Raw genomic sequence first — 72,089 nt, 5'->3', positions numbered from 1 at the left:
CAAGGTGAAAGATATCACTGATAGAGGAAGGACTTTGCTAAATGGAGGCAGATGAGGGATTGGCATCCAACCAAAATGTAGCATACTAGAGTTCTACCTTGTACAATCCATTGCCCCTATCATTAACATTGTTTCCGAAAAATTATCCCCTTGAGTTCTATCTTGTGCTATCCATTGCCCCTATCACTAACATTGTCTCCAAAAATCATCCCCTTGTCTCTAGTTTTCCTTTCATACTTTGGCTCTCCTTCCCTTTTATTTATTGATTATCTCCAATTTATCCTAAGACATTTTGTTTTTAATTTCCATGTCATCTCCTCCAATAGACTGGGAGATCCTTAAGATTTAGGGATTTTTTTTTTGCTATTCTCTGTATTTCTAGCCTAGAACTATGCCAGAATATTACAGGCAGTTAATTAATAAATGCTGATTATTTGTCTAACTCCATATATAGCAGTGACTCCATGATTTTCCAGTTTAATATTTCACCAACAATTAAACTAGAATATCTTGCCTCACTGACTCATGGGCCTTCTTGGCCTGTGAATCTCTATTCCCATATACAACCCATGAACTAAAAACACTCCATTATTCATGAAGTGTGAAGAAGATCTGAATTTTAATTCCATCTCAGGCATGTGATGCTAGGCAAGTCCCTTTACTAATGTGAGCCTCAGTTTCCTCATCTCTTAAATGAGAGTGTTGGATTCAATTGCCTTTAAGGTAATTAAGTCTCCACTCTCAATCTGTGAACCTGTTCTGAATCTAATTTCACCCACTACAAACATAAATAATATTATGGGATTGATAGTCAAAAGAGCTAAGTTAAAATCCTGTTTTTGACATATTCTGCAACCTGTCTGGGACTTAGTTTCTTCATCTGTAAAATTAAGAAATTTCTAAGAGCTTCACTGTCAGTTTAAATATGTGCAGTACCCAAACTAATTTTATCATTACAAAAACTGTATTCAGAACACACATGTTCAAATCCCAAGTCAGCTGCTTACTACCTGTGTGACTATGGCCAAATAACTTTACTTACCTGGGTCACAGGTTCTTTTCTACTTCCAAGGAAGATGGTAGAGTAGGTAAGAAAATTCTAAGTTCTCCAGATTTCTCCCACAAAGAAAATAAAATTCCTCCTCAGGGTAAACATGGATGGGTGAAAAATAAATAAGACTTGGGGCAGAACAGGGGTGGATTCACCTGGGATAACCCAAGAAAACTTGAATAAAGATGCAGGAGGATGGTTTAGCTTGTGTGAAGTGCAAACACATTCAAGCTAGCTCTTCAGAAACAGCAAGTAAGACCTTTAGGACTGACTAGGTTCAGAGGAAATCTCTTTTCAAACCAGATGAATTTTTATCTTCTGGACAGAGTAAGGAGTCAGGGGTCTGAGTCTGGAAAGACAGAAGGAACTTCTGATGATTAGAATCGTCAAAGCCCAACTATACTGCCGAGACAGAGCCCTGGGCAAAAGGAAATAAACACACAGGGACTGCAGAAGCTTGGGGGGGGGGGAGGGCAGGGAGCCTACTGGTTTTAGTCACTTACAGGAGTTGGGAGCTCTTGGTTTGGGGTTTCAGGTCAGAGGGGAGAGCTCAAGTGTTACCATAAAAAAGGTAAAGAAGACAGGATCCAACCACAGAAACTTACTGTGGGAATCAAGAAGACTGGGATTCATCTTTAGATTACAATAGTAAAATTAAAACAAACAAACAACAACAACAAAAAAAGAACCATTCAAAAAAATTATGAAAATAAAGCCAACCATCAATAAAAGGAGATCCAAAGTGTTAAAGAAGAAAACAATTCTTTGAAAATCAGAATTGGGCAAGGGGAATTCAGTGAAGCTATTAGAAATGAAGAAATAAAATATAAAAATTGAAAAACTAGAAAACAATGTGAAACATAAAAAAAAAAGATGTAGAGAATAGCTTGAGAAGAAAGAAACAATAATTGGACTATCTGAATGCTATGACAAAAGAAAGAAACTTGACACAATATTGTAATAAAGAATCAGATGCAATTGTTTGAAGGAATAGAACAAGAGGGGAAAATAGGAAAAGAAAAAAAATTCATCAATCACTACCTCAAAGAGATCCTACAAGGAAAACACAGAGGGATAGTATTGCTAAATTTTGAAACCTCTAGATCAAAGAGAAAATTTTATAAGAAATAAACAAAAAACAATTAAATTATGTTGGATCTACAATTAGAATTATACAGAATTTATCAGCATCTACAATAAAAGACCACAGGTCCTGCAATATTATATATGGACAATCAAAAGAAGTAGATCTGAGACCAAAAATCTTATATCCAGCAAAACTAATTATAATATTGAATGAAAAAAAGTGGACATTCCACAGAACTTATAGATTTTCAAGATTTTGTTTCAACAAAATCTGAACTCAATGAAAAATTTAACATAGAAGAATCAATATCAAAGTCTAATTTTAAGGGATTCAACAAGGGTAAACTATATATGTTTTACATTTAGAAATGTAAACCATATGTCTAAGACTGAAATCAATAACTGAGTGGTTCAAAAGAAAGTCTGGAGTTGAGATAAGTATAATATAACTAAAACATAAAGTTGTCTAGGAAAAGGTTTAAAAAAAAAGTAAATTATGCTATATGAATGAGGTGCAGAGGAAAAATTGACCCAGAAACATCAGATGGCAGAGGAGCACTGGTAGCTTTGAAAATCTACTCATTTCAGAAATGGATTAAATAGGGAACCATATATATAGATACATAAGAACTCTCTCTCTCTCTCTCTCTCTCTCTCTCTCTCTCTCTCTCTCTCTCTCTCTCTCTCTCTCTCTCTTTCTCTCTCTTTCTCTCTCTATCCTCACCCCTTATTTCTTGATAGATCTTGGCATATAAGGTGGGATGCAGAAGGATGTTTAGATTAATGGGAGTGAGATAAGATACGCAGATTAATGAGAATGGGATAAAGAGAGAGGAAATGGGTTAGGGGGAAAGATAAGGGATTCATGGATTGAATTAAGTAATAGCAAGGCAAGTTAAAGAGTAGATCTAAAGAAGAAAAGTTAGCAGGGATAGGGAATAGGTGATATAAACAAACACAATTACAAAGATCAGTGGTGGAAATTATTAGGAACAAAAAGAATTCAAGAAAGAGAGAAATATATATTGTATGTCAGCCATATTAATCCTGTGTTAGATGCATATTTATGCCTATGTAAATGTATAGGTATAGATAAGTGTGTATATATGCATGAGGGGGTATGAATGTGTGAATATAGATATATGTGTGTAGACAAGTGAGTGGATGTGAACAGATATAGAGATAAAAATATTATATATATATATATATACACACACACACACACATATATATGAAGAGAGGGACAGACAGACAGAGACAGAGACAGAGACACACACATACCCAGAGATGTAGAGTGATATAGCTAAATATATTCAATTTAACTGTAGCTATCTTGGAGAATTTGAAGGGAGGGGGGTATCAGGATGAAAGAGACAAAAAGAATAAAGTAAAAAGTGCACAACAGAGAACAAAAGAATAAACTACAAAGAAGCAAAGCAAAGAGGACCAGTCATGAATATCATGTCTTCTATTGTATATACTTTCTAGAAATGGAAATTTATTGTTACATATATAGAATCCTCCCTTATGTTCTATTGGATACATGACAATTTTTTTTAATTTCCTTTTTCTGTCTTTATCTTATTTTGTATTTAGTTCCAAATATATATTTTAAAAATTATTACTTTCATGGAAAATATTGGTTTTTTCTAACCATAACAAGAACTAAAGTTTGAATTCAGCCTTTTACAAGTCTACTTGGCTTTTTTTGCTCTACCTATAATGTGTCTGTTCCATTCACTCATACATATCTTGACGCTTTGACTGATTATTTATAGGAAATTCCTATTTGGAATTTCTGCAATAGTCTCTTTCCCAGACCACTATCTACTTCACAAAATGCATTCATTTTTCATCTTCAGTCCCCAAACTCATGTCTAAAGATATTTTCCCCCTGATGCTTTCATTTGAATGTTAGATGAGGTTTTTTTCCCCTTTTAAAATTTACTGTCTACATTTTCCCCCAAATGATTTTATATCATAACCATTTTTGGTATATCTTTTTCAAAACACCTAATCCTTTTTTTGCAACTACAACAACACACAATATAAAGTTTTGATAGCATATGCAATATTAAACATCTATGGCAAATACCCTCATACCTCATTACCATAGATTCTTTAAAACATTTTTATGGATATGACATATTTTCTTTCTTTGATTAATTTTTTCTTGCAATGCCTTATTAACTCAACATAGACAAAGGTTGGCAAAAAGGATTAGACTTGCTTTATGTAATTCTAGGGGAAGGAAGAAAGGTGGAAAGACAGAGTGAGTCAAAGACAGAGAAAAGAGAAACTAAGATCAAAGAGGGGAAGTGTCAAGTGGAACCCAGAATACTTTTATTCCAGTCCTGGTTGATATCCCCCCTACCCATTGTGGAAAATATCATGTTACTCCAAACAATTATGGACAGTTTCAGATGACACATCAAATGAGGAATTGCTTTCTAGCTAAACATTTTTATAAAAATGTAAAATATTATTATTATCATGGTTATTGTCATTATTATCTATTAAACTCATCCACAAAGAGCAGGAGCTTCTTTGCAAAGGAATGATTTCCCTGGCACATTTCAGAGTATGGATGACCATTTATCCAGGATGTTGTTCATAGGATATCTGTATTAGTAGATGTACTAAATTTCCTATCAAGCCTTTCCAAATAAAGAAATTGAGAGTATGCATTTGATTCTTAATAGGCATTTATCTTTTAAGAATAATGCATTGTAAAAAGGCTCTTGGAGCCAACTTTCTGAAACATGCAGACAGGATCCTGGTTTATTTTCTTTTAATTCTTTTGTATTGATTTCCCCCATCCTCTTTTTAGTCAGCACTTGATTTCTGCAATTAGCTTTGCTTACCCTAATTTGATCTTAGCCTCCTCCCATGTCTTCTTTCCCCCTCCCTCTTCTTTATTTGCCATATTCCAAGTTATTTGAGTTTAATAATAACACTTTCATTTCCTTTAAAAAAATTTGGAAATGGAAACTTTTATGACTAAGCCTCCCACTACAACTCATTCTTTACATTTAAGTCATTTATTTATATTATCTTTTTTTATGAAGTAACAATTTATTAAGTTGCCCTTCTAATTTCTTTTCTATTTTACTTTGTTGTTAAATGAATCTCATATTCATGAATTCTACACTTATATGCTATATCTTTTTCTATAAATTGGCAACTCATTCATGATAGAGCTTCTGGGGGATATAGCTCTAATTAAGATTTTATATCATCTATTGGTTAGTGCATTCCCAGAGTACACTCATTCCTTTCCCCATTTTCCTATCTTTGTTTTCAGTGAGCTTTTTCTAAAGAATCTAACTCCCTAAAATCTCAATTAATTAAAGCAGCAGTGTGGTACAGTGGGTGAAATACCTGGGAGATAATCCAACTCTATGTTTTTATTAGACTATGGTGAAGCTCAGAATCAACTCCTTCCTGTGTCTTGCCTCCCTTTTCTTTTATTTTTTTTAAATAGCTTTTTATTTACAAGATATATGCATGGGTAATTTTTCAGCATTGACAGCTGCAAAACCTTTTCTTCTAATTTTTCCCCTCCTTCTCCGCACCCCTTCCCCCAAATGGCAGGTAGACCAATACATGTTAAATATGTTAAAGTATATGTTAAATACAATATATGTATACATGTCCATATAGTTCTTTTGTTGCACAAAAAAGAATTGGACTTTGAAACAGTGTACAATTAACCTGTGAAGGAAATCAAACACACAGGTGGACAAAAATAGAGGGATTGAGGATTCTATATGGTGGTTCACATTCATTTCCCTGAGTTCTTTCGCTGGGTGTAGCTGGTTCAATTCATTACTGTTCTATTGGAGCTGATTTGGTTCATCTCATTGTTGAAGAGGGCCAGGCCCATCAGAATTGGTCATCATCTAGTGTTGTTGATGAAGTATATAATGATCTCCTAGTCATGCTCATTTCACTCAATATCAGTTCATGTAAGTCTCTCCAGGCCTTTCTTAAATCATCCTGCTGGTCATTTTTTACAGAACAGTTATATTCCATAACATCCATATGCTATAATTTATTCAGCCATTCTCTAATTGAGGAGCATCCACTCAGTCTCCAGTTTCTGGACACTACAAAGAGTTGCCTCCCTTTTCTTAACCTCGTCTACCTTTTGACATACTCCACTGTCACTTCTTACAAAGGTATATAAAGAAAAGAAACATTTGCTTGGGAAATAATGTTGTTTTTAGTCCTTAGATTGTTATTTCGATTATTTTTTTCCCTTTCCCTGACATTTATCCTTCTTAAAAATTAGACTAACATTTCATTTTGTCCTTTGATGAATTATTTTTTGTTTTACACACACACACACACACACACACACACACATGCATATATATATATATATATATATATATATATATATTTGTGTGTACACAAATGTCTATATTTGTCTAGGTTTAATATCAAGATAGAGCCTATTTCATTGTGTGTGTGTGTGTGTGTGTGTGTGTGTGTGTGTGTATGTTTCATTCATATAAATTGTAATTATATGCCACTTATGTGTTTTTCTTCTTTCTTCTACCATTGTTTACATGACAAATACTCCAATTACCTGTTTTTAAAAGATATGTGTATTTTAAGTTTTGCTTAAAGAATTTTTCTTTAATCTATGTAGAAGCAACTTTACAGAATCTTCAAGTTCATAATACTGTATTCTTTGTTTTCTTATACAGAATAATTCTAGGCTAATCAAATTTATTTTCCTTGATAGCTAATGCCTTTACTCTAGCTGATTATAATGTTTACTGTTTGGCATTGGAATTTGGAGATTTAATTACCATGTTTTTTGATGACTGGAGCTTGGAACAACTTTGTGTCAATAAGTGTGTAGTCTATCAACCAGTAATTTCCTCTCTATTTGTGATAGTTTCAGGGCTATATCTTCCTCTCATTTGGGGAGGATACCTATAACATGCAAAATAACTGCCTCAATATATTCCTAAATATAAATCACCGATTATTGTGAAATTTAATGGGTTTTTCCTAATGTTTGACTTTGATATTTTTACCTGAATCTCATTTTTTTTTAAAGTTTAATAACCATCATTGCTTTTTCAGGATCTCTCTATATATTAAAGCAATTCTATCATGCGTTCTAAAATGTTTACTCTTTCACTTGTCTTACTAAGTTCCTCTTGGTGAGTTCTGACTCCGCCTCTGACTTCAGTCCTAACTTTTATCTTTATTTTAGTTTTTAATATTCTTGTTTCTATTTTTAAATGGCTATTGAGGTTGCTGAGAAATCCACAGAATATATGGTTTTGCTTCATTTTTCCTTTCATTGGCAGCTTTACCCCATTTTCTCTCATAAGATAATGGTTTATTCACTGTATTGTGGACGTTCCTTCTATATTTTGTCATTTTCACATTTTTTAGTACCTAAATTTGCTCTCTAGTAAGTTAGGCTTTTTGGTGGGTTAACATCTTCTGCATTAGTTTTCTCAACTGTTTGGCTTTAATTTCAAACATTGATTATATAGTTTCTCCTGCACTAATTGGATATTTGGATATTCACAAGAAACAAATCCAGCTGGGGCAGATTCAAAATAGCAGAGTCAAGTCAGGAACTTGCACAACCTCTCCCCCCAACTGCCCCAATTCTTTTAAATAATGATTTTAAACAAATTTTAGGACATCAAAACACTCCAAAAGTTGAAGGCAATTTAGAATGTCAGCAGAAAAAATCTGTGACACTGGAGTGGGAGTCCAGCACAGAGGCACAATTATCAGAGATGCATTCTGGAACTCTTATCCCAAGGACACCAGAGTAGATTTGGAAGGTCAGCTTAGAGGGTCTGTGACAATGGGAGTGGAGTCTGGAGTGCAGCCCCAACACAGCCCTGGCCCTGGCTCCATTGTTCAGTCATCAAAGCAGGACTCTATTGCTTTACACACTGGATCTTACACCTACAGTGGAGTAGGATCACGCTTAACAGTTCCAGGGCAAAAAAAGAAGGCTAGTGGTCAGGTCCCTAAAAGGATCTTTGAAAATAGCTACACAAAACCCCTGAAGCTCTGGACAGTGCAACCTCCATCTCTAGAAACAGAGTCCTACTTAGCAAAGAGTAAAAAGCAAGTAATAGATTAGGGGGAAAAAAGCAGAAGAGAGAAAAAATTTCTGATTATTGAAAGTTATTATGATGATAAGAAAAATCAAAACACAGACCAGAAGATGATAACAAAGTCAAAGCTCCTACATTCAAGATCTCCAGGAAAAATAAGAATTGGGGTCAGGCCATGGCTCAAAAGGGAATTTGAAAATCAAGGAAGAAGAATAGAGGCAAAATTAGGAAAACAATTGAGAATAGTGCAAAAGAAAATTCAAAAACCTAATGAAAAGAAGAATGCCTTAGCAAAATTGGCCAAGTGGGAAAGGAGATACAAAAACTCATAATCCCTTAAAAATAGAAATGAACAAATGCCAGCTAATGACTTTATGAGAAATCAAGATGTAATAAAGAAAAAAAAATAAAAATTAAAAATGTGAAATATCTCATTGAAAAAACAACTGACCTGGAAAATACATCCAGGAGAAATAATTTTAAAAATATTGCTCCACCTGAAAATCATGATTTAAAAAAAGAACCTGTACATCATCTTTCAAGAAATTATCAAGGGAAACTGCCTGGATATTCTAGTATCAGAGGGTAAGGTAGAAAGTGAAAGATTTCACTGATCACTTCCCGAAAGAGATGCAAATTGAAAACTCTCTGGAATAGTATAGCCAAAGTTTGAAGTCACAGGACAAGAAGAAAATATTGCAAGCATCCACAAAGAAATAATTCAAGTGTGATGGAGCCACAGTCAGGATAACACAGGATTTAGCAGCTTCTACATTAAAGAACCAGAGGGCTAGGAATATGATATTCTGGAGAGCAATGAAGCTAGGATTGCAACAAAGAATCACCTACCAAGAAATATGAGTATAATCCTTCAGAGGAAAAGGGGATCAACCAATAAAATAGAATATTTTTCAATATTTATGATGAAAAGACCAAGAGATGAATAGGAATTTTGAATTTTAGGAGAAGCATAAGGAGATAATAAAGTGATATTATAAGGGACTTAATAAGGTTTATTTGTTTACATTCCTACAGGAAAGGATGATATTTGTAACTCATTAGACCATTCTCATAATAATAGTTAGAAAGAGTATATATAGACAGAGGGCACAGTGTATGAGTTGAATATGAAGGGATAATGTCTTTTTTTAAAAAGGATGAAATTAAGACTGAGAGAAAAATGTACTGGGGAGATAACTGGAACAAAGGAAAAAGAGAAGTTGAATGGTGCAAATTACCTGCCTTAACAAAGAGGCAGGAAAAATCTTTCAAAGGGAAGTGGGAAGAGAAGGTGAGGGAATGAATCTCACTCTTATTAGAATTAGCTCAAAGAGGAATTAACAATTAATTCCTTATTAATATTAAATATGGTTAGAGAAATCTATCTTACCTTGGAGAAGAATAGGAGGAGAATGGGATATGGGAGGGGGGGTGATAAAAGAGAAGGCATTTTGGGGGAGAAGTGGTCAGTAGCAAAACACTTCAGGAAGGACAGGGTGAAAGCAGAGAGAGAATAAATTGGGGAAAGTAAAATTAGCAAAAGTATATGTAAGAATGATTTTGAAGCAAGTTTCTCTGATAAGCCACATTTCTCAAATAGAGAAAACAGAGTCAAATTTATAAAAAATAAGAGCCATGCCCCAATTGTTAAATGATTAAAAGAAATATGTGCCCAAAGGGCTATATATTCATGCATATCCTTTGATGTAACAATACCATTACTAGGCATGAAAACAAAAAAGATTTTTAAAAAATAAAGGAAAATGGCTTATATATACAAAAAATATTTATAATGGTTCTCTTTTAAAGGCAAAAAGAAGGAAATTAAGGTTATGCTATCAACTGCGGAATGGTTCAATAAACTGATGGACTATTAATTTTCTATGGGAAATGATGAGCAGGATGCTCTCAGAAAAAAAAAAAAATATATATATATAATTCTGGGAAGTCCTCCATGAACTCAAGCAAAGTGAAATATATTGCTTAAAAAGTAATATCAGTGTTCTGAGATGACCAACTTTAACAGTTGTCATTGACTGACTTTGCTCTTGTCAGTAGTATGATGGTCCATGCATACTCTGAATGAATGACTCATGATGAAAAATCCTAAACATATCCAGAGAAAGAACTGATTTTGTCTGAATACAGATGGAAGCATTCTCTTTTTTTACCTCTATAGCTCTCTCTTTTTAAAACAACTTTATCTTGTGGGTTTTTATTTTTATTAGTATGGGAGATTTATGTTTTCTTTCACAACATGACTCTTATGGAAATATTTTGCATAACTTCACTTGTAGTTTCTTAATTGAGGATGGGGATAAGAGAGAATCTAGAACACAAAAATGTAAAAACAAATGTAAATTTTAAAAAGTGTAACTGGGGGAAATATTAAACAAACAAATAAAATTGTTTTAAAAGAAACAAATACAGCTGTATTTATGCCGTAACCTTTTTTTCTTCCCCATCACCAAATCACTGTGCATGAATGAATTCAGGACTTCTAGCTCTCTTCACCACCACAGAGTTGTCTCATCTCTAATCACAGGGCTACATACGGAATACCAAACACTCATTACCACTTGCCTTCACTGTAAAAGGGTAGAGATTAGACTAATTGGGGTTTAATATTTATGTTTATTCCAAACCAAAACCAAATTTTTATATTTATTGCAATCCCTTTGTTCCAACCAAAACTTCTAAGGAGCCCAGAAAAACCCAACTTAATGCTTGTGTAGCAAGCAGAAGCAGACATTGCTAAAACAAAATACTAAAATGTTCTAGGATTCAACTTACCCTGCCACTTAGCTACCAGGAACTATATATTTGGTTGATTTCAGGTGATGAGTTCTAAACTGCTAAAACTCAGTTTACTATGATATCTTCTAATTTGTCATTGTAAGATAAGAAAATGAGCAGTTGTAACTTTATCAACAATTCTACATTGAAAAATTGATGAGACTTCTTAAAAATGCCCTATGATTTAGAGGACATACTTTCATACATTTAAAGTTATAAAAGTCCTTATAAGCCATTTAATGCAACATTCTCATTTTAGAGGTGAAGCTAAAAACTTGGAAGAAAACTTAGAAGTCATTTAAGCCAAATTCCTCATTTTAATTATGAGAAAACTAAGGTATAGTAGTTAAGTGAATTGTCCATGGAGACAATCGTAATGAATCTTCTTCTCTCTCTCTTTTTTTTTAATCATATAGGCAGTTATTTATCTTTTATTCACAAAGAGGGCTAATGACACTTAGGGGATGAGGTCTTGATTTGCAAGTGAATTGGATTTAAATGAGGCAAAGCAGGATAGTCATCAACCTCAGTCTCTCCTCCAAGATCACCTGAACCCGGTAGCAAAACATAATTCAGGACAACCGGAGATGACTCCAGATATAATGGGGGACCTTGGTTTTTTAAAGATAAGGTGTCAATTTGTATGATGCAACATCCATTCAATGATTAAAGTCTAGGTAAACAATGAGGCAAAAGATGTATATTTAAAAAAAAAAAATCAACCTCGGAGGGCAAAACCTTTATAGTCTCTAGACAGAACAGAAACAATTGTTATTCTCTTTGAATCATCAGACCTCAAAGACCAAGTGAGTCTTTGATTGGGACCTATTATTGATCAATCAGTGAGAGCCAAAGTGATTTGGGTTTAAGGCATAGTCAAGTATCTCCATTGAATTCCAATGGATTCTTATTAATGCCTAGTTTACCAATGCTCTATTACAAGAAATCATAAATGAAACTACATATGACAAAAGGGTTAATTTCCCATTTTTTAATGATAGCATAAATAAGTAGAGAAGAGAAAATAAAATCTCACCCCCAAATCCCAAGCTTCAGAAATCAAAATTCATATTCCTTTGGGCAGAGCAATCATATGTGAAGATATGATTACTCATATAGACAGAGGAAGAGGAGGGAGGGAAGGATAGAAAGAAGGAAGAAGGTAGGACAGAAGGAAGGAAGGAAGGAAGGAAAAAGGAAGGAAAAAGGAAAAAAGGAAGGAATAGAGAGAGGGAGGAAGAAAGGGAGGAAGGGCGGGAGAGAAGGAAGGTGGGAGGAAGGAAAGGAGGGATGAAAGATTTGCCCAATTGAAACTGGTCAGTGTAAATGTGCTAAACACATAAGGCAATAAATGTGGTTGATGTTGACATTAGTCACATTAATCCATAACATATGTATTCTCATTTAAATGTATGGATATATTCATGATCCATTTAGGCTAATATACATAATCTTTGTTTAAAAATTTGTATAATTTCCTCCATAAATGAAGTTTAAAACACATGGTACAAATAAAATGAATGCAATTTAAGTTTGAAAGTTACTGTATTTAAAGATACTGAGAAAATTTTCTTTTTTTATTCAGGCATCATCCTTGTTTGGGACAGTTTGTCTTTATCTGTTTATTTAAGTCCTTTATTAGCCCTTATTAATTTTCTCTTATCACCAGCATATCTAAATTATTATCTTTTGGGCATAGACTGAATTGCTTTCAATTAACAAGGATTTCCTACTCTTTTCTTACCAACAATATGGTATACTGGATAGAATTCTGCAGTGGTAGTTAGGAAGTGCTAGGTTCAAATCTTGCCTGGAGGATTAATGATTGTGATTCTAGGTAAATACCTTACTTTTTCCAGGTGGTAGCTGCCTCCTCTTTTAAAGTTAAAGGAATGAATCTAATGAAGTCCTTAGAATCCTTGACAATGCTGCCTTCAATAGAAGTGGTTAAAATTGGTATGTGGTATTGCTCAAGAATTATTTGTTAAGCCACAGTTAAAAAAAATGGGGGACAGGGAAAGAAAGATTCCCGAGTAAACATTTACTTAAAATAATCTAGCAAAACTACAAGATGGTATGGTATTAATCACAAAAAATCTCATTTAAGGTATTCAGAATTTGTTCAGATTTTTCTTTAGAGCCTAGCATGAATTGGAGCCAACAATTTTATGCTTCTACCATGTGCACAAAAATTTTCCTAATCCAACTTTTTATAGTTGATTATTCAATATTTTCAGCTCCAGAAATGTGTTCTTCACTACTCAAAACAAGGAAGAGAGTGTCTGCCATTAAGTACAGTCAATTGAAATTGAACAAAGTAAATGAACATTGGGCTGGAGATTTGATTTCAGGATAACAGTAATTAGGAAAAGTGATAGCAAGAAGATCCATTTAGAAAATCGTCTGTAAATCACTATTATTAATCAAAGATGGGATGAGAGGATAGGTAATGGTAACACTATTCAATATTCTACTAGTCATATCTTCATTTCAAGGTAGTAAAGATTTTTCATAATGTGTAGATTAGAGCTATCTACATCAATCATGTAGGTAACATGGAATAGAAGGTAAATTTCATAGTAGGGGGAAAATGCAGACATATATTCAAAAGACCACCATTCAAATTCCATATCTCCTGCTTATTAAGTGACCTTGGGTAAGTCATTAACCTATACAAATATCAATTATTATTAAGGGAAATGGCCTTTAAATTTAATTCAGTAGGAATTTACTAAATACCTACTCTCTACTATGCCCTGGGGACTAAAAAGACAATGAAAAGAAAAAGCAAATAAAGTCAAAAAGCTGTCTCTGACTTCAAAGTGATTTCATTTTACTGGATTTGTATAGCATTTTTATGTGAAGAAATAAAGAAATTAAGATGCCCTTGATTTCTTCAGGCCTCTGGTTAGGTCTATGGATCCTTTCTCCAAATGCTTTAAATATATAACATAAACATAACATGTCAGGATGAATAAATTATATAACAATATTTTAAATTTATACTTGATGTACTCCAGTTTAAGAACTCTAGAAGATAATTCCTAAAGGTTTTTCTTACTCTAAATATTACAACCTAATATTGGTGGAATCTCAGGGAATGGTTGACTAAATAATACAAAGTTGATAGCTTTTAGTTAGTTACATTACTTCTCCCAAAATTCACCATTATTAAAAGCAATTTGTTGTGACTACTCAAATTATCAGTAGAAAATTATATTCTATTATTGTCATAGATGGGGAGTGGGGAGATAGTGAAGTTAAATTCTAAAATGGAGTTCTGTGGGTTTATATTTTGATGTGCTTTACCAACAGAAAAAAAAAATGTGACATATTTGCAGCCACTAGGCCTTATTTCTGTAGGTGTAGGTGTAGGTAGACTGTAGACTTGAGCTGATACTTGCACACACACTTTAAACATACAATTCATCTTCTGACCAAGAGAATACATTTTCTAAAGTCCAACTTGGATGTAAGTTTATTGTCTGTAAATGCACACTGACTCATAAGAGACTTGACTTTATGATAACTATGTTCTTATCAACTCACAGGATATTATATTTATGTATAATAAATGATACATGCAGAGCAATATTCTAGTGGGGAAAATACTAGTTTGGGAGTCACAGCTTGTCCATTCCACAAGGGAAAGTTTTCACATGCTTTGGGTAAACATCTCCCTACAATCTGTCATTCACTCTTAATCAGGTTTAGTCCACCTGTCAAGTTGGGTTATTGATACATGGCCACTGCACATGTTATAGTTTCTTGGAGCCATAGGTGAGATTTTGGTGACAGTTGCCTGTCCTGAAAAGGGCTCAGCAAGCCCTCACACTAGGGGTCCTAGTCCTCCACTAAGTTGTCAAATATGTCACTTAATTTCTATGATCTTCAATTTTCTCATCTTAAAAAAAAATATGTTCAGTTTAAGTAATTTCTTAGATCCTTTCAGGCTCTCATAATTTCTCATAATCTCGTAATTTGACCTCTTCCAAGATCCTTTCAGTTTTATTCTGTAATTTTATTTAACAAGTCTTCAGCTACTGATTATATGCCTAGCACTGTGCTTATGTTCTTTCATGTTGTGGTCCCTAGCACTGTGCTTATGTTCTTTCATGTTGTGATCCGAATATGGGTACTCCCTTTGATTGGTAAATATAATAACACATTCCTGCCTTCTTATTCTGGGTTCTTATGACCTGTTCACCATGAAAGTGCTATAAACAATTTGAACAACAAATTAAAACTATTTGCCAAGGTTCTTTAACATTTATGATATTTAAGTTAAAGAAAAAATTTGGTACAATGTCCAGAGCATTAACTTTGCAATGAGGAAGGCCTAAGATGGTATCAAGTCTCAGATATTAAGTATGAATCCTAGGGCAAAACATGTAAGCCATTACTTTTACTGTAAAATGAGGGAGTTGTTTTTCATGGCTTTCAGCTCTAAATCTCTGGTCTCTCCCTATGCTCATGTGATTATATCCTACCTTCTTTTCTGAGCTTCCATTTCCTAGGTGATAACTTTTAAATTAAAGTATCTATCTATTTATGTCATAAGATGTGTGTAGTTGGGGTGTGTGTGTGTGTGTGTGTGTATGTGTGTGTATGAATGTGAGTGTGTAACATCTAGGAGGTACAGTGAATACAGTGCTGATTCTGGAGTCAGGAATACCTCTTTCTTTGTTCAAATTTTGCCTCAATCAAAATCAGTTCCAATTGATCAGTAATGAACAGAACCAGCTACACCTAGCGAAAGAACACTGGGAAATGAGTGTGGACCACAACATAGCATTTATACTCTTTCTGTTATTCTGTTATTGTTTTTTATTCTTCTTCCCAGATTATTTTTTACCTTCTTTGTAAATCTGATTTTTCTTGTGCAGCAAGATAACTGTATAAATATTTATACGTATGTTGTAAAAAAAAAATGCCTCAGACACTAGCTGTGTGACCCTAAGCAAGTCACTTAACTCTGTTTGTATCAATTTCTCATCTGAAAAATATGCCAGAGGAGGAAACCATTGTAGTACCTTTTGCTAAGAAAACCCCAATGGGGTAATGAAGAGTAGAACATAACTCAACTAAACAACAATATTATACACACACATGATATGATACACAGAACTACATGGAGTTAGAAAGACCAAATTCATAAACTTTGCTCCGTTAGAAGCTGACTATGTGACTAGAAATAAATACTTTTACTCTCTAAGATTATAAGTGACAGATAAATTATCAATTCACCTTGGTGGAGATAGTTTCCACATAATGTGTTACTTATTCTGATTAAAGATAGGTCTAGAATAAAACCATCTTTTTATATAATTCCGTGTATGCAAGTCATCATTGGGGTAATATGTTGCAGCCGACTACTCGTACCCCCTGCCTATCTCTCCAATGCCCTTTACCTTGCCACCCACAATTTGGATTCTCTAGGGACTGCAGCATCCCATGATTCACAGCCATATAGCATCCCTGAATGAATGCTAGTGTTTAAAAAAAATGAGTGCTTACCTCAGATGGAAAAATAATGTAACTCAAAAACAGAAGATAAATTACTTAGGAGGAACGTGCTCTATTTTTCCCTCAAAAATAACTTTAAATATAGATTGTCACAGAGCAATACCTACATATATCTATTTATATTTAGTTGTTTGCAGAAGCTGACCTTTGAATATCTCCGTGGAATTTAAGGACTTTAATGCTTTGTAACACACCACAAAATCTTGCACAAAGTCAATCTGGTGTCAGAGGATCTGAGTTCAATCATGTACACTGACATCACTTGTGTGATCTTGCGCTAATCATTTAAAATATTTGCGCTTCAGCTTCCTTATGTAGAAAATAAGGAGCTTGGTCTTACATAGCCTTTCAGATGCCTTCCAGGTTTAGCTATCATGCAAAAATCCTCTGAATTTAATTGAATATCCATGATATTCAGAATTTTTGAATATCAGTGCTAATTGGGCTTTTGTTTGTTTTCATTTTTTTTTTCCTTTTCTTTTCTTTCCTTTTTTTAATCATTACTGTTCAAGTTAAAACCCATCAAGGCTTGAGGGTCATATTCTGGGTTCTGACTCTATCTCCCACGTATCATACCAGTCACTTAAGTGATGTGGAAACAGTTTGAAACATGAGTGGAAAAATGCCCCTCAATAAAACAGCAGCATATGAATATAGTGGGCCGGTTTTTGAAGGTCACAATTTTGGAAGCATTCTGCTTGCAGTTTTATAGGTTTAATTTTAAGCAGACTCATTTTTGTGTTAGCAGATAAACAGTATATTTTAGCAATAAGATAAAAATAAACCACTGTGCTTTCCATGTAGGGGACATCCAGTAAGATGTGAAATATAAGAAGTCCAGACTCATCATGAGTAGTAACCAGATGGCTGGGCAATATTTGATGCATGATTTATCTGTCAATGTTTATCACCACGTACCTCATTCATTTTAGATTTGACCTTGATCATCTCATAGACTCTGTCAATCACAATGGCATACTATTTTTCAATCCAAGGTAAATTTCCTCTATAACCACAAACAGAAGGTTGCTAAGAAGATATTGACACCAAGGATGGGCCTACCATACTTAACAATGCAAGAGCACATAATGATCACAAAGCATATCATGGAAAATTATCCTGAATAACACCATGTTTTCTACTAATTTACACATCCTTGCATATCAAGACATAACAACTTTAAGAAAATTTATTTGGATTTATATTTTAGCAAGAAAAAAAGGTCGATAGTTTTGTTAAACATCTTGCTAATTAGAGCCTATGTTCCCTTCAAATTTGTAGTACAATATTAAAAGATAAACATGATCAACCCCGACACAAAACTAACCAATCAAAATACCACCACAGCAAGTTATCCAGGATTTGATTCAGTGCTTAGGAACATTTTTTTCCCATTACAATAGGAAGTAGACAAAATTTAGAGCCAGAAAAACCTCACTTTGAAAACTGTCTCCATCACACTACATGTGTTGTGTTAAGAAAGTAATTTTATTTTTCTAAGTCTCAATTTTTTTCTGTTAAAAAAAAAAGAAAGACTTAGATGACCTTGGAGATACCTTCCAGCTATAAACTTGGAGGGTTGAGTTTTTAAAGTCAAAATAATATCCTATTCTTTAAAAATGAGTTAAATTCATGCATAGAATTTTTCCATCTGAGAGAATTTTGAACATCCATGATGAAGGATGCTCTGAGAGGAATGGGTATACATCTACTTCTGATAATTTTTAAGTTATAGTTTTTGGATTACTCAAAACATGCATTAGCTAAAGGAATATTAGAATTTTTATGGAACACAAACTATAAAAAAATCAGAATTCCCATTAATGGTATTGAAAACTCAAAGCACATTGCCCTCAATGATATTCATAGTATATACCTTAATAGTGTAATATTGTTTGTATTCATCCATGGTGAAATTCATCCATCTCATCTGATGTACAAGGAATTCTATTAATGAAATCCAAATTTCCCCTTTCCTTATCAACACATCTTTTTTTTTTTTTTTCCAGAATTATGGCTATGTCAACCTACCAACAGTCCTTTACACAGAGAAGGAAAAAAAAAAAAAAAAAAGATAGTGTTCTCTGTTTTTCATAATTCTGAGAACTACAGATAATTTTTGGACAGAAATATTTTAATCATGTGAACACTTAATAAGGTACAAATAATTATGCACAATTACATGATAATTACTTTCAGAGTAATTACAGTGCCCAAGAAGCTTTGTTAAGTGATAATCAGATGGTTACTTGTGAACTGTAAATTAATTGATAACAGGAAATTTACAATTGCAAATTATACTTGGAGTGCTTTAGGTAAATTAGCAATGGGAGGAACATGGCACTGGAAGCTGGGACTTCACTTAACTGTACTATCAAATAATAAGGTGGTAACTTATATCTATCTATATGTCTGGGCTTGTGTGAGAAGACTTACAACTAGCACCTTCTCATCTAGATTTTTTTTTTCAAATATCACAATGTCTAATTGTGTTAATTACCCTTAAAACAGATTTTCCTCATATTAATGACAACTGCATAGAATTCTGATTACTAAGTTTATTTAAATGAAAGAATAAGGCATAAAATAATAGCAGTTGACATATATAGTGATTTAACATAGGATAAACATAATCTCATTTGGACTTCATAATAACTTCATAAGATAAATACTCTAAGTCTTGTTTTACAGATGTAGGTTTTAATGCTCAGAGGTTAATCTGTAATCTTATAAGTTCAGTGACTTTTGAGCAAAATATTAAACCATTCTGGGACCTGGTATCCTCAAATGTAAAATGAAATAGTTGGACTGCATGATCTGAAAGCCTTTTTCTATTTGTAAAAGATGTTGTAGTAGACAGAATGACAAATTTATACTCAGGAATCCTCTTCTCAATAAGTATTCTTCCTCAACACTCTTCAGTCTTTGAGAGGGTTGTAAAATTTGGATTTTTTCTTAGATATTTTCTCTTCTTTCAATCTTCAAGATGCTGTCTTCTTATGGTTCTCCTCTTTTTAGATTTTTGTTTTGTTGTTGATCTTCATCACACCCTCTAATTGTATTTGTTTGCTAAAAATTGGTCCAGAGCGCTTTTCTCTTATACTATAACTGTAGCTATTCCCTAAATCTTGATCCTGGGCTCTTTTCTTTTCTGTTGCTTAATGATCTCATCAGTTCCCATGTTATTATCCCATGTTATATAGTTATCATCTCTATGCAGATAATTCTCAGATCAACAGACTGAACCTTAGTTTATCTCTAGAGCTTCATTTTTGCATCACAAACTACTGTTTGAACATTTCGAACTCTATGTCTTATAAGCATCTAACAATTATCACGTCCAAAAGAAAAAGAAAAAAAAAACATTTAAGGAGAACAAAACAGAACTCATTATCTCTTCCCCCTTGCCAACTTTTTCTCTTACTGCTGGTGTTACCATCATCCTCCCAGTCATTCAGGCAAATCAGAGCCATTTTCCGTAACTCACATTTTCCCATATATCCAAAAAAAGTCAATAAATCCTTTGGTTTCTATCTTCACATTATCTCTTATATATAATGTTTTCTATTAACATAGCCATGACTATAATACAGAAAGTCATCACCACTTCCTTGGGCTACTGTGATAGCCTTCTAATTGGTTTCTGACTTACCTTTTCTCATGGGAATCTATTCTAGCCTTAGCTGACAAAACAATGGTCCTAATGCAGAGCTGAATATGACACAGTAAACTTCCATGACTCCTTTTTACCTCTAGGAGCAACTATAATGCCTTTTATTTGGCATTTAAATCCCTTTACAACTTGTCCCCTTCCTAGCTTTCCAATCATACACTTTGTTCCATAAACTCTCAGTTCTAATTTCACTGCTTTACTTGCAGTTCCCCTGACAAAACAAAAAGAGAGAGTTCCCCTCTCTAAGACTTTGAAATGATTACGTCTCATGCCTAACATACATTTTACTCCTACATTTTCTCACCTGATTTCTACACCTAGTTTAAATTCTGAAATTCTTCTAGAATATTTTCCCAGTTTTCTTTTTACTCTTTAACTTTACCTCTGAGACTACCTTCCATTAACTTTATGCTATCTGATATATTTATGGTCATTTAAATGTTGTCAACCCCATAAGAATCTGAGCTTCCTGAAATATGAAACAATGTTTGTCTAGCAGCTTTTTTTTTTTTACATTACCTTTTATTACATTACCAAATTGAATGATTGAATAGGGTTCTAGTATTCTGGCTTCGTGATTAGGCAAGTGTGAAAAGGGGATTTGAATCCAGATCTTGGTGGTTTTAAATTCAGCCACTTATGTACTGTACCATGCCTTTGAATAAAAAGATGTTCAGCTGATCAACTAATCAAACTACTTTATTTTGTAGCTGAATAAAAAATGGCAAATGGAGATTTAAAATCAATACAATGATAATAAATCTAAACAAGATTTCCCATTTTCCTACTTCTCAATGAGTGTTCCTTTTTTTAATATCATTTTTTAAACCAAAATTCAAAATTAAACAATGGTTCTTAATTTAGGCAATGTGAACTTTGTTTTCAGCAATTTTTGTAACTATTTCAATACAATTGATTTCTTATGTGATCATGTGAATTTTATTTTAGCCATTTAAAACTTTATTCTAAGAAGGGTTCCATAGGGGTCACCACATTTCTAAAGTGGGTCATAAAACTCATATGAAAAAAGTTGAAAACCTCTGATCTAGCATAATACATTCATTCTTCAAGATATAGTTGTCTTAGAAGTGAAACTGGCTCCCTTTGCTGGTTTCTTGAGTCAAGATACATTTACTGAATGGTTGTTTTGTGCATGGCATTTGGCTGTACACTAAAGGGAATAGAAAATAGTTCAAATCATGGTGCCCCAACTTCAACCAGCTTATTATCTAGTTGGGCAAGTCAGATGTATATGCAGATAATTCCATCGTAAGGCACTATGCAACAGCCTGCAAAGAATCATGATGGGCTTTCAGTGATATATCAGGTCACTTTGGGCTGGGGTGAGAAATTTTGAAGAAGGAAATTTAAAGAAGGACCTTGCAAGAATAGTGGGACTTAAGTGTAAATAGTATGGTGAGTACATGAATTAGGAAAAAAATATTCTAAGTAGAAATGATTACATGGCCAAAAACACAATTATTCTGAAATAGTAAGCATCATCATTTAAAGCAAGTGTAAGTTAGTTTGGGGAACTATAGAAAATAAGTTGAAGCCAAATTATAGGGGATTTGAATACAATATTGATGATTTTTTATTTTATTTGCTTGGCAAATAGGAAGCTACTGAATTATGTACTATATCAGAACCATAGTTAGAATTTCCAGGAAGCAAAGTTATCAACACAAAATATGTAATAAAGCAGAAAAGAAGGTAATCACAAATCAATTTAAGATAAAAATGAATTGTGTTGAAGAGACTTGAGAAAAAAAACCCAAAAACAAAAAACAAAAAACTTAGACTTCAAGGTCCTGAAAGGGCCATTGAATTGATTGATGAGAAATCTGCCATTGGGGGATTATCAAACATCATTTGAAGACTTCTTATTTTAAGCAATTGTTTTCTCTTAACTAGGTGCTAACTTTACTTGTTTTAATTTGAGAAAGGACTACAAGTGCTGTCAGCTCCCTCTATATTTCAATACCCCTGTTCAAAGTTCCAGTGTCCTGTCCTAGTTATAAACCAGAGAGATAATGGAATATGTGTTTAGGAAAACTAACAAGGAAACAGCATGTCTGATGCATTGGATAAGGGAAGACTAGATCTTGAGAATCCAGTTAATTTAGAGAAAGTTTAAGAACTCTTTCTTTGTTTCTCATTGTGTCTCTGCCTCCGTCCCTCTCTCCTTCCCTTCCTCCTTTCCTCCTCTCTCTCTCTCTCTCTCTTTCTCTGTCTATCTCTGTCTCTTTATCTCTGCCTCAGTCTCTTTCTCTTCTCTGTCTCTCAGTCTCTCTCTGTCTCTTGTCTGTCTCTTCTTTTATTGATCTTATCATTGCCATTGGCTAAGAATTCCCATAAAGACTTCCTCTCTCAGTGTAGAAAGGTACCTTCTCTGCCAATTATATTCTTAGTGTTGTCTGGGACACTGACAAATTAAATGTATTAAATACAGACAGTATATCTGGCTGTAAGGCAGGACTTGAGCTATCTCTGAGACCATTATATCCACTAGGCTATACTGCCCCCTTTAAACATAAAATATATGCAAAGTAAATAAAAAGTTAGTTCAGGGTATTGGAAGAACACTAAGAACGGGGAGGAAAAGCATTAAGAAGGAACTGGGTTTTAGGGAGAGGTTCCAAGAAATAGGGATAGGCATAATTATCAGCCTACACAAAATATGTAGGTGGGAGATGGAATACAATATAGGGGAAAGCAAGGAAAGGAGTCCTGTTTAGTTGGAATAGATAGTCTGAAGGAATAGAAAGAAACAATATGAAATCAGTGTCAAATTTTAAGTTAGAAGTAGATTGTGAAGAGCTTTAAATGATAGAGAAATAGATATTTTACTCTAGAGGCAATAGGGAACCAGCAAAAGCTCTTGAGTAGAGGAGTAATATGATCATATCTCTGTTTTATGAATATCTATGTGGCAGACTTTTAAAAGAAGTATTAGAGAAGAGAAAATATAGATCAGGGAATCCAAATGTGAGGCTATTGATGGAATTCATTTGAGAGGAAATGAGTCCTAAAACTAAGGCTATGACTGTATAAGAAAAAAAAAAGATGGGAGAATATTTGGGATGTGTTGTAGAAGTGTAACAAATGAGTTTTATGACAATTATATTACTTATTAATATTAAGTGTTTAATTATGTATTTTTGTTGAAGATTTCTTTTTCTGCTCAGTCCTCAGATTTGCAGCCTGAGTCTTAAGTTTTGTGTTTCTATTGCCTCAGTATTTAAATACCCTTCCATACCAACATTCTCATCACAATATTGTATTTCTGATTAGGATTTCCCTCTCTGTGTGTGTGTGTCTTCCTTGGTCTCTTTCTTCTCTTCTTCTTTAGGATTTCTCTCTCTCTCTCTTCTCTTCTTCTTTAGGATTTCTCTCTCTCTCCCCTTCTCCCTTTCTCTTTCTTTTTGTCTGTCTCTGTATCTCTCTCTCTCTCTCTCTCTCTCTCTCTCTCTCTCTCTCTCTCTCTCTCTCTCACATACACATGCATGCATGTCCATACTAATAATCTTCCCAATTTTATGAGATGATTAATATTTTACGCATAGCTCCCCAAAATGACCCCACTTAAAAAAATCCAAATCCCATATGATTGTGTGTCTGTGTGTTTATGTGTGTAATTACATGTCTTTATGTTCCATATCATATATCTTCAGAGTTTCTTGAACAATTGTAAGGTTAAGGATGGCTCTGGAAGATGTTTGTTGATTTTCTATTGACTTTTGTTTGAGGCAAGAGGCATTTCCTCATCACTTACTTATAATTCAGCGAAGGGACCAATTTCACCATATTGACCTTGTAATGATGCGTCTTTCTTTCTTTTATTAGTGCTGGTGCTGAGCACAGCTATTATTGCTTTCCTCATACATGCCTTCTTTTAAAGCTAAGCCTTTCTGCTTCCTGTATGGCATAAAATAGGTCACAGGTACAGCAGTACCCATTTACTGTGTTCTATATCCAAGTGCCCCTGGGTCCAATTGGACAATGACACATTAAACCTAACTCCTTTTATTCAAGACAAAGAACTATGTCCTTGGGTCATACATGTCTCCCTCGTGGATATTTACCTCTAAAATGTGCATGCCACAAGTATTCATCATCTGCTGTTTTTCTATTCTAGTGTCTCATTTGTTTGCTGTCCAACGAGACTTTTGCAAACCACTGAAAATACTGACAGCCTTGAGACAAACACCGACAGCTTCCCATCTTGAAGAGGCAACAAGTGTACCTAACAGAGCCTGTGGCAGACACTGTGAGAGTTCTGCCCTTCCTTGATATTTTAGGCAGAACAATGTAGCACTTTGAGAATATCAGGATGATTATATAAACTTACATTATGTTTTAGACATAAGATTTGTGGGGGTAAAAAGTAGAACTGACCTTAATTTTATTCCAAATCATGACCACCAGGGTTTATACTACTGATTCCTTCAATAAATATACATTAATGGTCTAGTACACAGAAAAAAAATGTAAAAAATCATGCTCAGTTCTACAAAAGATACAAAAATATATCCTGCTCTCAATGTTCTTATTCTCTGGTAAAGGGAATAAGCTTAACAGTAATATCAGTTATCTGATAAATAACACTTTATCTCTTATCTCATCAGAGTGTTAACATTATAGGTAATAATCATGACTTATCCATTGCTTTTCAATCTAATTATTCTATGGGAAATAAAGTAGTATAATAGAATGAGAGAAGTCTTTTTCAGTTAGCAAAACCAGGCTTCCAATCATAATTACCTTTTGGCCATTTTGATTCTGGCCAAGATATTGAAATTCTCAGTGTCCTAGCCAATTCTCTACAAAATAGCAAAGTAATACAAACAACAACTAAAGCTCAGTAGCGAAAAAGGTGCTGCTATTAATAATATAAAATAACTTAATGTTTTTATAATGTGCTAGGTACTTTGCTATATGTTTTAGTTGCAAAATATAAATATTATTTCTTTGTCTCTCATAACAATCTTGGGAGGTAGATGCTCTTATTATTCCCATTTTGCAGATGAGAAAACTGAAGCAAATAGAAGTCCAGTGGCTTCCTTAGCATCACATAAGTAGTAAATATCTGAAGCCAGATTTGAACTCACATATTTCTGACTCCAATCTTGGTACTCTCTCCACTGTACTGTCATGTGGCTCAATTAATATTGGTAAAGAAATTCTCTTTTTCCTAATTTAGAGTTCCACATATTAATGAAATCATAGGTTTAGCTCATAAAATATTCTGTGTAGTTCTCCTTTATATCTTCTACAAAGAATCTGCTGTAAAAACATTTCCTCTGGGTTATTTTGCATCCTGTGGACCAGCACAATGCTCTGATTATCAACTATTCCTTATTTTAGAGATACAGAACCTGGTCCCCTTTTGTAAAAAAAAAAAAAAATCATTCAGTTCTTACATTATAATCTTTCTGAAGCTTGGAAAGTCATGTACATAGATTACTATATGAGAGATATAAAGGGAGCTTTGAGAACTCTAAGGAATTTTAAATAACACCCAGGTAGGGAGAAATCAGGGGAAAAAATGAGGGAATGAAAGCATTTGAGAAAACTCTTATCACAATACTACATATATACATTCAATAAAGTAGAACATTGTCCCACACAGAACTATGTAAAGATATAAAACAACCTCAACAACAGCAATAATTTCAATAGTAAGCCATTCAATATTATTATGAAATACTACTTCTCATGCTTCTTATTTTCCTCTCACAATTCCTTAGTGTCAATTCAAGTTAATTTAACTTTTACCAGTCTTCTAGCTTACAGTTTCTTACTTTCTGGGTCATGATTCCATATGAGGTCACATAACTAAATGTGGAGGTCTTGAAATTATGATTTATCATCAGCTAATATTTGATTTGTATATCCCTTTTATATACCTATATATTGAGTTTGCATAAAACTTTCTTGGACAAAATGGGATCACAAGTGAAACAAATTAAAAAAAAAAAACAAAAACAAAAAAACCAAAACAACAACAACAAAAAAAAAAACATGTTCCAGCTCAACATCTGTTAGTCTGGAGAAAGGGTTTGAGAACCAGAGCATATGCTGCCTACTTTCTCATGGGGTTGGTTTGTCCAGAAATGGACCTCTGAGAATTGTAGCAAATTGTCATGTCAAGATTAATGTGTTTTGAATATGCTTTGAAAGTCAAACAAATTTTTAAAATTTAAAAATTAAAACTAAATAAATAGAAAACCAACTAAATATGCAGGTACATAAACACCTGTGCACACAAATAGTAACAACACAAAAGATAGGATTAAAAATTTAAAGCTGGAAATGACTCTGGAGGTCACCTTGGAAGCCTATTCCGCTGAAGCAGCCAGTTTAACATCACAGATGGACTGACTCTTGTGATTCCAAATGATTGTGCTCATTTTCACAGACATTATAGACTAAGATTTCTTTATGTTCCTCTTTTAGTGAGATAGTAATCTGTGGTGAAAGCAACCGAGTTGTGTTCACCAATCTACAGTGAAAGAGGACATAGCCAAGTTGAGGTCACTCAGATTTCTCCTGGCTTGTGATGAGATCAGTGTCTGTGTTTCTCAAAATTTTAATGTTTCATGGACATGAATCAGCTCATGATTCCCATCATTCATGTATTGCGATCATGTTAACATTACTGTTAAGATAAATAATCTGTTTGTTTAGTCAGAGAGTATATCCTCATTATGAGATTTTTGTAGACCAAAATGGTATTTGATAAATTTAGTAAAGTATTAAATTATACTTATGTTTACTCTTTTATTCTAACGCTAACTGTTGGATATTTAAATATCCCATTGATGTGATTGATAGAAATTACAATAGGAAGAATTAAATAAATATTTGAGAATAGAAGCGCAACCCAGATCCATTTAGAGATCTTTGTTGGCTAATAGAACATAACTGCCTCATCAGAACCCTTAGATTTGTGGAATAATCTCAAGAAAATCCTCCAGATGTATTTCACCCCTAATTTCAAATCAGTAGTAATGAGCATATAGGTGAATAATTTTTTCTGTTGGATCAGAATAAAATTAATATGTCTTTGAATGGTGTTGTCAATCAACAGAAAAATAAAGGAACAAAAATGACTATTAGAAAGTATACAGTATATATCAATTCAATTCGAGAAACAATAATTAAGTGCTTTATGCAAAGCACTGTGTTAGGTTCTTAGGAGGCATAATGTTTAGATAAAACCTAATTCCTGCTGTCATGGTGATTAGAATCTAGTAGGAGAGTATGGCACATATATAAATAATTAATGCAAAAATAAGACATCTGCATAATAGAGAAATGCAAAATATTGTTTAAAGTTTAAAAAGGAAAAGGTCATTACTGACTTAAGGAGTATTGTGGTAAAGGCTTTAAAGTATGAGTGGGACTTTCCACTTACACTGGCAAAGAGAAGACTTTGGAAACATTGAGAACAATGTGAGGAAAGAAACACAGAGGAAAGTCTAAAGTGACCTTAGCATTTAGTAAGTAACTAGAATATGGAAATGAGGAGTACCAGAAAAGACTGGAAAGGTACAGTGTCTTCAGGTTGTGCTGAGCTTTGAGTGCCAAGTAACAAATAGGTTTGAACATGAAGTGATTTTTGAGCAAATAAATGATTTCATCAAATTTATACTTATGAAAATTATTCTGGCAGTGGTATAAAAGGCCCATTGAAGAATGGAGATGATGGAAGTGGGAGGACCTATTAGAAATCTATTGTAAACAGATTAATAGAACAGGTAGATTAATACCTATATTAGAATAAAGGCAATTGTAAATGAGAAAGAAAATGGATGGGAGAAAGATTTCAGAGGTGGAATCAGCAGGTACTTATTTGGTGATAAGAGGTAAAGGAGGGAATTTTTTAAAAATCACTTGAGTTGCCCATTAGAATGCCATTACTGATCCTTAAGTGAGTTGATTTAGTATTTTTTTGATAATAGAATCCAAAAGAGCTGAAGTTAGATTAGGTGACAAGGCAATAAAGTTGCATTAGTAGGAAACACCTCTGAAAGATTTTTCAGCAGAAGGGTAGAGAAATAGGAGAGAAATTAAATATGCTAGAATGGCCAAGACAAGGCTTTTTTTTAAGGTTGCTTTTTTGCTGAGGCAATTGGGGTTAAGTAACTTGCCCAGGGTCACACAGCTAAGAAGTGTTAAGTGTCTGAGGTCAAATTTGAACACAGGTCCTCCTGATTTCAGGGCTAGTGCTCTATCCACTGTACCACCTAACTGCCCCCTATTTTTTTTTTAAATTTTAGAGAGATCTGAACATGATTCTATAATCCAGACAGATTGGCCTTCTTGTCACACCTTATACAATGTGTTCAATCTCTCATCTCCATGAATTAGAACTTTTTCTCCACCAACCCCCTCTTCCCAATGTCTGGAATACATTTCTTCACTTCTGTCTCCCTCTTGGAATCTTTCCTTCCACTTAATAACATCTTTGTAGTTATATGAATATACCAATAGTGTTCAACATGAATTTTATAAGATTTCGAGTTCAAAATTTTTCTGCCTTCTCTCCAACCTCTACCCAAGACAGCAAGCAACTGATATGTAATATATGTACAATCATACTAAATATATTTCCATATTAAACATGTTATGAAAGAAGAATCAGTACAAAAGGGAAAATCATAAAGAGGAAAACAAGAAACAAACACACACACACACACACACAAAAAAAAAAAAAACACACAAAAAGTGAACACAATATGCTTTGACCTGCACTGAGACTCCATAATTCTTTCCCTGAATGTGGATGGGATTTTCCTTCATGAGTCTTTTAGAATTTTTTTTGGATTATTATATTGCTGAGAATTAAGTTTATCATAGTTGGTCATTGCACGGTGTTGCTGTTACTGTACTGGTCATTGCACGGTGTTGCTGTTACTGTATATAATGTTCTCCTGCTTCTGCTCACTTCAGTTTGTACAAGTTTTTCTAGGTTTGTTTGTTTATTTTTTTCTTCATTATGTCTTATAGAACAAGAGTGTTCCATTACATTCATGTACTACAACTTGTTTAGTCATTCCCCAGTTGATGGATATGCCTCAATTTTTAATTCTTTGCCACCATTAAAAGCTGTTATAAATAAATTTTATACATGTGGATACTTTCCCCTTTTTAATTATCTCTTTGGGATACAGGCAAAATAGTGGTATTTCTAGAACAAAGGCAATGTACACCTTGATAGCCTTTTAGGCATAATTCCAAGTTGTTCTTCAGAATAGATGGATCAATTTATAATTCCAGCAACAATACATTACTGTTCCAATTTTCCCACATCTTCTCCAACATTTTTCTGTCATATCAGCTAATTTGATGAGTGTGAGGTGATATCTCAAATGTTTTCATTTGAATTTCTCTAATCAAGAGTGATTTAGTGTATTTTTCATATGATGATATATACTTTTGGTTTATTTAACTAACAGCTGCTTGATCATATCTTTTGACCACATCAATTGGGGAATGACTAGTATTCTTAAAAAAATGTGACTTAGTTCTCTACATATTTGAGAAATGTGCCTTAGAATATTTAGCTTCATTTAATGTTCAGCTCCTCCATGAGTACTTTCCTAATCACAGATACCATTCAATCCTTGGTCCCCCAAAACTCCTTATATCTATATATACACACACATGTAGAAATACAGACTATACACAAAATTCTACATGTACATACTATATGTGCTGATGCTATGTAAGCTGAATATTATATATATACATGTATACACACATATATATATTTTTTCCATACATAGTTACCCTGATGGAATGTAAGCTTCTTGACTGAAAGGGGTATTTACCTTTTGTTTTTGAAACAGTACTTTATGCCAAGCATATCGTAAACTCTTAATAAATAGCATTTGGTTGACTAATTGTAATGTTAAACTCTCTGAATCTTCAGTAAGGACCAGTAAAAATAATTCAATAAAATTCTATCTAAAAATAATAGGTCTTATTGAAGGGTGTTACAGTGAAAAGAATATAAAATATGCTGTCAAATTATTTCAGTTCAAATGACTATTCTGCCATCTATTTGACCTTACCCAATGTACTTCATCCCCATGGTCTTAGTTTCTTTATCTACCTAGTTAGCATTAGATGGACTTTAATGTATCTTCCAGATCTAGAGCTATGAACATATTGTAGGGAGTTTATTTATGGTAGGGGGCTTATTTCTGGCTTATTTACCTAATTTCCCCTCACACCAGAAGCTCAGTTTTCAGAATTTTGCTGCTCCTTTAGGTTCTAAAAATAAGCCTATAACACAGTCCCCTTAATACTGTAGCTAAAAAAAGGCAGTGGTGTTCTCAAATCAACAATTAGCCATTTAGTTATCATTATCTCTTAGTAAAAATATTAAACAAAATGGCATAACACAAGCAATAATTATGAGTTGTTATTTTTGTTAGTAAGTCATTTCAGGGAGTATGACTCTGACCCCATTTGGAATTCTCTTGGAAAAGATGCTAAAGTGGTTTAGCTTGCCTTCTCCGTCTCTCCATCCTCCAGATGACCAACCCAGGCAAACAGGGTTAAGTTTGCCCTATTGTCATACAGCTAGTAAGTACTCGAAGCCCAATTTGAACTCAGGCCTGTTGATTTCAGAGTCATATTCTATCTACTGTGCTACCTAGCTGCTAGCTAGAATAAAATACCCTGTCCTCCCATAAAACTGAGGTAAAAGTGGGAAAATACACTAAGGACAGAATAGTCTCACATATGGACAAATGTGTAGGATACACATATGGCAAAGATTACTCATAACACCTGATATTTCAGGCCCTGGATGTCATTGTGTTCTAAAAGTTTTTACTTAGGTTGCCTTGGATATAATATTTTTGCTGGGTGGGTTGCTGATATGAGTTCTCAAGATTTGTTTTTCTCCACTATCCAAAGCTGCCTGGGTATTACAGCTCCTCAAAGTAGTATTCTACCTCAAGGAAATGTTTCTATGTATAAATAGGATAGAAAGATAGATCTATAACTATACCTACAGATAAATAGATCTATTTCTATCTATATCTGAATTTGTTGATTCCAGTAGTTCCCCTTCACATATACATGTTTAGGGGGTATATGCTGAAGTAGAAGAAATGCCCCATTTCTAAATTCTACTCTACTGTTAGTTCCTGAATACAATAAGTACAAAAGCTGATATTTCTCTAGGGTTTAGCTATTTAAAGACCTTGGAGGAACCACTCAGCCAATGGCATTGTCCCTTTGTTGATTCAGAGAGGTGTTCACAGCTCAAAAAGGCATCAGGGCATAGAGCGTCTCTACACTCAATTTAATACCTCATTAACACCTTGTGATTACATTCTAAATCTTTTCTGACTATATCAACTGAAGGGAGAGGGTAGAAATCCCCTCCCTTTCTCTATAATCCTAACAAAGAGAATCTGAAAGAGTTTAAGGAATACTTGGCCTTTTTTGTATCTTTTGAAAAGAATCCTACTTTTCCAATACCGGGAATAATAGTGATAGCGCAGTTCACATATAAAGTTTTTGTTTTCTTCACAAATATCCTGAAAAATAGAGAATTAAATTACAATCACCATTTTGCAGATAAGGAAACAGAGGCTCAGAATATAAGAAATGCTCAGAATTACACAACTAATACATATCATAAGTGGATTTCATACCTCATTTTTTTCTGATTCTAAGATGATCTTTCAATTAGACCATTACATTGTCTAATTCGTTAAAATGCCCTAGTAGCCCTATTTGTTTAGCCTTTTAAGTAGTAGAATGAAATGTGATCATGGATCAGAATATGCAATTTTCAATTTAGTACACACCACTCTATTCTTACAAATGCAAAGAGCTTCTCTCTGTACAAATTGGCAACTATGTTCAGTATTGAATAGATAGTAAAGCTGGTGAATAAAAAGAATATGGGTGGAATAAGGGAATTGAGAATGAGAAGAAAAATAAATCAAACTAAAAAGATCTTGGGAAGATCAATGCTTCAAAAGTAAAAGCAAAGCAATAGATATTTGTTCTCATTTAAAACATCTAACAAAAAAGGTAGGTAGATTAAGGTCAACAACCATGAATGATTTTTTCAAAAAAGTATGAACTAATTGTTAGTAATATCAGGCTGAATTCAATTAATCTTGCTCTTATTGGGACATAGTGGGACAGCCACAGTGAACTTAGAAGAGGGCTTTCCAAATGAGGAGTGGTATTTTTAACTAGCATTTAAAACTACCTCATAGTGCAAATTACCCCTAATAGCATCCTGCAGCAGATGACAGGAGGGAACACTATAGAAAGAGCTGTACAATAACCTTCCAAGAGAGGCTGTGAAAAGAGGGATCATTAAAATGCTTATCAGATTCACAGAACACTCTCAGAATAGCCAGACAGAGGAATAGAATGTCCTTATTAATGCTGATATGGGAGCTAATTTGTTCAATATGTAGATTCTCTTGCTTAGACAAACTAAAGTGATTTGATATTGGCAATATTAATGTCTAATGGCAAGTTTGATGAAGACTGACAAGAAATTGCCCAGATTAAGTGTACATACTTATATTTCTTTAGATCTTATTATTTTTTAAATAATAGCTTTTTATTTTCAAAATATATGCAAAGATAATTTTCAACACTCACCCTTGCAAAACCCTCTGTTCCAATGTTTTTCTCCCTCTCTTCCTGCATTGCACCCAGAGAGCAAGTAATCCAATATATGTTAAACATGCGCAATTCTTCTATAGACATTTTTATAATGATCATACTACACAAGAAAACCAGGTCTAAAAGGAAAAAAAAAAGGTTAGAAAGAAAACAAAAAGCAAACACATGACAACAAAAAGGTGAAAATACTATGTTGTGATCCACATTCACTTCTCATAGTTGTCTTTCTGGATGCAGATGGCTCTGATCATCCCAAGTCTATTGGAATTGTAGGCCTTGTTAATTTTAAGACACAATACATATATACATATAAAATATGTTCCATAGTCAAGATTTAAATCTTTCTAATATAAGGTCATTTTTTCCTTTGTGATACTATTCTTCCTTGAAGTTAGTAGACTAAAAATTAAGATAATAGAGATATAGGTAGATAGATTTAGATAAGAATGTGTGTGTGTGTGTATGTTTGTGTGTACACATATATATTGTATGTGTATATGCATATGTGTGTGTCAGAGAGAAAGAGAGAGACAAAGAGAATTAATTAATTTCTTCTAAAATAAGGGTGTTTATTTAGCATTTGACATACTTTTATTTCATGCTAAAGAGGAAAGAGAACCACATAAGAATTTAAGTTCAAATGCTACTCAGTTTTCTCATCTGTAGAATGAGATAGATAAGGAAATATCAAATCAATCCAGTATTCCTGCCAAGAAAACATTAAAACAAACAGCTGGACATGACTGAGGCAATAGAACAAAACCACTACTTTTGACCCTTCTTAACTCTCTGTTATGGAATGACTGTCCCTTGGAGTCAGTTTTCTTATCTGTTCACTGAGGGCTGGGGGCACATCCCTTTCTAGACAGACCAAATAATTATCTTTCACTTCTAGACTTATGATCACTTTGAAGAACTACATAATGTTAAAGAAACACAGCTACTATTATCATTCTTATTTTGCTGAAGGAGGACTCTTAAGAGGCTACATGATTTTTCCACAATCCCCAATTAATGAGTCCCCAATGTAATATCTGGATCATGTCTTCCTTTATTCTAATTTTATTACTTTACCCAGTATACTTACCTGCTTCTGCAAATACCCATTGTATCCCAGACTCATTTAGGAAATGATTTCACACACACATTTCCCAATTGAAACTTGAATTTCAGTAACACTACATGTTCAGAAAATGGAATGTATTTCCCCAAACAAACAATGCTTTACACAGCATTTTAAATGCCAAGACAAGGAGACTGAAAACTAATCCATAATGTGCCTTATATACAATACAATGCAAATATAGTCACCAAACATAACAAGCACATGTAATAACTTTTTTTTGGTAGAAAATGTATTTAGAGGTCCAGTTTTACAAACTAGAAATAGTTAGGTCTCCTCCCTTCTTTCTTGTAGGAGAGAGAGGTGACTCAAATAGTCCATCTATTGTAATAATTTCCATCCAAAGGTAGTAAAAACAGTTTATATTGTGGAAAGGTATTGGATCAAAAACACTCAGTCAGAAAATCTGGATTTAAATCCCAGAATGCCTTCATCCTAGCTATGTGATAACAGGCAAATCTCTGGTCTCCATTTTTTCATCTGTAAAATTAGTAGGAACCACATATGACCCATCTTTAGAATCCTATCATTTAATTTCTAATGTTATTTGTGAGAACACAGACCTTTTTATTAGGGATAGATGGATTTTGGATGTGTTATGTTACAAAATCTTGTCAGCTGAAATTGCTATTTCAAAATATCTAATTTCTTTGAGTGGGGACTGAGGTAGGATCATCTGTAGACAGAGTATAAAAATCTGTACAAATAGAGCATAATATACATGAAATAAAACTAGAATCCTAGGGGAATTAAGGATTACTACAGATCCAAATTACTGTTAATAGTTTTCTAGGTTGGAGTAGAGTTTCACCCAAAAAAGGGTTATTGTCATCATTTTTATTTGAAGGATTTGATGTTTCATGATTTGAGGAACTAGATAAAGGGTGTAGACCCACTAGAGATAATTTTTTAGTAATGAACTGGCTCTCAATTCCCATCTTTCTTTCCTTTTAAAAAATATTATGATAGCTTTTTTGTTTTTCAAAAGACATGAAAAGATAATTTTCAACATTCACTCTTGCAAAACCTGGTGGTTCCAATTTTTTCTTCCTCCTCCCTACTTCCCCTAAACAGCAAGCAATCCAACATATTTCCTTTCCTTTTTAAGTTGCAGATATGAGTCTATTTCCTTTTCCATGTTCAGAAGTTTAAAGTCTCTTTGAACCTCACCCTTTCTCCATCCTTTACTTCTTACATCAAGTAGAGTAATAGGAAGAATTTTACAGAAATGCTAATTGGATCTCTGGGTATACAAATAAATCACAGTATCATTTGAATCCCATCTCTGACATTCATAGCTAGTGGACATCCTAATTTTTTGTTGGCCTTTTACAACTCCTAGGATATCCTGAGATCAAAACCTAAGTAAGGAGTGATATCTCAATAGCTTCATTTATCCATCCCTCACAACAGACACCCATTCAGATTATTTTTCCCACAATCAATATTTTATATATAGCATCCCTCCACCCAGAATGTGTTTCTTTTCTTAAAGGATGTTATTAGATCATAACATGATTGATTTAGAACACAAAAAGACTTTAGATTTCATGTAATCCAATCCCCTCATTCTACCAATGAGTAAAAACTAATTTTTGTACTCTTGTCCAGGATCACATTTTAATGAGCAGAGATGAAATTTGAACATAGTTCTTAGGAATTGTAATTCTTGCCACTGCACAACACTGCCTGCCTGGGAAAAGAGACTGAATAAGGAGACCTTTATTCCATTCTCTGACCAATAAAGGAGTTGATTTTAGAGGATCATGAATCATCTATTTCCAGAAGAGACAGCTTCCTACCAGAATCTCTAAGGTATGGATGATCAGCAGAAGCAAAGTGCCTAAATGTGATTTCTTTGAAGACAAGATCTATTTCATTTTTACTTTGATTTGCAGAGGGCTTGGCAGATAGTAGACAATTAATACATGTTTGTCATAATTTGATGGAAATTCTTCAAGTTGTGGTAATCCAATTTCTGGTTCTCTCCCTCTATAAGTAACTAAGGAGACTCAGGGTTTTCTGTAAACAAAAGATCATATATGTGAATCCAGCATATGTTATTGTGAGGGAGTTAGTGAATGGATGTGGAAGGTGGCAACAAAAAATTACATAAAGATGATGGGAAATTCCACATAAGTTCACACCCCATTCCTTCCCTCAACAATAATAAATAGATTTTCTACAAAGATTAATATGTTACAACTAAATCTACATGAGGGAAGAAAAGACAAAGATGAATAATTGAGCTGGCCATATCCAAAGCCTGCATTTTATACCTAGATGCTGAAATGACACTTCAACAAAGAAAAAAAGACAGATGACGAGAACTAAGTTCATTTCACATCTAGGGCACTGGGATTTCCTACTTAACTTTACATCTATCAAATCTTTTTTATCATGAATGTGGCTGCTTTCACAAGTTCCATCATACATGGAACTAAGGGATTGGAATTACTTCTCTATCTTTATATTTACAGGCTTATTAACTAATCATGCAAACATATGATTTAATGGTTTTTGCTTTTCTTGTGTGATCCTTGACAATGAACATTAAGCATACGTATTGCTGGAGGATCTAAATCATCAGACATTGTAAACAAATTCAAAAGAAAGAAGGAGGTTGTAGGTAAAAGGAAAGATGGTTCATTGCATTCCTTGAAGAAAGGGCGGGGAAAGAGCCTCAGAGCAGGTTTTCATCAAGTACCCCAACCTATAAGACATTTCATGGGAAATGAATTATATTACTGTGCTATGCCATAGTTCTCTTTTATTGTCTTGACTCATTTTCCCTAATCATCTTGACCCAGTCCTGACTCAGTTTCCCTTATTGTTCTGCTTCAGTTTATAATTGTCAGTTCAAAGTTTAGTCCTGTAAAACCTCCCCTCCCTCTTTATCAGAGTATTTGATAAGGATAAAAGATCTTATGTTTTAGAATATCAGAATGCCTCTTCCCATCCCAAGCTATTGGAATATCAGATATCGTCTTATCAAGAATGCTCTCCTCATCTCTGGGGTTCCTCACCCCATTAGGTCATCCCATCTCCTATGTCATCCCATCCCCCATGCCCTGTCAGAACCGGACTGTCAGAGTCCCATTCCTGGCCTCAACACCCTGACTTCACCCCTGCCTCGGTCTACCCCCTGAGTCTGAGCCACATGTATATATGTCATTGAGAACTCATATTGTTTGCTGGATTCTTGGAGACAATAGTCTCATTCAACCCTGGGACCAAACCATGGATCCATTTGGTCCCAGTATATCTCTCCCTTTTAAACAAAGAATTAAATACTCTCTAATCTCTATCTTGCCTCAGTTTCTCCAGCATTGTAACTGTGGATAGTAATTTTCATTAAAACATTAAAACATCACTTTGAAAATAATTACATCATATTAATCACTGTAATTTACGGAGGGCAAAATGGTAGAAAAAATTCTGTCAAGAACCTATTAAGGACCTTTGATATCAACATATGGACTCATGCTTGGTTATTTTAGGGGGAAGGCAAGAATAAAGAGAAATATTATGGAAAATATGCTTTGAGAAAAAGAATGATAGAGATGAAGCACTTGAATAGATTTAAGAATAGGCACATCATGCATTAGTTATTGATGCTGTGAAGTCACTGAAGACTGTTATTTGAGGCAAAAATGTTATTTGAGGCAAGGGTATGAGAAAAAAAAAAGATAATGGGGAAAATATCAGCAACTATTGACCTGCATTCTTACTTTTCCTACAATCCAACATCTTTTTGAGGATGTAGAATGAACTATATACAATTTGAGAGCATCTTCAAAGAATGTATTAGTGGGGAAATCTCAAGCTTAGTATTCATTAGTATTCCATAATGGACCATCTTAGAATTGACTGAAAAAAGAAAAATATATATCTATCTATACATATATAAACAATACATATATATACCACACACACATACACAAGCACACGCACTTCATATCATATTATTGTTGATTTTGAAAAAAACAAAGCTTATCTCCACAGAACAAAAAAACTACTTTACAAGTTCTTTTATAATAATGTATTTATCATCTATATAGCAAGATCATTCAAGATACCTTAGCCGACTTAACCTTAGAAAACCCTAGTTAGTAATTATCTAATAAACCTTAAGCATAACCCATGCCTCTGTAAAGGAAGAAATCAAGTACAGAGTTTATATTAAAGAAGAAATCTTTTTTTAAGGTGAGGTCCTTTAGATTTTTTTTTTTTCATTTCGAAATTAAAATCTTCAAGTGATATAGAAAATGGCAGAAGTTAAAGAAAGTTCAAAATCTGTTAGGAAAAAACCGGAGATGATGGGAACTTACATTCAAGTCTTTCTCAGCTGATTAAACAGAGAATGAGGAATGTACATAAAAGAGTCTGTCCACAGTGTTTACTTGCCTTACTTTTTCATTTCCCCCAATGTGGACCCTTGTGTCTTAACTTTAAAATTGAAATGACTATCCTACCCTAATCTCCCTCCTGAATTTATGTTTGAAGTCAGAGATTTTCTAGAGATTTCTTTTAAAAAATCATTGTGTAGTTATCTGCATATAATGAATCCTCAGCCTGACTTTCAATAGGCTAGGAAGTTTCCTTTCCCATTATCACCTGATTGTATTCACAGAACTATGTGAATATAACTGGGTGATAATGAGGAGATCAAGTCTAGTCCCTTCTGATTTGCAGGTTTGAATATCATATGTTGGCAGGCAACTGGTTGCTCTTGCCTTTTACTGAATGTGAAATAAAACTAAACAGTTAAAAGGAGAGTTAATTTTAAATCACAGGACAGATTCAATGGTATCTTTTTGCATAAATATACATGGAAATGTAATTCAATTTAACAAACATTTGTTAAGCATCGAAGACATGCAAAGAACCAAGTTAGGAACGCATTAGTTGAAAAATTAAAACAAAAACAAACAAAAATATATTTCTGACTTCAAGGAGCTTATATTAAGTTTGACAATAGATATACAGATAAAAACTTAAAATCTATCAAAATGAATATAAAATGATTTGTAGTCATTAAATCTCTATATTGTTAAACACATATGAGTAATTGCATTCTATATTTAAGATGTTAAATGTAGTGTTTTATTTGTCTGTTACCAAAACTATGATTTTATCCCCAAAACAACTCCTGGTGAGCAATTCTTCCTACCATGTAATTTTTCACAGTTTATATAGTCTCACAAGAGTGTGTAGTCTAACATTACCCTAAAGATCATAGTAAGGAAATAAAAAAAGGTCTGGATTTAGAATCAGAATTTTCTCTGTACTTGCCTGGATAACAGTTGAAAGTGATGTAAGAAAGCATATAGTTAAACTCTCATGTTTTACACATGAGATAGTTGAAACCTAAAGAGAATGAGAAATTGTCATAGGTCGGGGAAGGAGTTAATTGAAGAAGGAAAATGGAAACTCTGTCAGTTGTTTTTTTTTTTTTTTTTTACTTATACATTGATGCTTCTCTTGACATAAGGTAAGAGACACTAATTGACAACTACTTTTTAAAAAATATTTTCCATTGTCAACTCACATTTCTTCCTGAAATTTTGTTACAAAAGAGTATTCTGTGAATTCTCTTTCATTTTTTTACAGAGATAGGGGACCATGGATCTTAATGAAAATCTAGAATACTTTCCTCATGTTATAGATGAAAAAAAACAAAAACAAAAACAAAAAACTGTGGCTTTTATGTGTTAATTTTTTTTCTAAAGTTGCACATGTAATAAGGAATATAGAAAAATTTGAACCTATGTTTTCTGACTTCTGTTATTCCACAAGTAGAGTGTGGTAAAGAAGTATAATAAATTAGTAAAATATCTAGACTTAAACTTTGCTAATCAGCTTATATTATCTGATTGATCCTGGGAATCACTGCACTTCACAGTATTCTGGATATCCCTCTAAAATAAGAAGTTGCAGGGCTAATATTCTGTTTCAATACTAGGGAAAGCTTCACCAGAGCTTTATAGAGAAAATTATAAATCTGGGTAAAATAATAACAATTATAACAAATTATAACTTCTTTATAAGGGTCTATTTTATACCTGGTGGGAATTTAATAAATATATGTTGTCTTATATTTACTTTGTGTGTGTGTATATATAACATTTTCTTACCTGTTTATGAGGCTGCATGGTAAAAAAAAAAAAAAAAAAATTGAGAGCTGATAATGATTGATGTCAGAAAAATCTGAGCTCAAATCTACTTCTAAAAAGTATTGAGTATGAGAATTTGGATGATTCACTTACCCATTCAGTGCATCAAACATACAGCTGGATCCCGTGCTCCAGAGTGCTTCCTGGACCATATTAAAATGTAAATGGATATAGGGATTTAGCTAAGATGGCTGAGTAATGGCAAAGTCACTCTAACTCCTTCAAATCCTCCTCCAAACAACTTTAATACAACACTTCAAAACAAATTCAGGGGTAACAGAGTCAACTAAAGAATGGGATGAAACAATTTTTCCAGACCAAGAACAACTTAGGAGTTTGGCAAGGGGTCTTTCCACTGTGGTGGTGGTTGGTTCTGGAATATAGCATAAAAAGCACTGAAACAACACTATCTCCAGGTGTTACAGATAACTGTAACAGCCACAACAGATCTTCAGCAGCTCTCAGCCTTTGAATGTCAAGGAAGTCAGACAACTGGTCAAAATAAGAATACAGGGGACACTTTGAAGGTGATGGTCTCAGTACTTTGTTACATTGAATAGATGCAGTAGGGCAAAGAAGAATAACTTCAGGGGAGTGGGAGTCTTGGCAATGTTTCAGGGTGGAAAGGAGTGATCATGATCACCCACAAAGGAGCAGGGGTCCTTGTCTCACTTCCCAGCCATTAACTAATACTACTTCATATAATCACTAGAGAACAGCGAGACCTAAAGTCACAGTTCCAGGGTCAAAAGGAGTGTCTTGGTTAATTAAATAAAAATAAAGTGAGATACATTCTCCAAAGGAAAATAAGTTTATTAACAGTGAAACCTTTAACTATTAACAAAGCAGGTCAGTCTGGTTAGTTAATAAAATGAACAAACTAAATAAGAAGGAGAGGACTCTCTTTAATGACAAAGAAGAAAAAGGTTTGTCTGGGTATTATGACTAGCTATTCCAAGATAAGTGGCCTGGTGTTCAGGTTAGGCTAATCACTCATCTCTCTGGCTATATGGGAGGTTACTTATTTTATGGGACCCATTTTAATCTTGTAATTTTTGTTAGGAAATTAAAACTACCAGATTTGCTACTTCTTGGAAGAGATAAAGTCTATCTTAATTATATAAGGACTGGTGAGAATAGACAACATTTTTTTAAGGATTGTACTATTAACATTTTGTAGTTTAAAGATAACAAATTAGTCTCTAAGAGCTGAAGATATGGTAGATATTAACTTTTTAAAAATATATATACTTTTGGGGCAGGTAGGTGGCATAGTGGATCGAGAACCAACCCTGAAATCAAGAGGTCCTGAGTTCAAATTTGGCCTCAAACACTTAATACTTCCTAATTGTGTGACTCTGGGCAAGTCACTTAACCCCAATTGCCTCAGCAAAAAAACAAAAAAAGTATACTTTTAAATTAACTCATAAAGAAAGCTCAATTCCTGAACTCAACTCAAAGAAATAGACTGGTGTCTTCAAGCAAAAGAAGACACAAATTATAAAATTAATATAACAAAAAATCAGTCCCATGATGGAAATAAGACATTAAAAATCAGAAGAATAGAAATTCAAGGTAATTGAATATTTATCTTTTCAGGACTGAAAGCACTTTTGGCTACAGATCCAGGGCAGAGTGCAGTGCTTATGGTTACTCACAAAGGTGTAGGTCCAGTGGTGCTTAGCACAGATGAAAACAAGGAAGACTAAAGCATACAAAAAGTTTCCTAAAGCACGTATTGACTTGGTTTTAAGGTGTAATATTATCAATGCTTTTGCATTTTTAGTTTCTTAAAACAAAGTTTTAGTCTGTTACATTTTAATTTGGTTCCCCCAGACCCAGGAGAGTTGAGATTTTTGTAAATTTATGATCATTTGCATTGGAAAGAAGTTTCTTCTTAGCAATGCTCCTTATAGCAATGAAATCACGAAGTTGGTTATGTTCAGGGAGGACTAGTACATTTGGTGGCAGGACTGCCTTCCACTTTTGGTCTCTACCCGATTCACCTAACTCTTCCCTGTGGCTCCAAGTAGATGTAACATGGACAGCAGCCACAACCCAGTAAACCTTTTCAGCAGACAGGCTAAAATAGGTTGAAGGTAACTGGGAAAGGAGTCTCAAACTCATCTGCAAGTTAGAGAGATGTCTACCCCGTGTGAAGACTTCCCCTGGGGCAATAGGCGGATGAAAACAATTGTTGCAGCATCCGTGAAGACTGATTAATCAGGTGATGTGGAGTACTGAGAGTTTGGTTAGATACCAAAAAATGCCAAAGACACTCATCACATCTTTAGCTATCACCTGCCACGTTGACTCTGCCTTACCACTGAACTGTGACAGCTCTGGAAGAGAGAGTAAGGCTCTCATGCAATACTACCTCACTTAAATCCATTGGATGCATTAATCAAAAGACATCATCCATATCACCCTTCCTACCTATTTTAAAGTCCTTTGGTGCCAGACTAGTGATGAAATAGTGGCTTCAGATATACTAAGAGCTGTAATCACAGCCTCTGCACATAGGTGACCCAGCCCACAAGGTTATCTTTTTGCTGGGAGCATCAGTGGGATTCAGCAGCCCCTTGAATATCTGGCCACACTGCTCACCTCCTTCTATGAGGAATGGGCCAGAAAAGGTGCCAATTAAAAAAAAAAAAGTTTTGCTTACCCAATCCTGGACTGATTATTGCAGCAGATGGAGATCCTACTCCGCAGTCAAAACATATATGCAAAAAATGTACAAAACTTCTGCAAAAATGATTTCACTCACCATCAGTCCATGGAATGTGTGTACACTTATAGGCAACACAAAATCCAATAGCCACGAGACTCAAACAGCCCTTATTGTTAGAGAATTCAGCAGCTATCACATTCAAATAACAGCCCTGAGTGAAACAATGCTGGTAAGGTCAGCATGCTGAAGTTGGAGCAGGAAATGTGCTTTTCTGTGTGGCTGCAGTGAAGGGCAGTGCCATGAAGCAATCAGAACTAATCTAGTCAACAAGCTGTATGTTGCCAAAAGAAGTGGATGACAGTTTCATGACAACACAATTGACACTTTCAGGAAAATGTCACGCCACTATCATCAGTTCTTATATTCCCACCATGAGAAATCTTGATGAAGTCCAAGAAAAATTTTATAAAACCTGGAGACCCTTATCATCCCTGTGCCAAAAGAGGAAAAACACAATTCTGAGTGACTTTGATGGTAGAGTACGATAGATTACCAAATGTGGCAGAGAATCCTTGGGAGGAATGGAATTGGAAAAAGCAACAGCAGTTGTAATTTATTATTGAAGACCTGTGCATCTCATGATCTTTCATCACCAACATTGTTTTCTGTTCATCTAAATGAAATAAAACTTTGTAGATATACCCTCACAGCAAACATTGGCATTTAATAGACTATGCCATTGTAAACAGGAGAGAGAAACAGGCTGTGAGGGAAAGAAAGGCAATGCATGGTGTAGAGTGCTACAGTAATCAGAGATTTATCCAATATTCATGCTTAACAAGAGATGGCTCCAGAGCAAAATGACTTCCAGAAGATTTAATGTCAACAGAAGAGAGTACTTTTCAGAGTAGGAACAGCTTGTTGCTGACTTGGTAGGAAAACTGAGTAAACATATATTTGATAACAATAAAGCAGAAAAGAAATGGATAATTTTCAGAGATTTGATGTACAGTGAAACATTTACTCATCTTGGTAAAAAACACTTGCAATCATCAACACAAGTTTGATGAAAAGGAGAACGAAATTCAGAAGCTGTTAAATGAAAAACGAGAACTCCACAGGATTTTTCAGCAGGATGTTCATCCATTTCTAAGAAGGGAACATTCCATTCCATCAAAAGTAAAGTAGAAGTAAAGTTCTCTATTAAAGAGATGCAGAATTCTTGGCTCATCAAGAAGGCAGATGAAATCAATTTTATGCTGATAGTAACAATTTAAAGTATTTTTTATGAATCCTGAAGGCTATTTACGGGTCAAAGATATATGTGCAACTCAACTTCTCAGTGATGATGGAGCCACATTGACTAGTGATAAGGACATGATCCTAAAGAGACTGAACATTTCCATGGTGTTTTCAATAGACCATAATCAGTAAATGCTGAAACTACTGACCATTTACTACAGGTAGAAGTCAATCCCTCTTTAGACAAATTTACAATTGAAGAAGTTTTGAATACCATTTGTCTTCTCTCCTGTAGCAAAGCATTTGGTGCTAATTCTATCTGAGATGAGATTTATAAAGTGGGGAGTCCATTGGTCATACAAAAGCTGACTGAAACTTTGTGGGTTATGTAGCAAGGGGAAATTATTCCCCAAGAACTCAAGGATGCCTCCATAGTTCATCTCTATAAAGTTAAAAGGAAGAGATTAGCCTGTGACAATCATGAGGGTGTTTCTTTTAGACTGGCAATATTCTTATCAGACTTCTCCTTAATATGTTGATTTCATACCAGAGAGATGGTCATTTATATGAGAGACAGTGTGTTTTCAGGAAAGACTGAGAAACAGTCAATCAATAGAGTGTTTGTTATCTGACAACTCCAGGAGAAATGCCAAAAGCATTCTAGGAACCTGTACATAAAGTTTGTAGATATGACTTTGGTCAGCTTTTAATATTGTTGGTTGTGAAGGGCTATGGAAAATTATGTCAAACTTAGCATCCTTACATAAATGAAGATTTTGTAGAAGACTCTGAGATAGTTTGTTTAAGGATAAGGTTCCTCAGGTGATCTCACCTTAGTGTTAAAAGGCATATTTAGAAGGACCAGTGTTACTGGGTTTGTGGCTAAGACAGATTGTATGTAGGCCTGTGTACTTTTATTTTTCTAAGGAAATAATGCTAGAGAATCTAAGTGGTTTGTTACAGGATTACAGGTCATAAGCACACAGCACTGCAGAGATCTGAACTCAGGTCTTCTGATGTGAAATTTGATGGTTTTTCCTTTAGTTTGACAGTTTTATTTTGTTTTAACCTGTGGAGCAAGGCTGTATCTCCAAGAGGCTTGAACTTTTTCCTCTTTCATTCAAAGGCAAAATAAAATTAAATAAAAGAACAATATACGAATATTTGATGGCCTGGGGAAGTTAATCAATATTTTATATCAATTTCATGACAGCATGCTTGCCTGAGTTCTGGATAATTGATGATGCTCTCATGAATTTTCAATTCCCAATGGAATGAAACAAGGCTGTATGCTTGCTTCCCATGATTTTTAACATGGTATTTTCAGGCATTTTATCAAGTGTCTTCAGTGAGGATGAATATAGCATCAAAGTCAGCTATTACACTGATGGTAAATTCTTCAACTTGAAAAGGCTATGAGCAAAGAAAAATAGTGGAGGAGTCTTGGTGCATGGTTTTCTGTTTGTAGATGATGATGCACTCAATGCAGCCTCTGAAGTTGAGATGCAAGAAAGTAAGGATTGATTCTCTATTATTTATTCTAATTTTGGCCTAATAATTAACACCAAGAAATCAGCCAGCACTACAGCATTCATACATGGAACCATCAGATAAAGTAAGTGGAGAAGATTTGAATGCTGTGGATAAGTATATTACCTTGGAGGTGTACCTTCCAAGGATGAAAACATTGCTCATAAGTTTGACACATGCATTCCCAGGGATAACTCAGTATTTGGGAGATTTTGAAGGAAAAATGTGGGAGAGAAAAGCTGTTGCACTGATTATCAAACTGAAAGTCTAAAGAGCTATTGTGCTGACCTCATTGATGTATACCTGTGAAAACTGGACAGTATACCAGTGCCATGCCAAGAAATGGAATCTTTTTCATTTGAGTTGTCTTAGGAAGATTCTAAAGATCATTTATCAGAATAAAATACCACAAACTGACTTTTTTTTTCAAAGTAAAATGCCAAGTAATAAAACTATATTATAGAGAGCACAACTCTAAGGGACTGGCCACATTATTCAAATGCCAAATGTATACTTGCCAAAAGACTATTTTATGGAGAACGCACTCATGGCAAGTACTTAAGTGATAATCTGAGAAAATTTGTAGAACATTCTCAAGATCTCTCTTAATAACTGGGATTGATCATGTGATATGGGAGACATTTCCACAGAGCTTCCCAGAATGATGTGCCCTCATCAGAGAAGATCCTGTACTCTATGACCAAAGCAGAATTGAAGTAGCTCAAAAACGCAAGATGCACCAATTTAGAGAATCCACCCCAAATATTCAGATGGACAATATGTGCCCAACCTAAAATTAAGTATTTCGAACTCATTACACTGATCAGCCATCGTCAGACAAGATACATTTGTAATTGACTCTAATATAATGATCTTGCTTTAATACTCAAAAATATAAACATGTATACATATAGTAATGAAACCATAGATCTAGTTCTTATCTCTTCCTTTCTGTAGAAACAAATGAGACACTAAAATCAATGATTTTTTTGCCCCTCTTAATAATCACCAGTTCACCAGTATCCTTTTTAAACTGAGATGTTTCATTCTCCAGATGAAGTCTGACAAGGACAGAGTACATTGAGAATCTTACCTTCCTCTTGCTGGAAGAAATGGAACTCTTAATACAACCCAACTTGTATCCTCTTGTTTGCTTTTCACTTCACACTGCTGACCTAGATTGAGCTTTCAGTCCACTAAAACCTCTAGATCATTTTCATAAAAACTAAACAAAACTATTTTCTCACCATCATTCTCTTATTTCATACCTGTAAAGTGTTTTTTTTTTTCTTTTGAACTCAATTTTAAGGCTTTTCATTTATCCTTATTGAATTTCATCTCCTTAGATTTAACCCAATGCTCTAGCTGTCAAGCTCTTTTTAAATCTTGACTTTATGGTCCAGTAAATAAACTATCCCTCCCAGCTTTCTATCATCTGCAAATTTGATAAGCACTCCATTTATGCTTTTTAGCCATAGAATAACTTGGGAGTTAGATACCTCTCAGAAACTGCAATCTAAGAGAAAAATCTAACAAAAAAGTCACGGTTTAAATATGAGAAGCTCACCTGATGTATAAAGGTTAAAATGGGGAGGAAAAGTAGACTCAAGTAGTCTAATGTTAAGTATACTAAATGTCAGTGCCTACCCTTATGATTTCTAAGGTGAAATGGGAATCCAGATATCAGTCTAGGTCAGCAAGTAAGGAAAGCAAACCTCATCTAAGGGAAAAAAATTGAACCTTAAAACAAGAAAGTGTCATTATTCTAGGTAAGACAAAAAAAGACAGAAAAGTCAAGGATATTGCCAGAAACTATGGTAACAAAAACTTCCAGAGTGATAAAACAAGATTCTATTAATCATTGAAAGCAAGACTAATAATTTTTAAAGGTTAAATAAACAAACAAAAAAAAACTTTTCTTAGTCAAAAAGTCTTCAATTTATTTTTTCTTCCTTTTTTCTTTTCTGATTTAAAGATCTAGAAGTTTTAATATCTTTAGGGGGATGGAGACAAAAATAAGACCCTTAAACACCATGTGGAAAACCACAATAGGAATTCAAGAAGAATATTTTAAATAGAAACACTGGATTAAGTATTAGATGTTTATGATGACAATGATGAAGATGGTAACATTACTACTACTACTACTACTACCACTACCATCACTACTACTACTGCTTCCTCTCTTCTAAGAATTTATATTCTACTGGGATTGGATTTAGAGATGATAATCTTAAAAGCAAAAGAAAAGAAACCACTTGCAAATTGGGAGTACTTTAATTGGACATAAGATTGGAAAGTAAATTCTAAAAGATTTGAGATCCCTAGCAAGATAAGCAAATCAAATTTGCTTTGGATTGAACCATAAATCTAACTTGGTTTGTCCTTAGAAAAGATAGTAATCAGCTGATTAAAGGGATAAAATCATAGAGGCTATAGGGAGAAGAGTTAAAAAAAAAAAAAAAAACCTGAGGTTTATTTCACTGTACATTTGTAATGAATAATAGAGTTAATTCTTAGGAGTTAAATAATTCATTTTTTTCCTGTTCTTTTTGATCTCTTTTCTTGTATCAATACTAGTTTAAAGAGCAAAACCTAAAGAAATATGTGTTTAAGAAAGAGTGAGGCAGATAATACGTAAAAACATTTATTTTTCTACAAAGGCAGTATTGGGTAAGGACAGACAGAATGGGATATGGAATAATATGGATAATAATAGAAAAGACAATAATAAATCTACATTTATGCAGTTTCTTAGTGAGCAAGGAAGGGCTTGTAGATACAAGAAATATAGTTTATGGGGTTGGATGGTAGAAGGTTCATGACTAAACAGTTATATTTAGTTTTTCTAAGGATTTGAGATCACTGACATGTGTACTGTGTCTCCCAAGAACAACTTATCTATTATGCTTTAGTATATATATATTTTTTTTCTCTGAGACAATTGGGATTAAGTGACTTTCCCAGAGTCACACAGTTAGGAAGTATTAAGTGTCTGAGGACAGATTTGAACTCAGGTCCTTCTGACTTCAGGGCTGGTGCTCTATCTACTGCATCATCTAGCTGCCCCTACTTTAGTATATATTTGTTCATGTATATGTCCAAATACCATATGAGCATGCTGTTTCCCTTACAGAATGAGAAAGTTCTTAAGAACTAGGATTTTTTTGTTATGTCTTTGAACATTCAGAAAGATAACACAATTCTTGGCATTGAGTAGGCCCTTAATAAATGCTTATTGATTGCCTTCTTGATTATATACATTGAGGCAGAAGCTTGGGAGGAATCAGATATCCTCTTGCTAACAATGTAGTCTAGAATTGGCAAGAGAGTCAATTCCTGCTCATAGGAGAAAGAATAAGATTTAGCACATGGAATTTTAAAAAGGAAGAGAGTCCACTTTTTTCTCTTAGTCAGGCTCTATTTTTCAATCAGAAAACAAGAAAGTGACTTAAATTGAAGGAGAGGGATGAATTTTTAACTATTTGGGAACTAATCATCTAAGATTTCAAATCTCATAGTTTCTCATAATCTGTTTGTTAGGATCCCTGTAATTCTATTTAAGGCACTTGGTTGATAAGTGAAGGAAGATAATACATAAAAGAAAGCTGAAAAGTTAGGAGGCATAAGGCTCCTAAGTGAGGGATGTGATGGAGAAGTTCAGTGGCTGACGAATGAAGAGATGACTTATTTTGAGCACTCCTGTTAAATAGAAGTTCTAGGAAGAGCTAAGGTCACTCACCTCTTCTCCTCATAACAGAAAAAGGGAGAGGTCCAGGGACACCAAAAACAATTGCTGCTGTCCATCAAGACTTAGACACTGTTGATGTTTGTTCAAGAACTAGACCTAGTTAGAAGTAGAAAGATGTAAGGCAGACAGAACTCGCACAAAGAGGAAAAACTACTCATATTTCACCACTTCTGTCAAGAGGTGGATGCAGTAAGCTAGCAGCCTAATAAAACACATGGTAGAGTACAAAGCCTCTTGAGCTGATCTACAAGTAAGTAGGATAAATAGAATATACAAAATGTCACAAAGCAGTTTAAAACAACAATACAAAGTCTTTTTACATTTAAAAGATTTTAGAATCTACACTAGAATTTGGGAGGATGAGGGGAAGGATTGGGAGGTCCAGTTTAATTGGCAGTGAATATTCAGAAATGGTAATGAGCTAAGGATTAGAAACTGTTAGATACATATTTCAGGGGAAATTGCATTTATTCCTGACCTTTGCTTACTTATTATTTGGTCCACACATAATTAACACATTCATAATATTATATAAATGCCACTTATTGATACTATCCCAAGGGCACCTAGTTATCTAGAAGGATATGGACACATTAACATTTACTGACTCATTTAGCTTATTTCCCACGTGAAACTCATTGGCAAGTTTCATAAAATATGTACAAACTGAATAATCTTGCCCTAGCACAGGACAGAGGAGACTAAGGAACTAAAAGACAAAACCCAAAGTTTATTTCTGTTTCCCTGAATATATTCCCATTTCAGTCTTTAATTTCATTGCTATGCAGCACTTAACATAGTGCTTCAAAGACAGGAGGTGTTTGTTTTCTCTTTAGCACCCCAGAACATACATGAGTCAAGATATTTCAACTTTTTTTTCTGAATCAGCCCCAGTCAGTGCTGGACTATTGTTCTTCTCTACTCCTACTCCAGAGCCTGAGAATATTGATGAAAGATCTCTCAGAACCACATAGAGCCACTACAAAGTCCTGTTCTCAGTTTTATATGGAAATCTTTTCATTCTTCACATGTCAGCTTCACATACATTCCTTCTAGTAATAATTGTTGACTTTCTCCTCTCTCCATAATGCTTCAGTAATCTTTCTTTCATGAACAGCTAAATGGCATGGTATGTAGAGCACCAGGTCCGGAATCAAGAGAACTTATATTCTGAAGTTCAAATCTGACCTCAAACAGTTACAAGTTATATGACCCTAAACAAGACATTTAATCCTGTTCATCTCAGTATCTGCTTTGTAAAAATGTGCTGTAGAAATATGAGACAAAACACTCTTGTGTTTTTGCCAAGAAAACTCCAAAGGAGTCAGAAAAAAATTAGATATATTGAAATTACTGAACAATAACAACTTCCATCCCTCTATTCATATGATTATGTATTTGAAATTTGAAGATGGAATTAGGTACCACAGAACTTGATCTCTTTAATTTACAAAAGAAGAAAATGATATATGAAGAAGTCACAGAGTTGTAGGTGTCGGAGTTATGATCACAGGCCTTCATGGCTCTAAGAGAGATGCCTTAATCAATTGTGCTAGACTGATTACATTTATTTTAGAAAGTAGACTTAGATCATGTTGTATGTGAATCTTTGTTTTTAATTTTTATTTTTAATAGGTTATTTTATTACACATTACTTCATGAATCATGTTGGGAGAGAAAAATCAGAACAAAAGGGGAAACCATGGGGGTAGAAAAAAGAAAAAAAGGAGTGAACATAGCATGTGTTGATTTACACTCAATCTCAATAGTGTTTTTTCTACATGTAGATGACATTTTCTGTCCAAAGTCTATTAAGATTGCTTGGGATCACTGAACCATAGAGAACAAAGTTTTTCATAGCTGATCGTCATACATTCTTGCTATTACTGTGTACAATGTATTACGGTTCTGCTTTTTTCAGTCAGTAATAGTTCACGTCAATTTTTCCAGGTCCTTCTAAAATCAGCTTGTTCAACATTTTTATAGAATAATAATATTCCACTCATAAAGGACAGCTTATTTAGGCATTCCCCAATTGATGAGAATCTACTTGTTTTCCAATTTTTGTCACTGCCAAAAGAGCTGCTACAAACATTTTTGCACATACAGGTCTTTTCCTCTCCTTTAGGATTTCCTTGGGATACAGACCTAATAATGATACTGCTGAGTTTAAAGGGTATGAACAGGTTTTTAGTCCTTTGGGGATAGTTCCAGATTGCTTTCCAGAATAGTTGGATTATTTAATCACTCTAAAAACAATGCATTAATGTCCCAGTTTCCCCATATCCCCTTCAACATATATCATTATCTTTTCCTGTCATCTTAGCCAATCTGAGATGTGTGAGGTGATAACTCAGAGTTATTTTAATTTGCATTTCTCTAATCAATAGTGATATAGAACATTTTTTTTTCATATGACTATAGATGGCTTTTTGTCTGTTCATATCCTTTGACCATTTATCAATTGGGGAATGACTTATATTCTTGCAAATATGACACAGTTCTTTATATATTTTAGAGATGAGACCTTTAACAGAAACACTGGCTGTAAAGATTTTGTCCAAGCTTTGTACTTCCATTTTAATCTTGTTTCTATTGACATTGTGTCTGTGCAACCCCTTTTTAATTTAATGTAATTAGAATTGTCCATTTTGCTTTTCATAATGTGTTTTAGTTCTTTTTTGGGCATAAATTTTCAAAGATCATATAAGTAAATTATTTATCTCATGATGTAATTTGTTAATGTTATCATACTTCATGCCCAAATTATGTGCCCATTTTAACCTTATTTTAGTAGAGGGGGTGAGAATGTAGCTTTATGCCAACTTTCAGACATATTATTTTCCTCTTATCAGAGAAATTTTTCTCAAATAGTGAGTTCTTATTCCAGAAGATGGAGTTTGAGGGTTTATCAAATATTAGATTACTATAGGCTTTGATTATTGTGTCATGTGTATCTAATCTATTCCACTGGTACTCCATTCAATATCTTAGCCAGTACCAAATGGCTTTGATGACTGCTGTTTTATAAGATAGCTTTAAATTGGTACTGCTAAACCCCCATGCTTTGTAATTTTTTTTGCATTAATTTCTTTGTTATTCTTGACCTTTTATTCTTCCAGATTAATTTTATTATTTTTCTAGTTATATAAAATAATATTTTGGCATTTTGATATGGCATTAAACAAGTAGACCAAGTTAGGCAGAATTGTCATTTTGATTATATTAGCTCCTTCCAGCCTGAATAATTGACATTTTCCCAGTTATTTAGATCTAATTTTATTTGTGTGAGAAGTATTTTGTAATTGTGTTTATATAGGTCTTAGGTTTGTCTTGGCAAATAGACCCCCAGTAATTTTATTTTGTCTACAGAGATTTTAAATAGACTTTCCCATTCTATCTCTTATTGACGGGCTTTGTCAGTAACATATAGAAATGCTGATGATCTGTGTGGCTTTATTTTATGTCTTGCAACTTTGTTAAAGCTGTTAATTGTTTCCAAAAGGCTTTTGCATGATTTTCTAGGATTCTCTAAGTATATCATCATATTATCTGCAAAGAGTGATACTTTTATTTACTCACTGCCTATTATAATTCCTTTTTTTTTTCATTTTCTTATTGCTAAAGCCAACATTTTTAATACAATGTTGAATAATAGTGGTGATAATGAACATCCTTGTTTTACCCCTGATCTTACTGAGAATGCGTCCAGCTTCTCTGAATTATAAATAATGCTTGCTATTTTATATAGATATTACTTATTATTTTAAGGAAAGCTCCCTTTATCCCTATGCTCTCTAGTATTTTTAGTAGGTATAGATGCTGTATTTTGTCAAAAAATTTTTTTTCATCTTTGAGATTATCATATGATTTCTGTTGATTTTATTATTGATATGGTCAATGATGGTAATAGTTTTCTTGATATTGAAAAAAAACAACATTCCTCATATAAATTGTACTCGGTCATAGTCTATATCCTGCTAATAAGTTGTTATAATCTCTTTGCTAATATTTTATTTAAAATTTTTGCATCAATAGTCATTAAGAAGATTGATCTGTAATTTTCTTTCTCTGTTTTGGCTCTTCCTGATTTAGGTATCAGTACCATATTTGTGTCATAGAAGGAATTTGGCAGGACTCCTTTAACTATTTCCCCAAATTGTTTACAAAGTATTGGAATTGTTTTTTAAATGTTTGATAGAATTCATTTTTTTAATCCATCTGGTCCTGGAGATTTTTTTTTTCTTAGTGAGTTCATTAATGGCTTGTTCAATTTCTTCTTCTTTTTTTTTTTTAATGGGACATTTAAGTCACTTTTATTTCCTCTTTGGTTAATCTGGGCAATTTTATGTATTTTTGTAAATATTCCTCCAAATTAGTTAGATTGTAGGATTTGATTCCATACAGTTGGGCAAAATAGCTCCTTAATTATTGCTTAAGTTTCTTTTCCATTGTTGGTAATTTCTCTCTTTTTTGATGCTGCTTAATTTTTTTTTCCTTTCCCTTTTCTAATCAAATTAAACAAAGGTTTGTCAATTTTGTTGGTTTTCTCATAAAATCGGCTCTTAGTTTTATTAATTGTTCAATAGTTTTTTTTAGTTTCATTTTTATTAATCTCTCCTTTGAGTTTCAGAAATTCTGAAACTCAAAGGAGAGATTAATAAAAAATGAAACTAAAAACAATTAGATCAGAATTAGTAATTTGGTATTTAATTGGGTGTTTTTAATTTGTTCTTTTTCTAGCTTTTTCCATTACATTCCTAGTTCATTGATCTCTTCTTTCTCTATTTAAATAAAATTTCCCCTAAAAAGTACTTTAGCTACATCCCACAAGTTTTGACATGTTGTTTTATTATTGTCATTCTCTTGAGTGAAATATGTATTGTTTCTGTGATTTGTTATTTGACCCACTCCTTTTTTAGACTTAGATTCCAATTTTGTTGTCTTTCTCTAGCCTTTTATTGAATACATTTTTAATTGCATTGTGGTCTGAAAACAAAGTATTTACTATTTCTTTCTTTCTGCATTTGATTGTGAGATTTTTATGCCCCAATACATGGTCATTTTTTTTGTAGGTCCCATGAACCTGCCATGAAAAAGGTGTATTTTTTTTTTTTTTTGTTTGTTTCTATTCAATTTTTTCCCCGGATCTATAACATAACTAGGTTTTTTAGGATCCTACTAACCTCTCTAATTTTTTTTTTTTGTTTCTTTTGTGGTTAGGTTTGTCTGATTCTGACAGAAGAAGGTTGAGATCTCCTATGACTATTGTTTTCCTGTCTATTTCTTCTTGTAATTGACTTTAATATATTCTCTAGAAATATATATACTCTACCACTTGGTGCATACACATTTAATATTCTAACTACATCATTGTTTATGGTATCCTTTGATAAGATATATTTTCCTTCCTTATGTCTTTTAACTAGATCTATTTTTACTTTTACTTTATCTGACACCAGAAAGGCTATTACTGCTTTTTGTTTTTGCTTCAGTTGAATCATAACAAATTCTATTCCAACCTTTGATTTTACTCTGTAGATGTCTCTTTGTGTTAAATGTGTTTTTTGTAAAAAGATATTGTAGAATATTGTTTTTTAATCATTCTGCTATTTGCTTCTGATTTATGGGAGAGTTCATCCCATTCACATTCACTGTTCTGATTATGAGCTCTGTATTTCACTCCATCCTATTTTCTCCTCTCTATATAATTTAGTTCTTTCTTTCCATCCTGTTTTTAGTAATTTTATTTTTGACCCATCCCCCACTACCTTATCTTCTATTATCCCTCTCTCCTTCTCTTTATAGTAGTTTTTTTTTTAAAACCCATCTCACCTACCAACTTATCTTCTATCATGTTCCCTCATTCTCTTACCTTTTTCCCTAGTGTTTCTACTAACTTTTTTATCCAGCCCCTCCCTTTTCTTTCTTATTTCTCCTCCTACTTCTTTATAGTGTTAGATAAATTTCTATACCCAACTTAATGACTGTTATTCCCTCTTAGAACCCAAACTGATGAGATAAAGCTTCAGGCAATGCTCATTCCCCCTCCCTTTTTTTCCTCAATTGTAATAGACATTTTATGTCACCTCATGTGATCTAATTTATTTCATTATACCTCCTCTTTCCTCTTTTCTAGTACAGATCTTTTTCTGTACATTAAGGTCTTTTTCTTTGATATCATCACATCAGAGTCCATTCACAACTATACCCTCTGTCCATATGATATCTCCTCTACCTGACCCAGTAACAGATACAATTCTCAAGAGTTACAGGTATTATTTTCCCATCTAGGGCTGTAAGATTTTAATTTTTAAATAATACATATTTTCCCCTGTTTACCTTTCTATGCTTCTCTTGAATACTTTGTTTGTAAATTAAATTTTCTGTTCATTTTTTCTCAATAAAAATGATTGAAACATCCTTTATATTATGGTATTCCAGGCCTTCTGGTCCTTTACTTTAGAAGCTGCCAGATCCTTGGTAATCCTGATTGTTGCTCCTTTATATTTGAGTTGTTTTTGTCTGACAGCTTGTAATACTTTTTTCCTTGAGATCATAGTTTTGGAGTTTCGCAAAAATGTTCCTTGGGGTTTTCCTTGTGGGGTCTTTTTCCAGAGGTGACTAATAGATTTTTTCAATGAGTATTTCCCCTCTGTTTCTAGAATATTGGGGCAATTTTCCTTGATTATCTCTTGAAGAATGCTATTCAGACAAGTAGATTTGTGATAGAAAATGCCATCTGTATCTAGAGATAGAACTATGAATACTGAATGTGTATGAAAGCATAGTATTTTCAAATTTTGTTGTTGTTTGTTTTGGTTTTTGCTGGGGTTTTTTTCTGTTCTTTCTCAAGGTATTTTCCCCTTTTGATCAGATTTTTCTTGACCAGCATGATTAATATAGAAATATGTTTAGAAGGATTGCATGTTTAACCTATATTGGATTGCTTGTTGCCTTGGTGGGGAGGTAGAAAAATCTGGAACACAAGGTTTTGCAACATTGAATGTTGAAAACTATCTATGCATATATCTGAAAAAATAAAATACTATTAAAAAGGACACTTTTGGCAGCAGTAATGGGTTTCTAATTGCAAAGATCAAAAATTAATTTAAAATCAAACCCATAACAAATCCAAGGTGTTTCTGGCAGTGCTTGCCCATGTTGCATCATATGACTTCACTGCAGTCTTGCTTTTGAAAACACAACATTTGCACTTTGCACTGCACATTCATAAATACTACCAGCAAAACATCAGCTCAGATCTGAAATGGAGTTGGCCAAAAAATTCCTCAGGGGAAAGGAGTCATGAATGGGAAAGAGATTAAGAAGCCCTATTCTAATGTACCTATTCTGGAAGTCTTGAAATAAACTACACAATTCTTCCCTAAGAAAGGCCAATCCCACCTCTACCCAATTCCCCTTCATATACTTGAAGAGTAGGAAATGTTGAATTTTAAAACAGTGATTTATTATGAACTTATTAAATTTCAATACAGCTAATTAAATTTTCCTTATAACAATTTCCCTTTAGCTAAATTAATTTTAACACCTAAGAAGTTATAACTTTTTAATCATCACCTTTCAATTTCCATCATGGTTCTTGATCCATTTATTCTCATTCATTGTCTGGTTTTTTTTTTTTTTTTTGCATGATATAATAAATATCGTGTTATATTTCTATATACTCTCCATATTTATCCATCTTAATTAAATCATTGCATTCCATTACATTTAGTCTCCTTCTTATTCTTTTTATCACCAATTACTTTAAACAACACCAAATTTACACCTGCTATCCCCTATCCTTACCCATCTGTTCGTTTCTTAATCTCACAATCTGGAATCTATCTCCTCTTAAAGGTCACTACAAAATTTCTTCTGGAGAGGACTGATAGTTTTGTATCAGCACTTCTCAATTCTTCTGTGCAACTGGACACATTACTACATTTTTTAGCATTGGATACTATGATTGAAAAAGGTTCTAAAACCTAAGTGATTCTATACTCTCTTATGTTTCCCCCAACATCTCTGATATCTTTTCCTATCACTTTTCCTAACAATTCCTCTCAAGAAGTATGTTTAGAAAAATTTTACATTTATATATATGTATATATACACATATATATATATATACATATATATATATATATATTGTGTGTGTATACATAAGTATATGTAGGAATACACACACATGCCTAAATATATATGTGTATGTATGTATATATATACAAACATATCTACATATATACCTACCTACCAACCTACATAATTGTTTGTGTCTAATGGTAGCTGTCTCTGAGGTAGGGGGCAGGAAGGGAAAAAACAGGAAAAAAGAAAATTTACATGAAAACTATAATATATTTAAAAAGAAAAGCAGGTTATATACCATAGAGAGTTTGCAGTTTTGTATATAGTCATCTTTTTTGTAGTATTATGCCATAAAAATGCTTGTTTTAGTCCATTAGTTACAAAAATATACATTAAAGAAAAAATCCTAATTGATGAAACCAGAAATCTGTTTCAAAATGTACACATGTGCAAGTATATGCTTTAATTTACTGAAAAATTAATGTTGTGTTTATTAATGTAGCTTTTTGAATTAAAAATTTTAAGAGTGATGTGATGATATTCCATCTGCATTTCTGTATTTCTTAATTCATACTACTTTCTCAATTCTTCTGTTCTTTTTCTAAAAGTCTCCTTCATTTGACTTTTTAAAAAAGAATTAAGAGCTCTTTAAGGTTCCCCATGATTATATTTCCCAACATTGGCCCTGTACCTCTGAGTGGCACAGGCTCCAGCTGTCTCCATTCTGATGGATTAATGGGAGCAAGGCAAGTGGGGAGAGATTTAAAGTGACAAGGGCCAGAGTTACCATGCCAAAAATGTCACTGACTATACCTTAAAATTTCCTGAATGCTTCCTGTGCCTCGGTGTGATGAATGTATGAACCTCTTTCTAATGAATAGCATAATGGTGATGTGCTTCCAAGCAGATATAGAATGTTACCTAGGCTAATTCTGTGAAGTGACAGTAGAGTCTGGTTTTTAGTTGCAGGTCAGAAATTCTCATCACTTTTATCCTTCTACATTCCCCTAGTACAGAAGAAGAAGTGAACTTGACAAGATGTCATTCACTTTGGGAAAATCAGGAAAAACAGGCTAAGAGCAATTTGTATAACACTACACCTACCTTCCCACCCTCATCTCAGTGTTTTCCCAGCCAAAGCTAGACATCAGCCATCAGGCTTGACTCTGGCACTGATTTTAAGATTACAGTCTCTTACAACAACAACAAAAACTTGGCGCATATGCTTTGGAGGTCTGGGAGTTATATATCTCATATTTCTGCATGTAAAATAAGACTGACTGGTTGACACATATAATAGTTTCAGTTGTGAGTAAACTATATTGATTAAGCAGATTACCAAGAAAAAGTGTGAACAGATTTAAATCTAATATTAATAAATGACTATGTGAACATTACTTCACATTTTTCTATGTACTAATTTTTACCCCTCTGTGTAATGAGATATGGAGGAAGGTTATCTCTAAAATGCATCAACAATATATCATGGTACATTTTTATTTCTTCAACTTCCAAACAAAAAGAAAAACCAGATATAGGAAGAAATGTAGCACAGTGAATATAATGCCTGGAAGGGTCAGGATAAACTGAGTTCAAATTCTCTCTCAGACTTGAATAAGTCAGCCTTAGTATCTGTAAAATGGAAGTTTAAAATTGTGGCCACCACAGAGGGTTCTTAAAATGACCAAAAGAGACTTTATGGACAGAGATAAATATTAAAATAGATATCTCTATATAGATATATAGTTCTAGATATATCTATAAAGTAATCTATAGTTTATCCATACCCAAATTTGATAATTGGTCCCAAGGCAATGGAAATATTGTAGTTAAAGTTTGAGTAATGTAACTTCTTCAGGAGATTCATTATTCACAATAATCATGATCTTAATTAAGTATATATTAGCTACTATTATTTCTACATGATCTCTAAAGACCCTTCTATTTCTATATCCTATTATCCTATGGTTTTGTAGATTATATGTATTATTATAGACAAATTATTAAATACTATTTGAGATAAAATTTCTAGAGTATCAATGCCTGGAACAATTCATATTTCTTAGCATTTTTCCTGTATTTTGAAATTCTGGTAACTGTGGTCTTGGAAGACTTTACTGGGGACTAATATTCCAGCACAAACATGGCATGTTAGAAGGGAAACACTACTGAATTTGGAGGAAGGGGAATTCATCACAAATATCAGATCTATAGTTAATAACCCACATAATCTTTACCTTCTCTGGGATTACATTTTCTCATCTATAATATAGAGTGTTGGAATAAATGCTCATTAATGTCCTTTTCACCTCTATGTCTATGGTCTTAAGATATTTCAATCTTAGGTCAGAGTTCTAAATGTTTTTCTATGTCATGATCCCCTTTAACAGTCTGATAAATTCTGTTATCTCCTCAGAATTATGTGTTAAAATGTGTAACATAAAAAACTTAGAATCACCACCGGAATTACACATATTGGAATATAGTTATCAGGTTTTTTTTTTTTAATATTTGTAAAGATTCTTGGGGCAGCTAGTTGGTGCAGTGGATAGAGCACCAGCCCTGAAGTCAGGAGGACTTGAGTTCAAATTTGACCTGAGACACTTAACACTTCCTAGCTGTGTGACCTTGGGCAAATCACTTAACCCTAATTGTCTCAACCAAAAAACAAACAAACAAACAAACCAAAAAAAAAATTTCATCATAAAAACTTCTGATCTAGAGGCTATGGTGAAGGAGATCTTCTATTTCTTATTAAATTGGGGTAGTTGATTGTTGCAAAGTTTTCCCTCTCATATAATAATGCATCCATCTTAGTGCTGTAATAGAAGAAAAAAGGTTTATTTAACCTTCTCTTACCTGCCTTAGACAACATTTTGATTAGGATTTTCTATTGCTATCCTCTTCCTGTTCTCATCGAGCAAGAAATGAAAAAGAAACCTATAATAGGATTGGGGTGGGAACTTTTATGCTCTGATATTATTATTGAAAATGAGTCTTCAGTTAGTCAATAAGAACCTAATAATAGTAGTATGGACATAGAGTTGCAGTAAAACTTTGTGGCAGAATTACAAATTCTTTCTTGATATAGATCATCTATTTTTTAGATAAAATATCCCTCTACTTCCTAGAAATTATTTCTAACTTGCCCTGCTTTGTACCAAGTTCATATTCTTCCTAACTAGAAACCCCCTGCACCTACACTAGCTGCCTGCCTGTTAGATGGGAGGTAGACAGCCAGTCATCAGTGCCTAATAAAGACTCATCACTTCATTTGTTCATTCATTTGTTCTTTCTTTCCTTCCTCCATCTTTCCCTCTCTTCTCTTCTTCCCTCACTCCCTCCCTTTTTTTCTGGGTCAGCCCTGATGCAATGATTTGTAGAGGGCTGGAACTCTGGAAAGGGGTACTTGAATCTAAAAACAGCAGAGTGCTAAGGCTAAGTATCTACTCAATGTGAGATAATGATTCTATAAACAGATATTTAGATGATATAGTGAAGTGATGGCTCTCCATACCATTGGTGCTGAGCTAATCATAGGCAAGGTTTGGAGGGCCGAGGAGAGAAAACTTCAGACTCCAGAGTCCAGGACTCATCTTTACAGAGCCACTTGGCAGCTTGCCTGCCTCCTTCACTTCTCCTCCTTTACTTCTCCTCCTAAAGACCAAGGACTCTGACTGATCCTGACTCTCATCCTGAGGCCCTTCAGAGAGCTAGCCCAGACACTATACTGAATGGTAATGAATTCAGGATTCCCATCCATTACACTCAATTTTGCATAGAGTATTTTATACCACAATAAATGAACAAATAAATAAAGAAAGAAAATAAATTTATAAATTTATTACCATTTTCAAAATACTATGATTATCACTGGCCATATGATTAGAAAAGTAATATAGAAACTCTCTCAAGGAAGGAACATTCAGCTGCAAATCATATGGAAAGCTCTGGTGGTGATTAGGAATCAGTGGCAAAACAATTTTTAATTCTTTTGATGCTGATCCAAGTAATGGAAACAATCTATCTCAGGATTTTCCATAAACTTCTTTTCCCTCTTACCATGTCTTAAAGAAGATGTACTCGAGGCTTTGCCAATAGTTTATGTTATATCCCTTTCTTATTCTAATCCAGGGGTCCTCAAACTACAACCAGTGGGCCAGATGCAGCAGCTGAGGATATTTATCCCCCTCACCCAGGGCTATGAAGTTTCTTTATTTAAAGGCCCACAAAACAAAGTTTTTGTTTTTATTATAGTCTGGCCTTCCAACAGTCTGAGGGACAGTGAACTGGCCCCCTATTTAAAAAGTTTGAGGACCCCTGTTCTAATCCTTCTTCATCTCATTGGAGAGGTAACCACTACTTCACTAGGATTTTTTAATGGGGGATTGCTAGTTATGTTCTATTTCAGCTTTGATTTTAGGGCATTAACTAATATACTAGATTTTGAAGTGAATACTGTCTGAGTGTCTTTCCACAGCTGATCCTGTATTTTCTGCTGTGTTCTATGTTTTATGTGTCTGTAGTTTAAGCATGCTTCCCAAGCTTTCCTTTATGCAACAAGTGAAAACCCACTAATTTTTACCAGTGAATAATAGTTCTAATTCTGTGAAACACATTGGTAGCCCCATTGCCATTAGACTCAGATACATAGTTAAAGAACTAAAGCATAATCCCAAATTCACTAGAATACTAGAATTTTCTATGTAATGAATTATGAATACTGCTTTTAAAAGCCTTGGCTTTTAATAGCTTACAATAGTTAAAATTAATCTAAAATATTGACTTTGCTATGCTGTATTATGAGATGATGAGAACATACCCATCTGCTGCTTGGAATCTCAAAATTGGAGTGATGAGTTTTCTGTAGCAAAAATGACTTGAATTAAAGATTTTATTCATAAGTATTCCTAAACATAAAGAAACCAGGACTGATGTCTCTCAAAAAGAAAAAAAAATTAACATGACAAAAGATCTAATCCAAAGAAAATTAATATGTATCCTTAAACTACGAGCTGCTAGACTCATAAAGCAACAATACCAGGTATGATAGAAGTAAAGACATTATACTATTCAGAAGGAAAGAGGGGTGAACTGATTTTAAGATCAGTGCCTTTTGGGATGTAAGTATACAGTATAGCTACACAGTTTAATCTACTTGGAAGAGAAAGAAGAAAAGGGGTTAAGGTTTTCATGCTTTCCTTCTGTGCCTTGCCTGTTCAGAGGTGAACAGGACTAAAACACTTTCTGACTGCCTTACAATTGCAGGAATAAAGAAGGCAGCCCTGTGCTGCAGCAACAAAAATTTGAAAGCCACAGGAAAACTTGACCCTAAAATTCTCTCTTCAGATCTTTCATTAAATGCCTGACAATGAATCTACATTTTTCTATGACCAGCTTATTCTTTTACTTAAAAAGTCCATTGGAAAGGAGAGCTCTCCGTGATTCTGAATTGGTAAAAAAGAGAGCATAACTGGAGGAAGAAATGCACCACATTTCAAAAGAAAGGTATCAAGACAAGTAGAGCCCATATTTCTGCTACACTGAGGAAGAGGCAATAACTTAAGGAAGAGAATACCAGAAAGATACAGAGAACCAGCTGGGAGCCAAGACATTATTATAACTGATTTAAGGTTTGTATATATATTCTACTGTTATCTCATTTTATCATCAATCAATCAATATTTATTAAATGGGAGATTTTTAAACTAACTTTCCATATACATATATATATATGTATATGGAAAGTTAGTTTAAAAACTATATATATATATACATATATATATATATATGGATAACCAGAGAGAGACAAAGTTTAAATTATTTAACCAAATTCACAAGTAGATTACTAAGGTAGGATTTCAACTCAAATCTTTCTAACTCCAGATGTAGTACTCCAGTGGGAATCCAGTCGACTCCAGAAAGCAAGTTATATCCAAAGCTCTGTAAGTGATCATAATAGATGCTGCTTTTGCTGTTGCTACTGATAGAACTTTAAGGTTTGGAAAACACTTTCCTAATTTTAATACATTTTATCTTCAAAATAACTCAATAAGGTAAGTGCTGTTATACTCCTTTTACAAATCAGGGAACTGAGGTAGAAAACAGTTAAAAGGATCATACAGCTAGAAATTGTCTTAGGCCAGATTTGAACTAAAGTCTTTGTGATTTCAGATTCACTGGGTAATCTAGATATTATGCTTCTCCTTTTTCCTGATGTCCCCTTACTCATAGATTTAGGGGTTTAAAATAAAATGTACAGGTAATCAATTATACAATTATTTTTAGCATTGTGAGAAAATTTGTGTTTTCTATGTAGAAATCGTTAGTCTTCAAAGAGAACCACTAACAGATTGGGACACTGAATCTCCAAATGGTTTAATGCAAATTGGCCGGGACACAAAGGACTGAGGTAATTTGGATTTTATTTTTCTGTAAGATGCTTTCTCAATTGTTCTGACAGTTACTGATACAGTTATCCTTAGAGTGAACACTAAATATACTTCTCAGTAGATCCATGTGGGCAGTGCAACAGGGCCAAGTGACCTGAGGCTTCATACTGGGAGACCTGAATTAGCTTTTGCCTCTATGACAATGGTCTGTCACTTAAGGCATTTCTGCATATTTCTTCTTCACCACAATTTCCATGTTCATAAAGTTAGTATGCATGTCAGGAGCTTATAACATTGCTAGGAGGAATGATTCGAAAACAATCAGACCCATGATGAGAGAACATCTAAAGGAAATACAAAGATGGCACATATCTGTTTTATGTTATGAGAAGCCCCATGCTGCAAAGAGCATGCCAATTTAGTAATCAGTTTGAGATGTCAACTGGATGTCTCTCATGTAGATGAGTGAGAGGTGACCTTCAGAAGGCGTAATGAACATTATCTGAACCATTGCTCTTTAACAATCTCATGAAAAGAAGTTGAAACCCAAAGCATAACTGGCATTCTCAAACTGTACTACAGCCAGCCTGATTTTGCTGGAAATACATAGGTCATTTTTTATTTCTGCACTAAAGGAATAGTGTCCAGAAATTAAGGAGTAGCTAATAGCTACTATCCTAAATCAGGGCCTGATTGCCCTGATCTTTAAATTCTTCCCCACACTATTCTTCCTCCACACAGATGCTAAAGTGGTTTTCCTAAATAGGCCTGAATGTGTCACTTTCCACTCAGTGAACATCAATGTTTTTTCCTTACCCATAATGCAAAGCATCATACTACCTGAATCCTCCCTATATTTTAGTTTTTTTACATTATATAGAATATACACACATACATACATATTCATGTGTAGATAGATTGGTTGTTTTATTTTCCTAATAAGAATGCTTATTTTTTGATGATGATGATGATGAACATGACAAAATAATAATAGAAGTAACTAGATAGTTGATTGGATAGAATGCTGATCTAATAGTCAGGAAAGCTGACTATTGATCTCAGATACTTTACTAACTGTGTGATCCTGGGCAATTAACTTAATCTCTGCTTAGCTTAATCAGTGAAAAAGGAAATGACATACTGCTCTGCTATCTTTGCTGAGAAAACCCTATTGACAATCTGGTACACAGGGTCACAAAGAGTCAGTGATAATTGAACAAAAATAAAAACTAATCTATTTAGTGTAGATATTTTTAAATTTGCAAAGTGTGTGAGAAACATTATCTCATATGATCCTCTAAACAATATTGAAAGTTGTGAGTTAGTGCTTTATTACATTTTATCAAAAGGAGAAACTGAGGTGAATAAAAGTTAAATATCTGCTAGGTATGGGATTGTATTTGAACTCAGGTCTTTCTATAGCAGTTCCATTGCTGACTCCACTGTGCTATTTAGCTACTTATACTCTAGCATTGGAATACTTTCTCCCACACTTCCCCTGTTAGAAAAGCTTACTTGTTAAATACACAGTTTAAGTGGTCTATTCTCCAGCAGATCTCTCCAAGTCTCCCCAGCTACTCATGACATTCCGTTATATTACTTTCTATTTAACTAGTATATATCACACACATTCTGAGTGCCATCCCCTCCGTTAGAATGCAAGCTTTATAAGAGCAGAGAGTAATTTTGACTTTTCTTTACAGCTTGAATACTTATTTCAATGTCTGGTACATTGTCTGGTACAGTGTCAGATAAGCACTTAATAAATGCCTGTTAGTTGACTGATGGTATGGCTGTATTCTGACCTGATCAGAACTCATCTCAAACACTGTATGCAATTATGGATATCAGACTTTAGGGGGGAAATATTACTAAGCTGGTAACCATGAAGAGGTTGGTAATTAAAAATACTCCTAAAGCTATGTTATAAAAGAACTGGGAATGTTTTGTCTAGAAAAGATTTAGGGAGTAGGAAGCAAGAGAACTGTCATCAAGTATATACAAGGATGATCCAAGGAAGAGAGATTAGACTTTTTCTGTTTGGCCCAAGTGAGTAGAAATGGAAGCAGTGAGTGAAAACTACAGGGAATAAATTTTGATTAGCTATCAGGAAAAACTTCCTAAACATAAGAGCTATCCTAAAATGGAAAAGTAAACATTTTTGCACTGTTGCTAGATGAATTTTGGAAAAAATGATATGGAAAAGGCTTTACTTTTTTTAAAAATTTGGGCTAGATTTGATAGTCAATGTGGTCCCTTCCAATTCAGAAATTCTATGAGACTGAGATTCCCAATGAGTGTTCAATCCAGCTTGGAGATTACAAAAGACAAGATTAGAAAAAGACAAAAGGGGAAAACAAGATATGGCATTCTTACAAAAGTGAAGATCACAGGGCAACTATCTGTTATTTTAAATAAAGTATGTCCAATTGAAGATTAAATAACTGCACAGCTCAGACAAATAGAAATCAGGATCTACGGTTCTTTTGTGTTCCTAAGCATTAACCACAGTCTTCATTAGTCATCAGACCCTATGTCTGATTATAATAGTAAAAGGCATCACTGGTGATAACCTTCCAGCAGTTTAGAGGCTCTTTAAAATAGAGACACATCCTTTTCTCCCCTTTGGAAGCAATGACCTTTTTTGACTTTTTATGCCATTAAATGAACATTAGTGAACCACATAAATCACTGAGACTTCTTTCCCCACAAATATTCTGGTATCATTTTGCATTATAGTTATATGTGAACACATCCCATTTCCCTACAAAATTATGAGTTCCATATGGTCAGGTACTATATTGGATTTAATCTTTATATCTCACTTAAACATAGGGAAATGAACTACCTGTATTCATTGATTTTTTTTTTTTTTGGAAGTTGTAGGTTGATAAAGCTCTCAACTTGGAATGAAAAAAAAATATGATTTCAAGTTTTAGTTCTGACAGTTAATGTCTGCATCATTCAACAAACATTTATTAAGGGCAGCCTCTTGTGCTAGATACTATGCTAAGATCTGGACAAAGAAAACAAAAGTCATGACCCATCCTCTGAAGGAACTCCCAGTAGATAAGGGGAAGCAAAACAGAAACAACCACATACATCAAAGATATGATTAAAAATGTAAATGAAAGTTAATCTCCAAAGGAAAGCACTATTGCTGATAGGGCCCAGGAAATGACTTCTGCAGAAGGAGGTATCGGGGTTTCCTCATCTGTGAAATGATGAAGTGGTAAATAATAATAATAATAATAATAATAATAATAATAATAATAATAATAATAATGAAAAAGAATGATGATGAAGGTGCTAACGTACAGAAGTACTAATGAAATAGACACTGCTTTAAAAAGCAATAATAAAAGGTAATAAAAGTCTCAGAGGATTTCAGGAAAGTTAGAAGTAAAGAGAAATGCATTCCATATAAGGGGATCAGCCAGTATACATGCACATGTCTAGGAGATGCAAAGGCATGGGTAAGGAGAAACTCAAAAAAGCTAAGTCCTTTCCTCATGTGTCTTGGTTTATTCATTAATCAAATATAGTTTTAGAATAATAAAAATAAATAATGGTTAATGGTAATGATGATGACAATTATAAGTTATAGAAATACTCAAAACAGACACAACTTCAAAAAGCAACAGAAAGTGTAATCATTATTAGTTTAGTTCTGATTCAACATCTAAAATGGTTAATGTACAACTAGAATGCAAGAGAGTTCATGTGTAACATCCATGTAAAACATAACCAATTAAATGATTATAATGAAGTATTGAATATAGTATAGTGTCTTGTAGAATCTTTGTAGAATTCCTCATAGAAACAAAGGAATTTGTGACAGTAATTTAGGACCAACCAGGTTGTAGTTATCAGAAATTTCATAAACATTATGCTCAGAGGATTGGACTTAATGATTGCTGTAGATTGGGCAAAAACATTATAAGATTTACATAGTACATCAAAAAGTACCTGCTACATAGTAAGGTACTTATTAAATACCTGTTGGTTAATGAGTTCTTATGTTGCAAAAATTTAGCACTTACTGAATAGGTAGGAATATATAACAATATGACTAGAATTATATGCCAGAACGAACTTCCATAAACTAATGGATAAAGAAATCCTGTTCTACAAAGAGAGGAAAAAAGGGAAAGGAGAAGAAAGGGAGAAAGAGGGAGAAAGAGGAGGGAGGGAAGAGGGGAAAGGAAGGAGGGAGGGAGAGAAAGAGAGAGAAAATGAGGGAGAGAGTGAAAGAGGGAGAGAGGAAGAGGGAAGAGAAGGAGACAAAGAGGATGAAGAGGAGAGGGAGAGTAGGAGGGAAGGGGCAAGGAAACAGAGAACCAGAGAGAGAGAGAGAGAGAGAGAGAGATGAAAAGAGAGACAGAGAGAGTCAGAGACAGAGACAGAGAAAGAAAGAGACAGAGACAGAGAGACAGAGAGACAGATATAGACAGAGAAAGAAACAGAGAAAACCATCTTTGAGAATTCACCAAAAAAAGCTATACTGGAATTATACCATCATCATAGAAAAAATAGTTGCCTAGATACAGTACTGACCCACAAAATTTCCAGAAGAATGTTTTTAATAGGTATCACCAGATCAACAAATACTCACATAATCACATGGGTACGGAATCAAAAGCTCTCCAAGTACAGAGTCCCAACAGAAGAAAGCAAAGCATATAGGAGCAGGTATATATTACCAACCATCATCCTCCTTGCCAATAGTGTTGCCCAGAAGATTCTGTGTGTGAATCTACAAAGACGTGTTTGCTTCCCAATAGCTTTATTCAACTACAAAAAGCCATTGTTTTATCCACCTGCCCAATATTCTGCTGAACAGTAATGTAAAAGAATACTAACACAATAGTGACCAGTCCCAGATTGGTTTCTAGATGATATCCAGTGATTATAGTAGAATAATGAGAATATTAATAGTGTAATCATTTGTTCTGGTATCCCAAATCTTACAAAGGACTTTCTATGCATTAGCTTTCTTAAGTCTCATAACAATGTTATAAAGTAAGTAATATAGCTATTAGAATTACTACTTTACAAAGAACTGTGGCTCCAAGACATGCAATGATTTGCCCAACATTACACAGTTACAGCAAAATACTGATGGCTGCTAAGGCTTCTTTCAGTTCTGTCAAACTAAGATGCCATGAGATTTAGGTCTTCTCTTGAGTCTGGTACTGTGCATGGGCCTCTGATACGCCCTTGCTCATTCTCTCTGGAAGTTAATCAGCCCATGCGACCCTTTTAGCAAGTAGTTCATTTGGAAGAAGACTTAAATCATCATCTATCTTATTGGGAAGCTAATATAAACTTAATTAGAGCCATACAAGATGTGCCATGATAATATATAGAAATGACATTTCACATCTACTTTAATCACAGTCAGATGACCTTAGACTAGAAATGAGAATTTGTGTGATATACAATTTTATTTTTCAATAGATGAGTTTTATAACTAGAATATTTATCTTCATTAGATATGAAACCAAATATGATCTCCCTGAGTACTTTGATTCAATATCTTTGGATCTTTTGGAAATGTTCTCCCATTCCCTGAAGATAATTTCTATACAAATGTTCCTACTTCCTTTATTTTGTTTTTACTTCAGCATTCTCTTGGTGCTCTCAACATTTCCCCTAATTTCAATTGTCATCTTTCTATAGATGACTCTCAGAATTATTCTAGTTTTTCTTCTAAACTTCAATCACCCATCTCCAACTGCCTTAGAATTAAATAACATTTACACCTCTTAAATATTAGGCACCATGCTAAGCCCTTTACAATTTTGGTTCTTATGGAAGTAAGTGATATTATCTCCATTTTTTACAGATGAGGAAAATGAAACAGAACAATTAAGTGACTTCCAAGATAACACAGCTACTAAATGTCTGATTCTCAATTTGAAAGTAGGTCTTCCTGATTCCAGGCCGGTGTCTCAATCCACTGTGACACCTAACTGCCATATTTGAAACTAGAGATAATTAACATATACTTTTGGTGGAGTTATAAATTGATCCAACAATTTTGAAGAGTAATTTGGCAAAATTGTTTGATGATAAACTATTAATGATTTAAGTTATTTTCAACAGTAAAACAATCCAAGACAATTCCAAAGGACATATGATAAAAAAAAAATGTTATCTACTTCCAGAGAAAGACATGATGGAATCTGAATGCAGATCGAAACATACTTAAAAAAACAACAACAACAACAAAAAAAAAAAAAACTCTAGGGGGTAGTGATCTATGTTTTTTTTAATAACCTTCTAATGGGTGGTTTAACTAATTTTACTTGACTGACTGACAAGTAGTTCTTATCCTATGCATGTAGAATGAAACATACAGAAATGTCCAGAACGACCTCTATTCTCACATCTTACTCATAGAAAACTTAGTTGTCCCAAAGCTTAACCAAGTGCCTCCAATCCTATGGAATTCCTCTGATGTATCCAGTTCTTAGTGCTTTCCCCTCTCCCACATTTAAAACCACTTTGTATACATTTGTATTTGTCCAAGACAGAGGGCAAGGTTTAAATATGCTTTAAGAAGAGGGAACCTAATAGAAAGCAAAGTCATGCAAAGCTGTTACATAAGTTGTTTTGCAAAATAGCCAAAAGTTCACAGAAAATTGTGGGGAACTTTGGGTGGTGGTGACAACTGACCAGAACAGAGCTCCTCATGTTCAAGAGAGGAGAGTCTCCAAAGAGACCATAATACCAGTTTTAAGTCCTGGTTTGGACTAGCTCTACAATCTTCAAGCAATTTGTAGCTCTGGGTTCAGGATAATGTCAGCTCATAGCCAGCTGTACTCAACAATTGCTAAGTAAATGGAGAAGACCCCTTCCAAAGCACTCAAGGGAAAAGGTGAGATTAAATATAGTGTGGATTAAAGGCTTTTAATCCAGGGTCCATAAACAGTCAACCTGCCTTTAGAAACATTCCAAAATATCCTGAAAAATAAATTATACCTTTATTTTCATTAATATCTACATGAAAATTTGTATTATTGTCTTAATTATTTAAAGCCATTATTCTGAGAGGAGGCAATAGGCTTCACCAGATTGCCAAAGGGATTCATGATAAACAAAATTAATAAAAAATAAAAAAGTTAAATTCTTCTGGCCTAGATACATTTTCAAGAGACAGACACTTGAAAAATTTATAAAATGAAAGACAAATTCATGAGAAATATCTTAAATAAGAACAGAAATTTTCCCCTAATTTTTCTTATTCTTTGGCAAAATTCATTGCACTATAATATAACCTGGGGGTCATGTATAGTTGATCTATGCATCATAATACTTAACTGTTTATCTCATCTGATCCTGTGCCTAAGGGATAAAATATGCCATTCTTAGACTCCTCACAAATCTGCCATTTGGCATAATCTCTTCTTTAATATTCCAAATTTTGTCTCTCCATGATTGGCAAGGCAAGGAGGTATTTGAGTTCCACAATATAAAGAAAATAGATTTCTTTCAAAATAGAGCTTACTTTGTTCTATTTTTCAGATTACACATAATTTCATATTTTAAGGAGTTTCTAACAATATAGTCATTTTTGTTACTTATTTACAAATGTGCTCATTTGTGAAGTTACAATACTGGGAGGTGTCATCAAGCTAGTATTCTTTATCAGAAGATTAAGTTGTTCTGATAGTAGCTATAGGCCTAAGGTATAAATATATATATATATTTTCCAATCCTCTCCAATAAGGCCTTCAAGCCAAGGAAATCATTGCATATTTTGCTTGTCTATTCTATTTTTCTATTTCTACATATTATTACTGTTTATTATCAACTTGTCATTATTATCTCAGTATTCGCATCTCTTTTGAGAGTGTTATTATCATCTTCATTTTATTATTATTAACTTCTTCATCTTTAGTGAGGATATTATTATTTTTTCACCATTAACCTTGAAAAATCACTTCAGAAACAAGGTGGTGATGGGTTTAAATTGCAGACAAAAGAATCAACCCCAGAGAAACACACTTCATCAGCCAGATCAGTCAGAAGTAAAACAATAACATTTTGTATCTGATACTGAAAGGTGACTATTAATAAATAAAAAAGTTGTTAAAATCCCTAGCAAGTGAGAATTGAAGGAAGAGAGTAAAGCTTGCAGAAATATCCAAAATACCACCCAGAAAAATCCCATGAAAATAAAATCTAGAA

The sequence above is a fragment of the Antechinus flavipes genome, chromosome 1, assembly GCF_016432865.1.
Source record: "Antechinus flavipes isolate AdamAnt ecotype Samford, QLD, Australia chromosome 1, AdamAnt_v2, whole genome shotgun sequence".
Classification (NCBI taxonomy): domain Eukaryota; kingdom Metazoa; phylum Chordata; class Mammalia; order Dasyuromorphia; family Dasyuridae; genus Antechinus; species Antechinus flavipes.
The sequence above is the reverse complement of the archived record's forward strand: the minus strand, read 5'-3'. Positions refer to the sequence as shown.